Source organism: Lithobates pipiens, unplaced genomic scaffold, assembly GCF_037356315.1.
Source record: "Lithobates pipiens isolate NorthernLeopardFrog02 unplaced genomic scaffold, aLitPip1_a1.2 Scaffold_23, whole genome shotgun sequence".
NCBI classification, from domain to species: domain Eukaryota; kingdom Metazoa; phylum Chordata; class Amphibia; order Anura; family Ranidae; genus Lithobates; species Lithobates pipiens.
Window position 1 is genome coordinate 308,991,184 of NW_027507785.1, and position 72,089 is coordinate 309,063,272.

A 72,089-nucleotide genomic window follows, 5' to 3' on the forward strand; every position below is an offset into this window, starting at 1 on the left:
AAGCCCTGATCTGGTCCATGCCAAATGATGGATCGCTTTCTAGGTGCAGGAATACCAAACTTGCACCTAGAAAGAGATCCACATTTTTTTCCCACCAAACACACAGATAGTACCCCATTAACCCCTTCCCAACCACTGCACGATGATATATATTGGCAGAATGGCATGGGTGGGCAAAAGGGCGTACAGGTATGTCCCCTTTGGCTTGGCACACAGGGCTGCTCTGCAAGCATCACCTCCGTTGGCTGGGTCCCTGGCTTGATACCCTCTGAAGTGTCCTGATTCTTCAGTGTCCCTAGTTTGTGAGAATACTGCTCCGGTACTTGCTTCAGCTACTCACTGTGGTCCCTGGTAATAAGCTGGATGGTCCCTTAGTGGCGACAGCTTCCCCTCTACCTCCGAAAAAGACAGGTTCTCCAGCCGGCAGAACCGTCACTTCTGGTTGGACTGCAAGCCGCAGTCCCAACCCTTCGCTGCTTTCTTGCTTCTGGATAGGCCCTCAGACAGCCTAGCAGCCAGATGTGCCCCGGGATAGGCCCAAACTCCGGCCTAGCAGCCAATACAACACGTCCACCCAGACAGCCGTCTAGGTGGCACAGAACCCCAATCACCTGACTCCACCCAAATATATAGGTTCTCCCAGCAGGCCAAGGGATTTAAGAAAACCCCTGCCCATTGGCTGAGATACCCCATATACCTATAATCTGACCTTGCAGTGCCCTTCTCATATCTAATGCCACAAAGTACCCGGCCACCTATTTGCAGAAGAGAAAAGTGCAGCAAGTGCAGACTTAGCCCTTGTACACACGGTCGGAGATTCCGACGGAATGTGTCCGATCGGAGCGTTTTGTCGGATAATCCGACTGTGTGTGGTCTGCATCGGACTGTTTCCGTCGGAATATCCGTCGGACCAAATTTTCCAACTTGCCGGAAATATTTTCCGACAAAATGCTCCGATCGGACATTCTCCGATCATGTGTAGAGAATTCCGATCGGACAAAGTGCCACGCATGCTCAGATCAAATTCCTACATCAAAGCTATTGGCTACTAGCGTGAACGTAGTCCCATCGTAACAAAATTACGTCATCACGTTCTGAAAGATCAGATTTTCCGTCAACTTTGTCTGACCGTGTGCATGCAACAGTTTCAGACAAGATCCGTCGGACAAAATCCAATGGATTTGGTTGTCGGAATCTCCGACCGTGTGTACAAGGGCTTAGAGTGAAATCAATAGATCCCTAACAATAGACCAATAGTCCCAATACTTTTGACAATATAGTGTAGATGTTGCATTGTTTGAAATAAAAACCTGATAGATGCTGAAATTCATAACAGGCAGGTAAATTTAGGAGTAACCCTGCCTAAACACCAGGGTGCTATACATGAAAAAATATATTTGATTCTAGGTGCACTTTATCATTATACATACTACAATATACACTATATTGTCAAAAGTATTGGAGTGTGTCTATGGAAATGTTTGATCATTCTTCCAAAAGCGCATTTGTGAAGTCAGGCACTGATGTTGGATGAGAAGGCCTGGCTCACAGTCTCCACTCTAATACATCCCAAAGCTGTTCTATCAGGATGAGGTCCTCCACTCCAAACTCGCTCATCCATGTCTTTATGAACCTTGCTTTGTGCACTGGTCCAAATCATTTAGTGGAGGGGGGATTATAGTGTGGGGGTTGTTTGTCAGGGGTTGGCCCCTTAGTTCCAGTGAAGGGAACTCTTAAGCTGGGTACACATGGGGCAGAACAAAAAAAAAACATCTGACATTCAGCTTGTGTTTATGTCGGAACGTGCATGCTGGAAAACCAGCAGCCGACCGACTCCCAATCAGCGCTCTCGGCTAATGGCAGAGAACATTGATCGGAGTGTTCTGGCGGGAGGGGCCTCACCCCTGTCAGAACACAACTGCTCAGCGGGGGAGATCGATGAACTAACCTCACATGGTTAATACAGCGGCTCCGACCACTATTTTTTTCCTGCTCCAACATGACTGCACACCAGTGCCCAGAGCAAGGTCCGTAAAGACAAGGATGAGCACGTTTGGGGTGGAGGAACTTCACTGGCCTGCACAGAGTCCTGACCTCAACCCAATAAAACACCTTTGGGGTGAATTAGAGAGGAGACTGCGAGCCAACATCAGTACCTGACCTCACAAATGCGCTTCTGGAAGAATGGTCAAACATTCCCATAGACACACCTAAACCCTCTGAACAGCCTTCCCAGAAGAGATGAAGCTGTTATAGCTGCAAATGGTGGGTCAACTCAATATTAAACCCTTCGAGTAAGACTGGGATGCCATTAGCCCTTGTACACACGGTCGGAGATTCCGACAACCAAATCCGTCGGAGTAATTCCGACGGATTAATTCCGGAAGAGGTCCGGAAGTGATGTTGCATACACACGGTTGGACTAAGTTGTCGGAAAATCCGATTGTACATAACGTGATGACGTTATTTCGTTACGACGGGACTACGTTCAGGCTAGTAGCCAATAGCTTTGGTCTAGGAATTTGATCTGATCATGCGTGGCACTTTGTCCGTCGGAGTAGGCTACACATGATCGGAGTATGTCCGATCGGAGCATTTGGTCGGAAAATTTTACCGGCAAGTTGGAAAAGTTGGTCCGTCAGATATTCCGATGGAAACAGTCCGATGCAGACCACACACAGTCGGAATATCCGACAAAACGGTCCGATAGGAAACATTCCGATGGAATCTCCGACCGTGTGTACAAGGGCTTAAAGTTCGTGTGTGTGTAAAGGCAGGTGCCCCAATACTTTTGACAATATAGTGTAGGTGTTGCGTTGTTTGAAATGAAAACCTGATATATACTGAAATTCATAGATTGGTTTATAAAACATATATAACAAGGTAAACATGCTGTATACAATTACAGGACACCAATGCTGTTCCAATCACCAGGTAGGATACCCACAAACATCTTTGAAAATGATTTTCAAGTGCATGGGGCCAAAGCTTGCCCCCTAATACCCAAGCCACCTTCCTAGGCCCTCTTGTAATGTACTCCCTTATGATATCCTGAGGGCTCTCTATAAAATGATCTTCCAACATGAGAAAGTGAATATTTCCAGAGTCAACCAGAAGAGAAATGTTTTGTTGTCCAAATGCCATCATATCCAGGAGCCCCCCAGGGGAATTTGCATTTGTTGAACGATGCCCTTGATCATCGGTCCCATCAGATGTCTAGGGATTTAATGTGAACAATACAAATGAGCACAGCAGGCCCCAGGCGGACTCCTGGCCTTCCCGACAAGCTTCTGTTGTCCATTTTTTTTTCAATCAACAAATATTCAAAGGTCAGAAAATCCAAGACCTCGCACTGCGTCACAAGAACTCCTCCAAGCTCAATTTACATCTCAGCGGCCATGTAACATCATATCACCATGAAGCAATTACAGAAACATGACAATGTTTTCTGGGAAAATAACTCTGACAGTATACCGGGTATGAGAACAAGCTTCAAATGGTAGGACTTTTAAGGACATTTCCACTCGAATTTTCTTCTTTTTTCAACCACTTCAATTCCGAGCACTTTTACCCCCCGCCCAGGGTCAATTTTCAGCACTCTCACACTTTGGCTGACAATGCAACACTCTACCCGTATGACATTTTTATGATATTTTCCACACAAATAGAGCTAGTTTTCCTGACAGACTCCATGGCAGCATACGTATGAGTTATGCCCAGCATCCTCTCCACTCCTATTGGACCCCACTCCCATAAATGTTTGCTCTGAGCCAGAGGTTGGGTTCCTTTTTTGTCCTCCTCTTAAGGACCAGAATGGTTGAACTCTTTCCTTGGATAGTGTGTCCACGATCGAGGCCTGGTTGTTCAGCAAGCTGTGCCCCGGAAGACATGAGGAGTCCCCAGCAGTCCCCAGCTATTAGTGAGTTGGAGAAGGGCCATGGATGTGGTTCCATGTGGAGTCCCCAGCGGTCCCCAGCTATTAGAGAGGTGGAGAAAGGTGATAGATGCGGTGCCATGTGGAGTCTCCAGCAGTCCCTGGCTATTAGTGGGGTGGAAAAGGGCCATGGATGTGGTGCCATGTGGAGTCTCCAGTAGTCCCCAGCTATCAGTGAGTTGGAGAAGGGCCTTGGATGTGGTGCCATGTGGAGTCCCCAGCGCTCCCCAGCTATTAGTGAGGTGGAGAAGGGTGATGGATGAGGTGCCATGTTGAGTCTCCAGCAGTCCCCAGCTATTAGTTAGGTGGAGAAGGGCCATGGATGAGGTGCCATGTTGAGTCTCCAGCAGGCCCCAGCTATTAGTGAGGTGGAGAAGGGCCATTGATGCAGTGCCATGTGGAGTCTCCAGCAGTCCCCAGCTATTAGTGGGGTGGAGAAGGGTGATGGATGTGGTGCCATGTGGAGTCTCCAGCAGTCCCCAGCTATTAGTGAGGTGGAGAAGGGCCATGGATGAGGTGCCATGTTGAGTCTCCAGCAGTCCCCAGCTATTAGTGAGGTGGAGAAGGGCCATGGATGAGGTGCCATGTTGAGTCTCCAGCGGTCCCCAGCTATTAGTGGGGTGGAGAAGGGTGATGGATGTGGTGCCATTTGAGTCTCCAGCAGTCCCCAGCTATTAGTGAGGTGGAGAAGGGCCATGGATGTGGTGCCATGTGGAGTCTCCAGCAGTCCCCAGCTATTAGCGGGGTGGAGAAGGGCGAACGATGCGGAGCCATGTGTAGTCTCCAGCAGTCCCCAGCTATTAGCGGGGTGGATAAGGGTGATCGATGCGGTGCCATATGGAGTCTCCAGCTATTAGCAGGGTGGAGAAGGGCGATGGATGACCTCAACCCAATAGAACACTTTTGGGATAAATTAGAGCGAAGACTGCGAGCCAGGCCTTCTCATCCAACATCAGTGCCTGACCCCACAAATGTGCTTCTGGAAGAATGGTCAAACATCCCCATAGACACACTCCTAAACCTTGTGGACAGCCTTCCCAGAAGAGTTGAAGCTGTTATAGCTGCAAAATGTTTCTTCTATCATGTCATATTAGCGGCTCAGCGAGAACACGCAGCAGGGCACAGAACAGGTACAAATATTGCTTTTCACAGCTGTCAGCGCTCCGAATCATATTTCCGTAAAATGAAAATGTTGACTATGTAATATAAAAGTTTTGTGTTGGGGTTTAAAGTGGAACTCTAGGCAAAAGGCACAATTTACTGAAATAAACATCATGCTTTCACTTGATGGCAAAAAAACTTGCCATTATTAACAGTCCCAGCATTTGAATCATTCATCCGTTGATCCTGCCAGTGCTGCCGTTATCCCCTTATTTTCTGTCAAGGGCAGATGGGGTCAGTGGAGAGCTGAGGACGGGTTCACTTAAAGGAAATCTGTGAATGTAGCCCCAGAACCTGCACCTTTTAAGGATAATACTTCTTGTGTAAATCCAGCCATGATTGGTTCTTAAAGAATCGAATGATTAGCCCAATTTGGCTAAATCATTTATTTATTTATTTATTTTATTTATTTTGGGTCAGGTGACTACCAATACCTTGCTAAGTCTTCTGCCTTTCAGGAAGGTGTAGAGCTGCACGATTCTGGCTAAAATGATTCTTTTGCTTAGAAGATGGATCACGATTCTCTTGTGATTCTCACGGCGTAACATCATCTTTCACATTAAAACAAAAAAAAAATTGGGCTAACTTTACTGTTTCTTTTTTTTTTTTTTATTAATTGAAGTGTATTTTTTCCCCAAAAACTTCATTTGAAAGACCGCTGGGCAAATACAGTGTGACATAAAATATTGCAGCAATTGACATTTTATTCCCTAGGGTCTCTGCCAATATATATATAATGTTTGGGGGTTCCAAGTAATTTTCTAGCAAAAAATATTGATTTTAACTTAAAGTGGTGTTCCATTAAAAATTCCTAAACAAAATAAAAAATAAAACATTTGGAGAAAAAAATGTTTTTAACTCACCTCTAAATGCATGTTGCTAGGGGGTCCCTCGTAGTCTGCCTCCTTCAGTGCCTGGGCTGGTGACATCACTTCCCCTCGGCACAGGAAGGGCTCAGCTCTGCCCCCTCCCTCCTGTCAGTCATCTGGGACACGTGACAGGTCCCAGATGACTGCGCGGCCAATCTCACGGCATGCTCACGCGTGTGCAGTGGGTGCACGACTGTGAAGCCACAGCCGGGTGCCCACAGTTGCAATGCCGTAACAAAAAAAAGGAGTGTTCCTCTTATTGGGACTTTAAATGTGGGCTTCGATCCCCCCGCATCGCTGGACCCTGGAACAGGTAAGGGTCCGATTATTAAAAGTCAGCAGCTGCAGTATTTGTAGCTGCTGACTTTTCATTTTTTATTATAGAAACTCCTCTTTAAGAAACAAGTGTCAGGCCGCGTACACACGGGCGGACTGTTCGCCCAACTTTGTCCGCTGAACAGTGTTTGGGCGGACAGTCCGCTCGTGTGTGGGCTTTCAGCGGACAGTTTCAGCGGACAGTTTGACGAACAAGGTTTTACGGAATTTCCGAAAAACTGTCCGCTGAAACCTTGTTTCAGCGAACAGTCCGCTCGTGTGTAGGCTTGTTCGTCAAACTAAGTTCCGCGCATGCTCAGAAAGGATTTACACGCCGAAAGTTATAATGCAGTGTATAGGACGTCGTATTTTTCGTCCCGTCGTACGTGCCGTTCACGTCATCGCGCACGGTTTCAGCAAACTGTTCGTCCGTCGTGTGTGGCCATGTCCGTCCATGCTAATTTTGAGCGGACTGTTTGCCGAAACTGTTTGACGGACAAAGTTGGGCGAACAGTCCGCGCGTGTGTACGCGGCCTCAGAAGAAGATTTAGGCTTTAAGTGGTTAAACTTCCTGCATTTACATGTTGTTTAAAAACTTGGCAGACTGCCTGAATTTTTTTCTTTACACAAAGACATTTCCCTTTGATCTAAAAAGGAAGAGTTAGTTACAATGTTTCATTTTGGCAGACTCCCTGGATGTTTTCTTTTGACAGCTGAGTAAGCAGATAAGTCTCTCCACTTGTCATATGAAAGAATCTGCAAACTCTGCAATAGAGATCATCAGGGGGGTTGAATCGAGATCACGATTTTTTGTGCAGCTCTAGGAAGTTGGGTGGTCTCTACTCCTACATCATCACTCACTGTTCTCACTTGCTCTCTGCCTATGGCGGACAATCACTTTAGGGTAGATGTGTTTTTATTGAACTGCATCAGGTTACTGTATTATTGGTCTGTAGTATGCTGACATCTAGTGGGGATTTAGAGCCAATAAAATTTACTGTGTGATTTTGGTTTCTTCATCTGGTCCCCCCCTCCCTGTTAAAGCAGAGTTCCACCCAAAAATTGAACTTTTTCTTTAAGGGAAGGTGACCCCCTGACATGCCATGCCATGCCAGGTGACCCCCTGACATGGGGGGGGGGGAGCGGATACTCTCTTTTTAGAGGGATCCAGCTCCCACTTCCTCTCGGCGCACCGCGGCATCGGAAGCAAGTTCACCTCTCCCCCCTCCCTCTCGGCAATCACCTGGCATACGTCACAGGTCCCAAATGATTGCGCGACCAGTCACGGCTCGCGCGTGGTCAGTGCGTGCCCAGCTGTGAAGCCACAGCCGGGCGCTCCTCAGTGACAATGTCGGTGCCGCAGAGAGGCGGGGGGAGACAAGTGAGGCTTCATTCCCCCGCATCGCTGGACCCTGAAACAGGTAAGTGTCCGATTATTAAAAGCCAGCAGCTACAGTATATGTAGTTGCTGAGTAAGAAGGGTAGTGGTGCGCTGTACACAAGGAGGATATATCTATTGATAAAAGCAGTATATAAAATTCGCAATGGGGGGATATCCAGTAAACAATACAGGTCTGGGTATGTCTATGTGACTAGTTTAAACAGCAACACTCATTTCTACTAATAGTCCACAACATAAATACATAAAATAGTGAAAATTCATATAAAATCCAAACGTGTTGTGATCCTGTAGTCGCATAAAAGTGCAAATATTCCAATGTGCCGCTGTGGCTGATAAAACAATAATGTTCGTTGCTATTAGTGTAAAATCTACAACATAAAACCGTGAAATAATAAAAACAAGAAAAAAGAAGAAAAAACACAATATAACATTTAAAAGTGCAGCGTGTTGCGATCCTAAAATCGCATAAAGTGCAGGTGTTCTGCTGTGGTGCACATAGGCAAACCTTCAAACATAAATAATAATTAAATGACAAAAAATATAAGTGTATCAGACAAAAAGTCCGTTTTCAGTGCAAAGTGCTGCGATTATTCTCAAAATCGCATAGGATGTGACTTCTTCAACAAGATATACGATGTGGAGCTGTTGCAATGGGAAGGGCAGTGGTGCTGGTGGAAGGGGATGTGACCTTGGTGGTCCCGTATATACCAGTAATGGATGTCCCCTTACCTTACCACTGTAAGGTAACAGCATATATATAGAGAGCTTTTTGGGATCCTTTAGCGGAATTTTCCCTTTAATGTGGGGTGCCCAGGTCCTGACCAATGATATGGTCCCTTTAAGGGGGTTTCCTCTGTGGTATTGCAGTCAGGGTTCCTCAGTGGTATGGCATATACATGGGTTTAAGCAGAGATGGAGGAAGAATACTCCATAGTGTAAGATGCTTCAACAGGTTTATTGTTATTAAAACAGTTTAAAAATACTCACAAACAAACAGTCTGTACAAGCAGTGTATAAACGAGCTGCGGGCTCGGTCTACGTCACTTCCTGGTTGCTGTGTCCCGACGTGTGTTCGTCACGGGTCACATGACTTCATCAGGGATCCCCCCCATTGCGAATTTTATATACTGCTTTTATCAATAGATATATCCTCCTTGTGTACAGCGCACCACTACCCTTCTTACTCATTATTCCCCGGGGTTCAGATATTTCCCTTCCAGTGTGTGCAGCAGTACCCTATCTCCCTCTATTTCCCTGACGTGGCGCAGGAATACTTCTTTTCCACTGATATGTAGTTGCTGACTTTTAATTTAATTTTTTTTTTAAAACTCTGCTTTAACCACTTCCGGACCAGCGCACACACATATACGTCAGCAGAATGGCACGGACAGGCAAATGGCATACAGGTACGTCCCTTTAAATTTTGCGTGCACGCCGGTCGGGACCTCCGTGAGTCCGATCGCCTCACGGGGAGGAAGAACAGGGAGATGCTAAAGTAAACAAGCATCTCCCTGTTCTGCCTAGCAACAGTGACACTGATCTCTACTCCCTGTGATTGGAGCAGAGATCAGTGATGTGTACAACACAGGCACGCCCCCCACAGTTAGCAACACGCCCCTAGGATGCACTTAATCCCTACAATGCCACCTAGTGGTTAACCCCTTCACTGTCAGTGTCATTTACACAGGAATCAGTGCATTTTTATAGCACTGATTGCTGTATAAATGACAATGGTCCCAAAAATGTGTCAAAAATGACAATGTGTCCGCCATAATGTCGCAGTCACAATAAAAATCATTGATCACCGCCATTACTAGTAAAAAAAAAAATATTAATAAAAATGCCATAAAACTATCACCTATTTTGTAAACTCTATAACTTTTGTGCAAACCAATCAATAATCACTTGTTGCAATTTTTTTTTTTGCCAAAAATATGTAGAAGTATCTGTATCGGCTGAAACTGAGGAAAAAAAACATGTTTTACATTTTTGGGGGATATTTATTATAGTTAAAAGTAAAAAATAATGGGTTTTTTTCAAAATTGTCGCTCTTTTTTTGTTTATAGCGCAAAAAATAAAAACCACAGAGGTGATCAAATACCACCAAAAGAAATCTCTATTTGTAGGAAAAAAAGGACACCAATTTTGTTTGGGAGCCACGTCCGCGCAATTGTCAGTTAAAGCGACGCAGTGCCAATTCGCAAAAAGTGCTCTGGTTTTAAGCCAACAAAATGGTCCAGTCTGAAAGTGGTTAAGTGCTAGTTAGTTCATCTTTAGCTAGACCCTCCTTGTTTCTTCCATGTTCCCTCAGTCATTGTTAGCGATTGGCAGAATCGGGGCTTAGGAAAGTCATTGTTTTTCTACACTTCAAAAAACTGAAACAAACATCCTCTATACCGCACTTAGCTGAAGTAAAATTGCATTGGATTCAACTTTTTGTCTTATTGAAGTTAAGTTAATTTAGTAAAGCTGCCTGTGGATGGTGCCAAGTCAACAGGTGACCATACTGCCCAGACAGACTGGGACTTAGGTGCTATTTCAATGCATAAAGTGGCATTTCAATCAGAACACCAATGCATTGATGTATGAAGATGCTTGTGAAGACAATAAATTGGCAATACAGGCGGTCCCCGGACTACAAACAAGATAGGGTCTGTAGGTTTGTTCTTAAGTCAAATTTGTTTGTAAGTCAGAACAGGTATATTTTTTAAGTGTAGCTCCTGACAATTTTTTTTTACGTTTTTTGGATAACATAGGGAAGGGTTAACACCCCTGTATAATTTTTTTTGCTGTCTGTGCCCCTGTTCAGAAGATTTCACCTCACTTTCTGTCCCAATGACAATTGGATTTTGGGGTGTTGTGGAAACAAGGATTGGTGATAAAGCTTCAGTGGAGACACCTTTTTCCAATAATAACTATTACAGGAGTGAATTTCCCTTCCTAGGGGTAGATTTCCTCTCACTTCCTGTTGTCTCCCTCCATTTGTAAGTAGGAGTCGTTTGTAAGTCGGATGTTTGTGTAGCACGGCCCCCCTTGAGGGCTGTTTGGATTTATGTGTTCATCTGCATCGCCATGACCCTGTGAATATTCTAACCCACCTGACACTCCGGGTTCAGACATCTTTTACAGCACCTTTAAATGACATGTCACACAAGTAAAATATGTTTATATTATCTCAGCTTTTACTGGAGTAAGCAATGTGGTATTTATATACAAAAGGAGGGTAATTGCTCAACCGAGTTCTGGATAACAACCCAGACTCGGGAGAATAATTTCCTGACAAGACAGCTTAGGAACAGTTCAACAGCACAAGAGAAAAATATATACATGTATGTACAATGAAGTACCACTTTGAGCATGACCTGTAAGGACAGTAAAGGGTTAGCTATCTAAGGCAGTTAGTCACACACTAAAGGGGAACCCCAGGCTAGCCCATTCAACCTTTATAGCCTAATGAGAGATCAGACAGAATAGGGATAGAATAGGGCCCTTTAAATGGCAACAACAGTAGTGTCCAAGATGCAGGCCTGAAAGTTTTCACCGGCAGTTGGAGCTCATTCGATTATATCCAATAAGGAACAGTGATGTGATAGCAAGCCGAATGGCTTAAACAGGCTAGTGGTACTCCTTGAAGTGGTTGTAGGTAAAGGTGTCTATGTATAGTTTTAAAACAGAAGCGCAGTAAGGTGTTTAAACGGCTAAACGCCTTGCAGACAGCGACCCGAGAAGTGACATCTTTCAGTGAAGTGACCAGCGATGGCCCACAGCTGCCGAGTGTGGATGACCATAGTGTCGATCTGCTTGGTTGGTGCCGCTTAGATGTCTGACAGTTAGGCCCCCCGTGGCCGGGTTGGAAACATTCGATCACCGTGTGGTAGGCCACAGCCTCTCTCCCCGCCACAGAGAGATGTGCACTCGGCAAGGCCCAGCAAGATGAGACCTCGGGCCGATCTCCTGACTCTTTTATAAATCCTCCCAGGAGTCTTCTCAGGTTGTAGCAAGGATCACTGGGATGTGTAGTCCAGATGTAGTATCATGCAACAGAATTGCCAGTCTGAAAGACTACTAGTCCCACAGTCCTTTGGTCGGGCTCACAGATATGATGACAGTCACTGGTGCCCAGCACTAGAGGGATATAACTGTAGGTGAAGAATGATGAGCAAACTGCAAAATATTATGACTATAGTCGACATTGCTACATTTGTAACTTGGGAACCGCCTATATAAGCAAAAAACATTTGGAGTGCAAAGACTCTTTGTAAAATAAACTTTATATACTGAGATATATATATATATATATATATGTCCCAGGTTTCCTTTAGTCTAATGAGAACCTCCAGAACCAAGAGATGCTGACATCCTTCCACAGAGTGGGCTGTAGGGCATAGTGGGTGTAGTGTAAGGTAGATTCATGGGCGCCAAATACTTCTTGAATGCAAAGAAGATTTTATTTCTCCTGAACAGAACTGTGGGAGAGAGGGTTAGGGCCAGGACACCCTTAGGCAGTTGCAATGTTAATTAGCAGACTCAGAGACTTCTATTGGTAGACAGTCATGCAGGGAAAGACATCCAGCAAGACACTGCATTCGCGTGTGTAGGATTGCTGTCTCCTATGTCAACAGTCTTAAAACAGTTCTTAACACAAGTTGTAACAAACTCCTTTTACTTTTATAAAGTCAATTATTGTAGGTTCTCAATGCACTGAGCTCCCAGTCTCTCTCTCACTAGACTTGCTGATTCACTGCCACCGAATCCATTGAGCTCTTCCAATCTTGACTTAAGTATCTTCCTCAAGCGTCACCCCTGCTTCCCTGCTGGGTCCCTAGCTTGACACTCCAGATACTTCTCAAGCTTTACCCCACTGGCCTGCTTGGTCCCTGGCTTGGCACACAAGGCTGCTCTGCCAGCATCACCTCCACTGGTTGGGTCCCTGGCTTGACACCTGCTGAAGTTTCCAGATTCTTCACCGTCCCCAGTTGGTTGCTCTGGGACTTGGCTTCAGCTACTCACAGTGGTCCCTGGTAATAAGGTGGTTGGTCCCCTAGTGGCGACAGCTTCCCCTCTACCTCTGACCACGACAGGTTCTCTTGCAGGCAGATCCACCACTTCTGGTTGGACTGCAAGCCGCAATCCCAACCCTTCACTGCTCTCTTGCTTCTGTATAGGCCCTTAGACAGCCTAGCAGCCAGATGTGCCTGGGATAGGCCCAAACTCCGGGCAATACGACACACGTCCACCCAGACTGCCATCCAGGTGGCACAGAACACAAAACCCCTGCCCATTGGCTGAGATACCCCATATACTCGTAATCTGTCCTTGCTTTGCCCTTGTCTTATCAAATGTCATCAGGTATCCGGCCACCTAGGGACGGAAGAGAGAAGTGCAGCAATTCCAGACTTGGGGTGAACTCAATTGATTCCTAACAATGAGCCAAGGTAACTATACCTGGCAGGTAAATTTAGGAGCAACCCTGCCTAAACATCAGGGTGCTACACAAAATTTTATATATATATATATATATATATACACACACACACACATACACATACACATACACACTATATTGTCAAAAATGCTTGGGCGCCTGCCTTTACACACACACACACACACACACACACACACACACACGAACTTTCATGGCATCCCAGTCTTAAGCCTCATACACACAATCAGATTTTTGGACAAACGCTGGTCCGTTTTATGTTGCATGCTAGTCTCATGTCAAAAGTGAAGATAGTACTCACCACACGAAAATTCTCTTTGACATAATTCAACTTCAGAAGTGAATGAATAGTTTTGTATGTGTCCTTTTGTTTCTGAGCATGCGTAGTCTTTCTTTTACGTTTTTTTTGAACAAAAACCGTACTAATTAAACAGAAATCGGATGTTGGGCTCACATCTGGCAAAAATGTTATAGTCTGCACATCCACCTTTTGTGGTAGGAAAAATCTGAATCAGCTGTTGAAAGCACTGTACTAACGATCTGAAAATTGTATACGGTCTCTAAGTCCGTAGGGTTCAATATTGAGTTGGCCCACCCTTTACAGCTATAACAGCTTCACCTCTTCTGGGAAGGCCGTCCACAAGGTTTAGGAATGTGGACGGTGCAGTGCGGTTTGTGTCAATCCAAAATGAATGGGCGCAAATCACACTGCAAAGAATCACATGCTATGTGAACAGGAATGCAGTGCGATTCCTATCTGAATCCCATGCGATTTCCCCCACCACTCCTGTGTGTGCATAGAAAGGGAAAAGCGTCATCTAGTGGACAGTTTAAAAAATGTTAGAACAGTATATATCTGGACACATGCAAACTAATCTACATAGATGTCCCAGATAGCAAATCAGGGTGGCTGGAGGTGCTCGTAGGGCTGGAGGCAGTCCGCCCCCAAGCTGACATCACTTCCGCTCTATACCCACAGGGTACCAGAACTTCTCCTCCAGCCCTGTAGTAGCATCTCCAGGAGCCGTGATTTGCTATCATTGATGGACACCTATGTTAATTATTTTGCATGTGGCCAGATACAGGTATGTACTGTGAGTTCTAACTTTTTTTTTTTAAACTGCCCACTAGATGTCACTTATCCCCTTACACACACACACACACACACACACACACAGTGGGGAAATTGCATGCAATTTGGACAGAAATCCCATTGCGTTATTGCTCACATTTTTTTTGCATTTTTTTTTTTACATTAATCGCACCGTGAAGTATCTGTACTCAGTATTGGCGAGTACTTGACCAAAATTATCAGTCTAAAGCCCCATACACACTATCAGATTTTCTGCTGATTTTTGTCTTCAGTTTTACCAAAACCATGTAGTGCAAGGGCCTGCCTGATTACATACACATTGAAACTCCTAAGGTTTGACCTTATATTATATGGTTTTGGTAAATCTGAAGTAAAAAAAAAATCAGCAGAAAATCTGATAGTGTGTATGGGGCTTTAGTTCATAGGGTTCAATATTGAGTTGGCCCACCCTTTGCAGCTATAACAACTCTTCTGGGAAGGCTGTCCACAAGGTTGAGGAGTGTGTCTATGGGAATGTTTGACCATTCTTCCAGAGGCGCATTTGTGAGGTCAGGCACTGATGTTGGACGAGAAGGCCTGGCTCGCAGTCTCCTCTCTAGTTCATCCCAAAGGTGTTCTATTGGGTTGAAGACTGTGCAGACCAGTCAACTTCCTCCACCCCAAACTCTCATCCATGTCTTTGTGGACCTTGCATTGTGTGCTGGTGGGCAGTCATGTAAGAACAGGAAGGGGCCATCCCCAAACTGTTCATGCTCCCAATTTTGTGGGAGCATGAAGTTGTCCAAAATATCTTGCTATGCTGATGCCTTAAGAGTTCCCTTCACAGGAACCAAGGGGGCCAAGCCCAAACCCTGAAAAACAACCCCACACCATAATCCTCCCTCCACCAAATGATTTGGACCAGAGCACAAAGCAAGGTCCATAAAGACATGGATGTGCGAATTTGGGGTGGAGGAAATTCTTGACTGGGCTGCTCAGAGTCCTGACCTCAACCCGATAGAACACTTTTGAGATGAATTAGAGTGGAGACTGCGAGCCAGGACTTCTCACCCAACATCAGTGCCTTGATGTGTGTGCACGCATCCCAATGCTTTTGACAATATAGAGTGTGTGTGTGGTCCAAAGGGTAGCCACAGTGCTCTGTTTGAAACAAATGTTCAGGTGCTCACCCACAAAGTAATTCAAACTGGTATAAAAGGCACTCACAGGTCTTGCAGAGAAGATAAATCAAAACAGACGCATTTTTATTGTCAACAACAAAAAATGCTGCGGTTTTGATCTAGTGCGTCTGCAAGACCCGTGAGTGCCTCTATACCAGTTTTGTATATATAACATTTTGTACGTTGCATTTTGGCAGAAATTTCAGCCATACATCCTAATAAATGGCCATTTGTAAGAGCCCTTAAATGACCATCTGAAAACTTCCATGCAATGTTAACACAGTGTATACATTACATTATGTACTTTTGGCAGTAATTGCAGATACTCCTAGCCTGCTGCAATTCCATCTCTCATATTGCTTTCCTTTAGGCAATAGAATAGACCTTTATGATCATATTTCTCCTAATCTCCATCTTATCATAGAAAACTGAGCTTTAATAAAGTACAGCGAGCCCTTCTCTCTAATGTGAGACCATAAAGAATTAGCACGGCTCAACGCAGAGATATTTGAAAAGTCCGTAAACAGAGCTAGCCATGGTCTGAAGTAATTAAATTCTGTTGTAGAAGTATGATAGAGGAGCGGGGAATACAAGCTGGTCGGCATTGCTGTAGGATGTGCACAGTTCCCAGCAACGTGACGCATTACCAGGAACCGAGAACGCAGCACCCGCCACCTGCTGTATGCATAGAAACATCAGAACTGAATCTCACCTTTAAGCAGGTAATTTCCCAGAAATCTGTTTAAAGAACATGAGTGAGTGTTATTTACATCTAAGGTGGCCTGATAATAAAACCCTAATGTTTTAGAAAAACAATGGTTCTGTGTGCAGAAACAGAGCTGGACAAACAGCCAAATACACCATTAAAAAAAGTGTATATAAACGCAAAAATATATGTAATATCTTGCAGCTTATCTGTCCATACATGTGGTTGCTACATCCCCATAATGTCATTAAATATGTATGAAATGCTTCCCTCTGTACTGCCTGTCACCACCATTAACTGCCCCTCAGTACCGCCTGAACCTACAATCGACCTCCCCTTTTGTACTACCCATCTCCACCATCAACTGCCCCTCAGTACTGCCTGAACCTACCATCAACTACCCCTCAGTACTGCCTGAACCTACCATCAACTACCCCTCAGTACTGCCTGAACCTACCATCAACTACCCCTCAGTACTGCCTGAACCTACCATCAACTACCCCTCAGTACTGCCTATCCTCACCAGCAACTGCGCCTCAGTACTGCCTTTCCCTACACTCGACCTCCCCATTTGTATTACCTATCCTCACCATCTACTGCTCCTCAGTACTGCCTGAACCTACAATCAACCTCCCCTAACACGCACCTTTTTCCCCTTAAAATCTGGGGAAAAATCGTGGGTGCGTGTTATATGCCGATCCTCCGCGATTCCTCAGCGATTTTTGGGTGCTGTGCAGCTTTCAGCTGCCTTTGGCCCTTCTCGGCGGCCGAAAACTGCCAAAAGCTGACATTATCACTGAGGGGACAACGATGCACACGGCTGCAAATGACACTGACAAGTCTGCATTGATGGGCGTTTAAATGCAAGTTTTTTTCACCTTAAAATTCCCTCCTAAACTTGGGGTGCGTGTTATACACCGATAAATACAGTAGTTATTTCATTATAGATAATTTCTTTTTTTGGCTTAATCGGTGATGAGGATAGTCCCTTGTCAGGGGTGGCCCTGCCAAAGGGCTATTTGATGTGTAAACACTTGAATAGAGGCTCACTACATGGTTGGGTTAGCTCTGAGGAAGGGGGGCCTGTCCCCCTAAAATATGCAAGCTTCTCTGTGTTGCACTGTATGATATCCATCCTACCTGCAGGAGCAGCGTATATAAAAAGCCAGATTTTTTCAATAAATGACACACACACACACACACACACACACACACTTTGGACCAGCTTTAAAATCCTGGAATAAACACCTATCCAAGTCTTGGATTTGCACAATAAAATGTTCTCTATATTGAGAAAGAAACACCAGTGGTAAATTGGTTTTAATACTTTATTTATAAATTAATTTTCCCAAAAACCATTTTAGCCTTTTGGAAACAATACCATGTACTTCATAAGAGACCAATCACAAGTGCCGAACCATGGCTGCCCATGGAAAATCTGCTTCCATCAGACTTAGAGCAGTTTAGAATTCTGAATGGTTGGCAAGAAAAACTTGGCATATGCCTTCGCTTTAAAAAGTGCATGGGTGGTAAATAAAAAAAAAAAAAAAAAAAAAAAAACCTGCTCAATCTTTTCCCCCAGTAAAAGTCAGATGGAGCATACATACAGTCTGAATTTCCGACTAAAAGCTCACATTGGACCTTTGCTGGCGGAATTTGAGCGTGTGTACAGAGCATAAGAGGGCCCTGCACATAAGAGCTTACAAGCTAATATGGTGGGGCAAGTTTTGCAAAAAAGGTTAAGAAAAAAAAAAATAAAAAAAAAAAACGTTGAGGGCTGAGCTGATGGAAGAATTACAAGTTCAGTTGTTGGGTGGGAGGCAGCATAGGCTTCCCTGAAGAGATGAGTTTTCAGGGTGAAAAGAATAGGAAACAGCCAGACAGATTGAAGTAGAGTTGCAGAAGATGAGAAGCCCTGGAGACGAGCATGGGAGCAGGAGGTCTTGAGAGGATTGGCAGACACTGGACAGTTGGCAAGTTAGAGGAGTCTGGCAGCATACATTATATAGACTGAAGAGGAGATATCCTGCATAGAAGATAGGCCTAAGGAGGCTTGGTGGTTTCCTTTACTGACATAACTGCTGTCAGCTCTGCTACAGGGACTTTCCCTTATGGAACAAAACCCAGCACTGCTCAGCCATTCACAGGAAGCTTTGCTTTTTATAAAATACAAAACCACCTCCGATTGGCTGAAGTGGAGGTGGGCAGATGAAATCACAATCTTCAGCTCACTCATTCACAGAAAGCCTTCTATTCATTCATAAAAATGCAACAATTCCTGTGAATGGCTACACAGCACTCAGTCCAATTTGGTTTTGTTCCAGGGATGGGAAGTCCCTGTACTGCTGCTGGAATGCAGCACTGCATGTAGCCTTGGCTATACAGTAGGTGGTAGGACAGCAACTGTCAATCCTCAGAGGTTCTCACCTCTAACCCTTGGCTCTAAATGTCAGTCTCCGATAAATTAAATAAGGCTTTATAAAGGATTAAGTGTAAACCTTTCAATGGTAGGCCTTAAGGATTAGAATCATTTTGGACCCTTGTTAAGGGGCCAGTTATGCCTGGCTCTCTGTAAACCGTTCAAGAATGTGAATTTTTTATTTTTTTTTATATATTTAACAATTGAACTTCAAATGTTCCAGCAAGTCTTCCACTTTGGTCGGGTTTTCAAGGCCTGGGTGCTGTAAAGGGGAAAAAAATAAAATTATATTAGAATTTAGATTTAATGTTCCAAAACACCACAAAAAAGGAATCTAACAGGATGAGCAACAATCCACAGTATTCTACAATGCTCATCGCCATGCTGCTTGGTACACAGTCTTGTATATGGTGCATTCTCCTGCTTGGTCCTATTTAGGGCTAGCAAATGTGATCCCCAAAAAAAATAAAAAAAAATTATATATATATATATATATATATATATATATATATATAAACCCAGAGTCGGCACTAGAGAGCAGAGCTGATACTTCCTGTGTAGCGTCGGCTCCCGTCACAGGCCAAATGTACTCAGCCTGTGAGAGGAACCATACAGGAAGCATCAGCTCTGCCCTCTACTGCAGCCGCATGCTTCCTCCAGTTCTATCTACATTCCTCACACTGATGATCAGCAATAGTGCATTAAGGACCAGCTAGCAGTACCCAACAGCAGCCACCAGCCATACCCACCTGGGGAACAGCAGCAGCCAGCACTACCTGCAGGAATCCTGAGGAAGTGAAGGCTGAGGGGCAGGTCCCGTGAAGCAGCCTTAGGCCCCTTTCACGCGATAGGTCCCACCTGCATTTCAGGTGTAACCGATCTGATCCTCCATTCGCCCCTCTATAGAGCAGCAGATGTAAACAGACGTGTGTTTTTTGCACTCCCCCCCCACCCCTTCTGCAGTCTGAAAACAGAAGACGATCCGTCCTTTGGTCTGGGCGGATCAAATTAGAAAGAGTAAAGCGGGATGTGTCTGCCAGTAGTGAACACGGACCCGTCATCCACCCGCTCCGCTCATTGCGGCCCATGTCAGGTTACCAAGTCTCTAAAGTGGCCCTCGTGCTTTAAAAAAAAAAAAAAAAAAGACACACACACAATTTGTTAGTGTGGCCAACATCCAAATAGCAACTACTTAAGCTCTGAACGCCATCCCACCTGAAGACTTCCCCGGATGCTATGGGGGGGGACTGGGAGTGTTGTGCACACTGAACAAGACAATGTTCAATTGTAAAATTTCTAATTTTACACATTTTTTTTTATTTGCGAGCCAAAAGACCTAAACTATATTCCATCAGCATAGCAACCACATCATGAACCTTTTTACTGACAACTCTTAGCCCTTGTACACGGTTGGAGAATCCGTCGGATTGTGTCCTATCGGACCGTGTTATCGGATAATCCGACTATGTGTGGTATGCATCGGACTAATTCTGTCGGAATATCCGTCGGACCCAATTTTCCAACATGTTGGAAATATTTCCCAACCAACTGGGCCGATCGGACATACTCCGATCATGTGTAGAGAATTTTGATCGGTCCAAGTGCCATGCATTCTCAGATCAAATTCATACATCAAAGCTATTGGCTACTAGCCTGAATATAGTGCCATCGTAACGAAATTACGTCATCACGTTCTGAAAGATCGGATTTTTCGCCAACTTTGTCCGACTGTGTGTATGCAACAGTTTCGGACAAGATCTGACGGATTTGGTTGTGGAAATCTGACCGTGTGTACAGGGGCTTACAGCACGGTCTCCCATATAGACACAAGGCTTCATCCACTGGCAATACTTACAGCAGCCCTCAATGCCTGATCCAAGTCTCCAATGAGGTCTTCTGTGTCTTCTAGGCCAACAGAGAGACGGATAAGGGAGTCACTTTCCCTGATGAAGTCATTTGACGATACGCGTAGGAACACAATTGGCCAGTAAGGACACCGGAAGTGACGTCCGGAAGCGCGAACGTGACACGCGTTCGTTTAAGTTGTGCTTTTATTATTGTTTTAAATGTGAGTACCTTACCTTCGTTTTATACCCAATAAATTGTGAATACGTACTTCACTATTGGAGTGTTCCCCTTGCTTTCTCTGCATGTTACAACGTGCCCATGGTGAATGAGAGTCCAGGATTACATCACCTACTGAACCTACATTGGACAACAAGCGTCACTTTGGAAATGCTGTTTACCTTACAGCAGTAAGGTAAGGTAATTACTGCACCTAGTGTGAGGATATTATACGCATAGGAGCACTGGTGGAATCCACCCCCTGCTTTTGGAGCACGCAGGATACTGCCTTGTTGATCATCAAATGGACGCATTTTATCATTAAATGGATATGCTCTCCATATAACTATAGTTCACCTTATTTTTGTTTTTGGAATTTTTGCTCAAACACACATTTCACTGCTTATGGACTATTAGTATTTTGTTCAGACACGTGATACACTACACATGGATTATTAGTATTTTGTGTATTCTTTGATCTGTTTTGCACTTTTATAACGACACTCAGTTGTGTTTTTTTTTTTTTTTTTTTTTTCATATCATTTATATATTTGGATATATACTTAATATCATCTCACTGTCATCTATAGAGGATTTTTCATATCAAGTTTTTTGTCAAGCGCACAATGTGACCTGGTTTATTGCACTTTAATATTTATGCACATTGTCTGAGCTTATTTAAACATACAGTTTCACATTTTAGTTTATTTCTGTTTTGGTTGTCACTTGAGTACATGTTAATTTAATTAGATCTAAGTAGTCGGAGCGCAACACCATTTCTTAATCACTATCACTTAATCTGGGGAGGGTGTATACCCCTGCCGGTGTTTTGCTGCAACCCCACTAGTTTTAGGACACATTGGTAGGCGCGAGAATACTTTTACTCTCATTTCTAGCCTGAATATAGTGCCATCGTAACGAAATTACGTCATCACGTTCTGAAAGATCGGATTTTTCGCCAACTTTGTCCGACTGTGTGTATGCAACAGTTTCGGACAAGATCTGACGGATTTGGTTGTGGAAATCTGACCGTGTGTACAGGGGCTTACAGCACGGTCTCCCATATAGACACAAGGCTTCATCCACTGGCAATACTTACAGCAGCCCTCAATGCCTGATCCAAGTCTCCAATGAGGTCTTCTGTGTCTTCTAGGCCAACAGAGAGACGGATAAGGGAGTCACTGATATTGAGGAGGACCCGGTCTTCTTCTGGGACAGAGGCATGTGTCATTATTGCTCTGCAGAAAATAAAAAACACCAAGACATTTGAAACCCCAGAAAGAACACTTGGCCCAGGATACACATAATCACATATACATGATGGCTCAGCTCCCTGTAGCCTAGGGTCTCGAATATTGTTCTATGCTAGATGGAGCAGTCTCTGGTACCAAAAAAAGCCATGTACAAATCAAGCCGCGTTTGAAAAGAGAATTTTTATGATTGAATTAGCAAGTTGTACTTTTATAAATGTTCTCCCCAAACAGTTATGTTCCAGCACCCCCCCAGTCTTAAAATCTAATACTTACGGATGCTCAGCCAAACTTTCATATCCACCAAGACTTTCCGCCAGAGCAAAAACCTATTAAAGACATTTTGTTAGCTGTATGACCAGCAAACTAACATCTATGATAGATACATACACTGTATGATCAAATAAAGTGCTGTGACTACGGTGCTAAATGCAGGGCTTGCTCAGATTGGTTTGGATTGGGATCCATGCATGCCTGAGCTCATCACTACTGGTCAAAACACAATGTGGAAGAGAAAAAAAAAAAAAAAAAAAACACCCCACACACACCCGCATGTGTAATAGTATTTTATATACACAGTTCCCCCCCCCCAAAAAGTAAAAGCATATTATATGCAGCATAAACCTGCAACTGCTTGTGTTAATGAGCCTAAAATATAAAACTGCCATCTCCACACCAAAATTACAGCTTTCTGGCTTTCCAACTATCGTATTAAAGACAATGGCCCCAGCACAGTGGCTAAGAGGTTAGCACTTCTGCCTAGAAACACTAAAATAATCTGTTTGAATCTCAACCACCACAGTACCTGTCTAGCGTTGGCATGTTCCCCCTGGTTTCCTCCCACACTCCAAAGACATGCTGGTAGGATAACTGGCCCTAGTATATGTATGAATGCGAGTTAGGGACCTTAGTGTGTAAGCTCCATGAAAGCAGGGACTGATGTGAATGTATAATCTATATGTAAAGCACTGCATAAATTGACAGCATTATACAAGTACTTGTACAAAGGGGTCCCCGACTTACAAACCATGCCTACTTATGAACAGGGCGCTGTGGGGACCTTATGCCATTCCACACAGACCATCTGCCGTTCTGCTCATGTGTGGCCAGATGGAACTTCAGAATAATGCCGGAGCTGTCCGTAACTAGCTGCGTATGCGCCGAACGGCATTGGACAGAACATCGGAAATGTCCGTAATTGTCGTTCTGCACATGCGCAGCCGACTTACAAAAAACATTTCCAGATTACAAACAGGAGGAAAGTCCCTAACTGGTTCGTAACCTGGGGATCCCCTGTAATAAATAAATGATAGGTCTATTCTGTACATAGGGCACCATGTGCCATAAATGCATTTGGCCTGCCCAAGGGTCCCTTTAATGTCTATTACTTTATACAATAGACATTAAAAAGGAATTTTGCTTTTGTGTCACTATACAGTAGGTTCTGACAGCTAGCATGCTTTATACACATACACCCTTCTACTTAGTAAGGATAGGTCTGTGGGCCCCTGCCACACTGTATACCAGGGCCTGACAAGCAACTGCCCTTCTCAAGCTAATGGAATATGTAGGGCATAGAGTCAGAATGCAAGTCAATATATTATCACACATTATTCAGCCTGTATGCTGAGCAGCAATCAATAATTCACCTTCACACTCTTAAGGAATATCTTGGCGTGTTCCAAGTTGCCTTTGATGTAGAATGTGATCATACCAGGTACACCAGTGCACTGACGCTTGGTGAGCTCATATTGTGGGTGGGATGGCAGCCCTTAAAAGTAATAAGACAGAATTTTACATTTTATTTTTATTTCTGAACAACTAAACACACAAAAATGAATAAAACAAAATTAGATGCACTTTGTAGCTGCAAGAATCATTGCAGAAACCAAATACATTTTTGAATTTTATTAGACAAAATAAAAGATCTGATCTATTCATTATTGGGGATATAGGAGAGAAGGGGGGATGGTACAGTAGACATGTTTAGAATTAAATCAAATCGCCCACTACCATACTAAGATCCCTCTTCACCAGATGGAGGTTCGTCCAAAAATTTGGGACTTTGTTAGGAATAATTGTGCTGTTCCCTTCAAGGGCATTTCTTTTTCCTATAGGTTTCTCACACACACACATAAAGAAAATGGGAGAGACACCAAAAATTCTCTTTAATGCAATTGAAGTATGCCACTAAGGTTAGTAGAAGTCCCTCTGCTTCTGTAGATCATGGGGACAATTCCCAGAAGGTACATGACCATCCCTTGGCTGGAGAAAATGCCAACACACAGGAAATCTGCTACATACTTTATGTACTTGCAATTCCCTTAAAAATGTTCGGAAAGAAATTTCACACCTCATTTCGGATGAATCTGGCATAGATATCTTACACTTGCATTGGCATTGCACAGCCTAGGTTTGGAGGATTTTACCTTAGTGGTTAGAACCATCATCCTACACATACTGTTTGCCGCTTGAATCTCCATAGCCAAATAGTGTGTCAGTCTGCAAATATACCTACACCAGAGTAAATATGAAGTGCCATCTTGAAAAGTTGATAGCCCACAAAACATAAAGGCATGTTAGAAGGCTAGCCTTCGGCCAGCCTTTTATTTGTGGGAGGAGTACATATCCCCGCCTCTGCTTGATCCTGCGTGAGCTCATATTCAGGGTTGGTTTCATCGTCACTTCAGGGGGTGCCCGCGTGCAAGAAAGGTCGACTATAAATGCCAAGCCAATAAACCTATGTGAAATGTTGGCAGGAGGTTGTGTGCCAAGTGTGCTCACCATCAGCACACTGACCAAGCTGTCCCCCGGAGTTCTCGCTCAAGTCTTCTGGCCAGAGCAAGAGGAACAGGCTACCGATCATGTGACTATGAGAACCATCAGTGATCACATGATACATAAACTGTGCCAACTCCCTGGTGTTAAATTCCACTTAACCACTGGGCATTTTTCACCCCCTTCCTGCCAAGGCCAGTTCTCAGGTTTCAAAGAAGTCGCACTTTGAATGACAATTGTGCAGTCACGCAACACTACCCAAATTAAACAACTTTAATTTTGGTGGAATTTAACCTCTTGGGTTTTTTTTTTTCAAAGCAACCCCCCCCCCCCCCCAAAAAAAGTGTTCATAACCCATTATAAAATTTTGCAAATGGACAATTTCTCATTCACAGATGTGTGCTGATAATCCAGACACTGGTAATCAGGGCACCGATTTGCTCTCTTCTCCCCTCATGCAGTCAGCATGAGGAAAGGAATGCTGATAACAGGCTTTGGTTATGATCAGCTGTGATTGGAGGACACTGCGATTACAGAGCATACCACGGTGAAATCATATGAAGGCTTCTCAGAACCGGTCAGCCACATTAGCCATCATTGGGCTATAGAGCAGTTGGCAAGTATAGCTAAAGCCCAACAAAAATGCCTCCTTGGAGTGGATCTGCCCCACACTACAAGGGTTAAATTATGTTCAGAAAATAGGACAAAACTTTAATTCACACAGAAGGAATGTATATGCAATTTCTCTGGACACGGTTTTGGAAAGGTTTTATAAGCAGACCCCCATAAACTCTAAAATAAAATTCACCTCACCTGCAGACCCTTTAACTAGATTGATTTCTTACCTGGGAAGATAACTTTGTCAACACGAGGGTCTTTCTCGAGAAACATGGCTACAGCCAGCCCACTATGGAAGTGCTGCTTCATTCGCAGAGATAAAGTCTTCAGGCCACGGTTACAGAGGTAGCAATCAAACGGGGACGGAATGGCGCCGAGTGCTGCAAACAAACAGATGTCTATCAGTCCAATCATCATAGAAATATATGTCTGATGTACAGAGGGAGGTCATGTGTAGCCTGGACACAAAGAGGAAAATGACCTCATAATAGGAGATCTCCTGCTCTCCAACCCATTAAAAAACTGAAGGAAGACTTTAGATTAATATCATTATCCAATTTAGCCATTTGTACAGTAGAATCCTAGACGCTCTGTAGACCTTTGCTTCCCACTTGCTTCCTGTACAGCAAAAGAGTTTAGAAATTTAATTGCGGCAATTATGGCTACATAAAATGGGGGACATTTGTTAAGAAAATTAGCAACACAGCTAAACTGAAAATCAGGTTGCCTCTAGTTCAGCACAGTCCTTGCAACAGGTTTACAGTATATTTGTGCCCCTTGCATTTGCAAGCTGTTGCAGTTGGCTTTTCCAGGAATACAATAGGGTCCGAGATAGATACGCTACTCTTTGGGCATCTGTCAGACAAGCAATTCTGCCACTAGAGACAAATCGCCAGCGGTGGGATCATTAAGAGGCTGCCTGGCTCTCCTTATGAAATGGCGCCCTCTTTTGGCAGATTGCTGCTCTTGTCTGTTGCAGAGCCAAATACTGTTGAATTTTGATCACTAGCGATAGGAGCGACATTGCACTGCCTCAGAGGCAACGTTTCTATAGGGAACAGGTCATCTTAGCAATCTTGCAATTGGCAATTTAAACAAATTGCCATCAGTAAGATTGCAAGAGGCAGAGTCTGACATCAGCCCCTTTCACATGGGCAATGCTGCCAACTTGTGATCTACAGTGAACAGCTTTGTCGGGGGGGGGGAGAATCAGCAGGCAATATGCTACCTCCCGCATGCCGGGAAAATAAATAAAAAAAAAATTCACAATGAAATCTTTTCCCACCGGACTGCAGCTCTGTCTAATGGGCAGCCTGCTAATCCGGGTGCATCCACTTCTTTGGGACATGTTGGCAGGTGCCACCACCTAGTGAAGCCATATAGTAACTTACCATTCTGGAGGAATTTGAGTCTCTCGTAGAGTTTGTCACAGTTTACGGAAACCAGCCCCATGACAACATCACTGTGACCTGGGGGGGGGGGGGGGGTAGAAAAATAAAACAATTTTTCAACGTTTAAACATTAACCAGATTCCACAAATATATAGCCAAAACACACACACACACAATGGGGTAAGGAAAGGGGACTTAACTATAGTCACCCATAAGATAGAAGGAAGAGAACCACATTTACATGACCCAGAATTTACAGAGCACTTTAGGTTAGCTAAAGAGACTGCACAGCAGTGGCTGCCTGTCTTAAGGCTCCGTTTGTCTAACAAAAACTTTAGACCGAGCCATGCAGAGAGCGACTTCTGTGGGCTTGAGCCACTGAACAGCCAATATGAGGCCTGTAAAAACCTGGTCCTTAAGAATCCTCCAGTCCCCACTGCATATGATCCCAACCCCCCCCCCCCCCCCCACCTCCAGCTGGTATAACAGTTCAGCACGGAAAGCTGCATATTGATCCCAAAGGTGTGCACTCATTGGTCAGCATTGGCCATGGGACCAATGAGAATCTCCTCTTACGAGACACCATCCCAGAAGGGGGCTCAAAAGGATTTTTGGTCATGTGGCCAGTATTGACCAATGAACATTCACATTACACGCCTCCGGCACTGCTTAGGCTTTTTTTTGTTGGTGCTGGTCTGTTACAGGCTGGAGAAGGTGTTGGTAGATCGGAATATTACAAGGGAACAGGTGTATGAAACCATGAACATTTAAAGTATAAAGGACCAAAAAGTCCCCAGAAGAGTAATATTCAGGAATTCCACCAATTTCCTGTTTTAGTTATGGGACAGGGAAGGCAGCACACACACACACACACACACACACACACACACACACACACACACACACACACACACTTTTGCCTATAGTTCTACTTTCATACTTTGATTTGGGTCAAATAAAGCTCAATATAGCCCGAGTGTTAGGTAGCATGCATACATAGAGCATATAAACAAAATCTTAAATTTTATGTCTTTTGCCTGGAGTTCTAATTATATATATATATATATATATATATATATATATATATATATATATAAAATAATAATTCTGCATTATCCTATAGAAAGGACCAAGGTAGGACTATCTCACACACACTATACTGACACTAGGCTTCAAGGTTTTCAAGCAAAGCACAAGAGCAGCCTCTAGTGGACATGGAGCCAACTGCACACAACCTATCAAATATCCCAAAGTGATAATACACTTACCGTTCATGTATTTAGTTGCTGAATACATACAAATGTCTGCTCCCAGTGCCAGTGGGCGCTGAAAGAAAGGACAAATATTTTCTTGGAGTCACATGAAATGCCAGTATCGAGTAACGAAAAATGGGATTTTAATATATTACAGATTATCAATCCCTAAAACTGAAGTCTAGTGATTTCTTCTTTGTAAACAGCATCAGGGACAGTACTTACCATGAATAAGTGTCCTGTGTGCAGGGGGGCTGCTGTGTTTAATCCTGAAGTCCTCTGCCCCCAGATAATCCCATAGCAGTGATTTCCCAGCACTGTGGTGGTCAATATGAGCAACTGCACCTTTGACAGCAATTCAAGTGCCAACCATGCCCACCTTCTTTCCTCTCCCTCCATTTTGCACACTTCATGGCAATTGATTAAAACAAACTCACTAGCGATCCAAGCAGACCCTTGACTATTATGCATCATTGATGCAATTTCCTAGTGTTCTTCTGTTCATATCCCCTGCATGATATTTGTATTGTATACATCTTCCCCCCCCCCCCCAATTTAAAAAAAATAAAGGATTGTACCAAAAAAAGTGATCCAAGCGATGTAGAGATGCCCAATCACAATATCGGTTGTGGTCCCAGGAGAAGCAGGGGAGCCCAGGAAGCCAAGAAGGGGCTTGGCGAGTGCAGACACCTTGGGTTCCTGGGCTCTCCCGCTCCTCCTGGGACCACAAATACTTTGAGGATGGCAAGTGGGAGAGGAACAAACATCTGTTTACCAATCTGCTCTGCAATGACTGCACCTGGAACCACTCAGGCACCATTCACATTTGAGCGTAGCGTTTTGTCGCAAGTATTTTTTGTGTTTGCATACAGCATTTGAGCTTTGGCTTTTTTTTTTATATTAGCCAATAGGGAAAAAAAAAAAAAAAAAAAAAAAAAAAAAAAAAAGTTACTATGTTTCGATTTCTCATCTGCTTCCCGTTTCAAAAACATCCAAATCTGCCTGATTCAAGTAGCAAAAAAGTCCAGAACTTGTTTGAGCTTCAGGCGACTGGTTCACATCTCCACTCTAGGGAAAAAAAAAAAAAAAAAAAAAAAAAAAAATTGATCCTCCCCCCCCCCCCCCCCCAGCATTTATTTTTTTTAGCTTCAGACTTCAAGCTACAAAATGCTCAGGTGTGAATGGGGCCTCAGAGTTGAGCACTTCCAGGTTCAGAGCAGTCCCAATCCAGAGGCTGGGAAAACAAGGAGCTCTGAGCAATGCACCGGAGTGCAGAGAAGTCACGAAGGGTCTAGTAAAGAGAACCTGACACTTAATCCATTCTGTGTGTCAAACGTAATCTTCAGTAAAAGTATTACATGTGAACTTGAACTGTATTATACCCCCCCACCCCCCATTGTAAAGCACTGCACAAACTGTTGGCACTATATCAATCCAGAATAATAGACTGCAGGGCAAAGTGCATTAAAAGCTCAGCTAGCAAAAAGGGATAAGGAAATTAATCAGGCTTTAATCATAATAAAAACAAGATAATTTGCATGAAATTCTTGTGCATATTAAAAAACTTTGCAGACACTTTTTACCCACCAGCAGTGTTACTTACTTGGAAATATGCCGACATGAAAGTGTTGTCTACTGCCAGGAGGACATCTTTATGTTTGTGGACAATGTCGGCGCACCCTTGAATGTCGATGACACTCAGTGTTGGGTTTGTTGGGGTTTCAAGCCACAAAAGCTGAAAAATTAAGATTGCCAACTATAGAATTACCTGCATAGTTTGAGCAGAATCACTGCCTTACATCTACACATTAAAGGCTCCATTCCCCATACTGTCAATGTTTGATATAATGGACTTTGTTTAGCCATGTGACTCAACTCCCACTGGCTGGCATCACTGAAAACGAAAGTGGCCCCAACCTTAAAGCAGAACTGTAGGCAAAAATGTTCTACTTTGGATAGAGTAAGGGTTATAACCCCTGTAAGGTTTGTTTCCCTGCTTTGTCCCGAGGAGATTTCCATTCACTTCCTGTCCCATAGCCAAAACAGAGGAGATCCCTGCAAATGAAGGCAATCTCTTGGAGACTCCCAGGTCATCAGAACTAGTGTCCCCATTGGAATATTTCTCCCGCTATTACTTTTTCTGGGGACAACAAACTTTGATTCCCCTTCCTACTTTCAATAATGGTAAGCAGGTCAAAAGTATCCCTATCGGGGGCATGGACAGCCATAAAAACCCGACAGGGGTTCTATTCAAAATGTTTTTTGCCTTTAGTTATACTTTAATACATTAAAAACAACCCCCCTCCCCCATAACCTATACTACACTACTGACATCACCCTACCTCCGTTTGTAACTTAGAGAAATTAAGAGGTTAAGAGTCGTGGCATGGTGAACATTTCTAAAAATACCAATGATGCTCATTTCTGCAACTCCCACATTAGACAGCTCAGAACACAGACAAAATATAAAGAGCCAATCAGGGAGTCTCTGTACACGGTTATCACTGTGATGACCAATCACAGATGTGTTTACATCTGAGATTAGGGTTGCCACCCATCCAGGAGTCACCCAGACAGGTCGAGTTTGGAATCATGTGTACAGGTTTCAGTCTGCCCGAAACCTGGACACATTTAGACTGGTCTGTGGCTTCCCAAGTAACGGAGATAGTCATACAGAAATCTGTTGGTAGTTGCAGGCTGCTGTCTGGGGGCAGGTTTGGCATCACTTAGGAACCCCCCCCCCCCCCCTCATGACATCAGCAAGAGCAGTTTGGCCACACCCACTGTTTGGTAATGCAGCACGCTGCATTACCACTCCTTGGGGCACCCAAAAGATGTCCCAGCTCTTTTCTAAAGCCTATAGTGTATACTACAGAGGAAAGGGGGAAAAAAATAAATAAAATAAAAAAACATTTTGGGCAGTAGTTGCATGGTGACGCAATTGTCAGGACCAGTTCACACCACATGCAGTCCAGTGCATCGATAGTAGGCATTTATGGTTTTCAATTCACACTACTGCAGCCAGTTTGTGCGTTCCAGAAAAAAACAAAAAAAAACCTACAAATACAGCACTGCAGACTGGAGCTCTCCTTTGAGGTTAGCGTTTTTTTACATTATACAGAACCAGCATGTTTCATAGCAATACAGATTTATAAAAATCCCTCATAAAAATCATAAAACACCCAAGGATTAACATGATGCAATAGATGTGGTAGCATCAGCTCCCACACAATTGTATGTTTAGAGTCTCAGCACCTAATGTGTCATACTTACTTTTGTTTCGGGTGTAATTGCGGCCTCCAGACATTTCAGGTTGGAGCAGTCAACAAATGACACTGTCACCCCCATTTCTGTTGCAATTCTTCTAAAATATCTGTTTGTGCCTGTCAAGTGCAGATGAAGGATCCTTAGTACAGAATCACATCAAACTTGTCTGCTCCTTAAATAACATTCTAATTAAAAAAAAAAAACCTAATAAAGAGGGGACTTCTCTACACCTGGCAAACTACATTCAACCAAAGAGCAAAATGCTGGCCTACTTAAAGAGCAACTCCACTTTTAAAAAGGTGAAAAAACCCACTGTTAGAAGTTTGAGTTAATTAATATTTTAAGTGATAAAAGTTTCTGAAAATATATGCAAGTTATATGTACGGTAATAAGTAATGGTCTCTGAAGGTCACAGAACACAGTGGTTTTGCCGAGTAGGTACTTCTATTTTTGAGTTACTAGGTCAGGACAATGGGTGGAGTTATGCCACTTATCTTTAGACTGAACCATATTAGGTGTATATGCAAATATGGGCGTTAGAATATGCTAACATAACATCATGAAAGAGTATAAGAATGGAGTTGGATTATAGAGAGTTAGGAAAGAGAAGGAACTCTACACTTTGGAGAATGTAGATCAGATGTCCCTTTCCTCCTTCTGAGACTATAACGATGTCATATGTTACCAGATGTCAGTCTTGTCTGTTTATCTTCCTGAACAATAAAACATCTATTGTTGAAGTATTGAACAAATGATTCTTCAATCTACTCCTGAAAATAGGTTGCAAATGCGGCCTTGGATGAAGACATACATATCTCCACTACACACCCTTTAGGAGAAGGGATACTGATTCACATATTACACAAAGACTTTGCTATTCATTAAGAAACGCCCCTGTGAGTATAGTAGAATACTAGAGTAATATGTATTTTACTAGGAAGTGTAGTGTATGTAGAGTTTACTACTCTACACCATTTTTGACACCCACACACCCCATTCCCCTCTGGGTGATGTATGTACATTGCAAGGATAACAAACTCTGTTGGAGATTCCTACCTCTTGGTATTGCCTTCTTTGTGTGAAAGCCCTGGGTCTTCCTGCTAGTCTGTTTTCCTATTAAAAATTGACCACACAGCATGGTCAGTTTTCCAGCTGTGCTGGGAATTCAGCCTGCTCTACTCCAATGATCAGACTTGACCTGGGAGCTTTTATGGTTAGAATTTGAGAAACAGAACAGACCAAACACTAAAATATCAGTTTCAAGTGGAGAGAGTTTTTTTTATATATAAAGGCAGGACTAATGCCCCATACACACGATTGGACTTTCTGGCAGCAAAATTGTGGATTTTTGTTCGAAGGTTGTCTTGCATACACAAAATGTTGGCCAACAATTATGAATGTAGTGACATACGCGATCTCCATGATGAATGCTAGTTTTACAAGACCAAGCGCTTCCGGCTCATACTTGATTCCGAGCATGTGTGAACTTTTGTACATATGATCAGAATGTGACAAATGTTTGGACTTTCAGCTAACATTTGTTGTCGGAAAATCCGATCGTGTGTACAGGGCGGCATAAAAAATGTCTGTCTCTCCATAGAGACACACATACACTTTGTTGCAGTGATGTTTGCTCACCCATTTCAGCTTGCCAGCGATGTCCCGGTAAGTCTTTGTACAAAAACACCCAATCTCACCTAACTGGCTCTATAGGTTTCATGTGCATGAGGCCATACAACAGGGATATGCAATTAGCAGCCCTCCAGCTGTTGCAGAACTACAAGTCCCATGAGGCATAGCAAGACTGACAGCTACAAGCCAGAGGCAGAGGCATGATGGGACTTTTAGTTTTGCAACAGCTGGAGGTCTGCTAATTGCATATCACTGCCATACATCATATTGCCTTGAAAAATTATTCATACCCCTTTAAATTTAACATTTTATCATGTTACAACCAAAAACCTAACTTTTTTTGGGGGGGAATTTAATGTAATAGACCAACACAAAGTGGCACATGATTGTGAGGTGGAAGGAAAAATTTAACAAATAATTGATAAGTGTGGTGTGCGTTTGTATTCAGCCCCCTTTACTCTGACACCCCTAACTAAGATCTAGCAAAATCCAATTGCCTTCAGAAGTCACCTAATTAGTAAATAGAGTTCACCTGTGTTCATTTAATCTCAACACACACCTGTTCTGTGAAGCTCTGAGGTTCATTAGAGCAGTGGTAGTCAACCCAGTCCTCAAAGCCCACCAACAGGCCAGGTTTGCAAGATAACTGAAATACATCACAGGTGATCATTTTCTGCTCAGCGATTTCAGTATTCTCGTCTGCATCTCCCCAAGGCAATACACAAAACCTGACCTGTTTGTGGGCCCCCAAGGACAGGGTTGATGATCACTGCATTAGAGAACTTTGGTGAACAAACAGCATCAGGAAGACCAAAAGGAACCCAGACGGGTCAGGGATAAAAAGGAGAAGTTTAAATCAGCGTTCGGTTATAAAAGATAATAAAAAAAAAAATTCAACTCATCTCACGGAGCTCTGTTCAATCCATCATCCAAAAATGGAAAGAGTATGGCACAACTGCAAAGCTACAAAGACATGGCCGTCCACCTAAACTGACAGGCCGGGCAAAGAGCATTCGTTAGAGAAGCAGCCAAGAGGCCCATGGTAACTCTGGAGGAGCTGCAGAGATCCACAGCTTAGGTGGGAGAATCTGTCCACGGGACAACCATTAGTTTACTTCACAGATCTGGCCTTTATGGAAGAGTGGCAAGAAGCAAGCCATAAGAAGTCCTGTTTGCAAGAAGCCATGGGGGGGGGTTGGAGACAGCATGTCACACAAGTGAAAGAAGGTGCTTTGGTCAGATGAGACCAAAATTGAACTTTGGCCTAAAAGCAAAACGCTATGAGTGGCAGAAAACTAACACTGCACATCACCTGCAAGCAGACCATCCCCACTGCGAAACATGGTGGTGGCAGCATCATGTTGTGGGGGATGCTTTTCTTCAGCAGGGACAGGGAAGATGGTCAGTTGATGGGAAGATGGATGGAGCCAAAGACAGGGCAATCTTAGAAGAAAACCTGTTAAGCTGCGTACACACGAGCGGACTATCCGGCGGACCAGAGTCCAGACAATTCGACCGCGTGGACTCCGGCAGACCTCTCCCTTCCCGAAAGTGCAGCAAACTTTGAAATAAGTTGTGGCGGGGGTCCCTTTTGGTCGCAGGGTGACCAAGAAAAGAATGAACCTTGAGAATGATTGAATCACTTCAAATGGGAAAGTAATATTTCAACAATATCTCTCGAAAATATGAAGATTTTATCCCCTGGACACTGAGGTCTATGGCCAGGAAGTATAACTCCCAATATAGGCATTCCAGAAAGTTCATTGTAAGATAGACAGTCTATTGCTTAACGATGTTGCTTTTGTCTGGATAAGTAAATTGTGTTACTCTTGTCTGAGGCAGTTTTCCCTTAACCTATTAAGTGTGCCAATTGGGGGCTCGTTATTCAACCATTGTGCGATGTTGTGGGCGGATCCAGGTGATTGTTCATTTGGGGCCTGTAGTATTCTCAAATGTATAAAAAGCCTGCATTCATTTCAATAAAGATCCATTTTCCTGTTTGAACCTCAATACAGAGCCTCGTCTCGTATTTGGTGGAGAATTATTCGTATGGGTTTGTTTGGCTGATGGAAGTGTTTGGTAGCTGCCTTGGTGTTCGAGAGGGGAATGTCCTAAACGGCTTTAACCCCTTTCCTACTCAGGGTGTCGTTACAGAAGTCTTGACTCAAAACAGTCTGCCAGACTCAGCTTTCCGGCAGACAAAATGCTGGACTTTCCAAATGAATGGACTAAAATCCGTTCATTTTGAACGTGACTTCAAGTACGATGGGGCTCGCAAGGTGTCAATCTTGCTAGTCCCATCACCTGGTATGGGTTTTAAGGGCAACCCCTACGCCGTTAAAGAGCATGGGGGTCCCCCCCAAAGTCCATACCAGACCCTTATCTGAGCATGCAGCCTGGCTGGTCAGGAAAGGGGGTGGGGACAAGGACAAGGGGACAAGGCCAAAACACCTTGTCCCACCATGTTGAGGACAAGGGCCTCTTCATGACAACCCTGACCATTGGTTGTCAGGGTCTGTGGGCAGCTTATCAGGTTCTGAGAGCCCCCTTTAATAAGGGGGCCCCCACCCATGTGAATGAGTATGATGTACCCCTACCCATTCACCTGTGGAGAATCATCATCTTCTATCCGGCTGTAATGCCAGGGATGCATTGTACAGCGACTTATATAGGCACAAGGGGCAGGGTCACTGGGTGATGTCATGTGGTGACCCTGCCCCCTATGTTACAGTATCCCCAGGACTGACATCATAATGGGCGGAGTCATTGTGTGACATTGCCCGTGACTCCACCCCTTATGCCTATACAAGGGGTCACGCAGTGCATCCCTGGCATTACAGCCGGAAAGTGCGTTGTGTCAACATCGGAAGAAGGCGACGGCAAAATGAGAAGGCCTGGGCCAATGCTAGTAGAAGAGCAGCAAGATAGCAGAGGAGCCCAGCAGCAGAACCAAAGAGGAACCCTGAAGTCAGAACAAGACCCCCCCAGAGCTGCCTAATAAACTACTTTAAAACCTGTGTTGTGTTTTTTTTTTTTTATTTACACTTCCCCCCCCCCCCCCAGGTGAATGAGTATGGGGTATGACGTACCCCTACCCATTCATAGGGTGGGGGGGCCGGAATCTGGGGGACCCATTAAAGGCAGCTCAAGTTTTCCCAATAAGCCCCCTACAATGAACGGCCAGGGTTGTCCTGAAGAGGCCCTTGTCCTCATCAACATGGGACAAGGTGCATTGAGGTGGGGGCCCACCAAAGCAGCCCCCCCTGTTGAGGGCACGCAGCCTGGCATGGCTCAGGAGGGGGGGCACTCACTCATCCCCACCCCCTTTCCTGACTGGCCTGCATGCTCCGATAAGGGTCTGGTATGGACTTTGGGGGAACCCCCACTCTTTTTGGCATAGGAGTTGCCCTTAAAACGCAGACCAGACGGGGCTCGCAAGGTGTCAGTCACGCTAGTTTTGTCGTACATGAAATCCTGTTCAAAATGAACGGACTTTAGTCCGTGTGTGGGCAAGTCCGCTTGTTCGGAAAGTCTAGCAGACCTCCGTTTGATAGTCTGATCGTGTGTATGCGGCATTAGAGTCTGCAAAAGACAAGACTGTGGTGGAGGTTCGCCTTCCAGCAGGACAACTGTTTACAGATGCCATTCATCCAATCTTCCATTTTGCAAAGAACGGGCAAAAATGTCTCTAGATGTGCAAAGCTGGTAGAGACATCCCCAAAGATTTGCAGCTATAATTGCAGTGAAAGGTGGTTCTACAAAGTACTGATGCAGGGCTCCCCCCCCCCCCTCCCTTTTCACATTTGTAAAGATACTTGAAAACCCTTTATAATTCTCCTTCCACTTTACAATTTTGTGTTGGTCTATCACATAAGATGTGTGTTTTTAGTTGCAACATGACAAAACGTGGAAAATAAAGGGGGTATGAATACTTTTTCCAAGGCACTGCAAATACACCCAGGAGTCACAGCTGTAGTGTGCAGCCACCCACAGTAATTAATGGCAATACACTAGCTGTATGCTGTTTTTGCATGAACTTGTGTAGGGACCTACATTCCTGGACGCATACAAGCCTCATTCAGGGATTTATGCCCCTGTGTTAGTTCTCTGCCCCCCCCCCCCCCAATAGCACAGACAAAATGAAACCTGACCACCGTTCGCTATGCCTAAGGCATGTGTAGGAGGCTAGAATGCATACATTTTTTAGGAATAGATTCCTTGTTATATTTGGATTAAATAAAGATATATTTTTAATGCCAAGACACCCTGGTGCTGGATTTTTACTGTCTTCATTGAACTTTAGACGATCTGTGCCTGGACTCGTGTAGCACTGACGTCTTGATCTCACCCTGTCTATCCTTGAGATTTTGGGGTTGTAGCACTTCCTTTGTCATTCTAGACTTATCTTTTTTGTGAAAAGCTGTCATCTTCAATGAGAAATCTGTTACAATGGACTGCCCAGGATTACAGATAAAAAAGTGAAGAGTCTTGATTTAGGTCAAACTGGATCACCGATTTGCTAAATCAAGTTTGCATTTACCTCCATATACATCACTTGTACAGATGATTTGGTCTCCAGTTTTTAGTAAGTGAACAATGTTAAGAGTTGCAGCCAAACCAGAAGCATACGCCATACCTGGCAAGAGAAAATCCAATAAGCGGAGTTAGCCTTTCAAGAAAGAAAATTTAAAAAAATAAAAAATTAAAAAGACACACACCACAATTGAGAGATGGAACATTTTTATTTCTCTAGGAAATGGCATATAACAGAATATAAAGTGCCTTACAGTATTTTGCGCCATCCAAGGTAGCGACAGCTTTCTCCAGGCAGTTTCTTGTGGGATTTCCACTGCGACTGTATTCAAAGCCCTGAGGGTAAACATTGAAGAAAATCAGAACACTCCAAACGAATTTGCAAATAGAAATCACTTAGCTCTTGGTGGAGAAGGTAAGAGGCTTTCCCCATCATGAGCAACAAGAACAATGGGGGAAAGCTGCTCCACATCTGCAGAGAATAAGGCAGAGTTTCAGGTGCCTTTGCTTAGCGTGCACCAAGTGCTTCAGGATGTAGTTTGGTGGCACTAGCCAATTGTGTAGGTTATAAGCTTCTCATGCAGCCTCCAGACTCTGTATTCCCCTTTCATCTCAGGTAGCCTCCAGCCTCAACATTTCCCCCCCCCCCCCCCCCCCCCCCCATCTCATGCAGCCTACCAGTTCAACAGCCCATCTTTTCCATTTCATCTTATGATGGCTATAGTTTAACATCCCTCTCCTTTCATCTAATGCTGTCACCAAGCTCAACATCCTCCCTTCCATCTTATACAGCCCCCAGACTCAACATCCACTCTTCGGTTTCATCTCATGCAGCGTCCTACTATCCAGGAATGTAGCTAGTACATTCTAGCTCTACATTACAACAACCCCTAACCCCCCCCCCCCTTCTTTATAGGCTTAGGCCAATGTAAAAACTGCTTTATTTGCACTCAGGCCATTTAGGAGATAATCACCCTGCATGCAGCCAGTGACATCACTGACACATGCGCTCTGAAGGTCCAGCGTACCTTGCCAGAACATCAGCTCCCACGTGACATCATTAAAGCGGAGGTCCACCCTAAAGTGGACCTTCCGCTCATCTGAACCCTCCCCCCCTCCGGCGCCACAATTGGCACCTTTCAGGGGGGGAGGGGGGGTGCAGATACCTGTACAGTACAGGTATCTGCACCCACTTCCGGGATAGCTCTCTGCGGAAAGGGGCGTAGATTACGCCCCTTTCCGCAAGTGCCCCGCTGCCTGCTGGGAAACACAGATCCCAGAGGCCGCGGGGACCGTCCTTTTTGCGCAGCGCGACTCACGCATGCGCAGTAGGGAACCGGGAAATGAAGCCGAAAGGCTCCATTTCCTGATTCCCATACCCAAGAGACGATCTAGAGATCGGTTTCGGGTGCCGACATCGCGGGCGCGCTGGACAGGTAAGTGTCACTATTTTAAAAGTCAGCAGCTGCAGTATTTGTAGCTGCTGGCTTTTTAAAAAAAAAAAAAAAAAAAAAAAAAAAAAAAAAAAGCGGAGTCCCGGCGGACTCCCGCTTTAAGACTCCAGCCACTCATAGCCAGAGCTAGCAAACTCAGAAGACAGGGGAAACACATCAGCCTTCTCAGTGGTGACTTAACAGTGCTGGAGGGCTACGCTCCAAGGTAAGCATGTCATAATGTGCTAGTATGCGATGCATTATGCCATTGCCTTGCAGGCTTTATAAATGCTTTTGAAAAAGCACTCGTCTAAATAAAAAGTAGGCTTTGAAGTCCCAAACAAAACCCTTTATACTGAGCTTAGCAGATTTCTCTTGGGAATAATTACTGATTAAACAGCAAGGTTAGTGTCCTCGCATTTCAGGTCAATCCACTTCTACAGACAATAATTACCTTTTATTGCAGTTGAGCGAGAACATGGAGTGAACCTTTGTCTCTGGTTCATCGGTTCAGAGAATCACATGTTGCAATCAATGTTAAAGTGACCTTAAAGCGCATTCATGTTATTACACTCCCCACAGCTGCCATCACATTCCAAAATTACAGGAATTGGAACCACAAGACCCGTCCACCACTGTGGTAGCACGCAATGAACTGTGAAGGCACCAATGAGCCCTCTTGATAGTTCATGGGCACAGACTTCAGCTCAAACCGAGAGCCTGTATGGAGGTCTAGGCAAGAAAGCTGGTGCAGGTGTCTCACATTGCACCAGTGATTCACTGATCGTGGGTGCAATGCTCTGCAGGTTCCTCTGGAGGAAAACGTATGCACCTTTCCTGCCAAAATTTATAGAACAAAAAAAAAAAAAAATTTGCATATTTTTCCTCCAAAAATTTCATGATCCATTAAAGTGAAGGTTGAATGAACACCAGACACCCTGTATAACACATCCCAGCTGCACTTACCTACATGGATGGTTAGCATTCACTGCCCAGGCATCTGAAAGCTTCAGTTTTCTTACTTTTCTTTTGATTAGAAACTGAAAAATATCAGAGTGATTCTGAATGGTCATGTTCTGACGTGACCACTTGCACCAATGATACGTCCCAGAAGACCGCAGCTTTAGATCCCTGTATGGCCTGCATGGACAGTGAAGCCATTCATTCACATGCTAGGTGTAGCTTGTGCTGTGCAATTTGGCCTTCTCCATCACCCAAAATACCTGGCTGATTCTGCTTGGTTATGCCCTCCCCTCTAAATGGACCAGTTAATTATGGCTGCTTAGCCCTGACCACCATGGGCAGTTTATGTGCCTCTGTCCTCTCCCCCTGCCCTCCTTGCCTGTCAGCTCTGTGTGTGAGCCAACCCTCCCCTTCTAGCACCGTGCCGAGCAGTGTAAAAAAAAAATGACTGGCAGTATAACTAGGTTTTGTTTTTACATACTACAGGCAGAGATTCTGTGCATTGCCTTAACAGCCCCTTTAAGGCTAGCCTGTGTACGCATTAGAGGTCTCATTTTGCATTCCATCATGGGAAGTTTCACCGAAATTGAACTCCGACTTGTTATAACCTTGGGCAAAAAGCGCCAAGCCGAGCATAACAGGTAAACATTAAACGATTCGTAATTGTCATGTGCTCTCAGCATCTGCGTTTGTTGGGCACCTTACCAAACTAAAATCCAAAGTCCAAACTAATTATTTTTGTGCTTCGCACATGGAATAGTTGCATCTTCTAGTCAGGTTTTTTTTAGCGTTCTCATCTAAAAACAGCAACATTTTATATGTTTACATAGGCATCTGACATTTAGCTGCATAAAATCATAGTTCAAAAAAAAAAATCTGTGTCTATAGTAATTTAAAGTTATTGTAAAGTCTGATATTAAAAAAAAAAAAAAAAAAAAGTTAGTTATACTTGCCTCCTCTGTGCAGTGGATTTGCACAGAGCAGCCCCAATCTTCCTCTTCTTGGTTCCTCTTCGGTGCTCCTGTTCCCTCCCTCCTGTCAAATGCCCCCACAGCAAGCAGCTTGCTATGGGGTCACTTTAGCTGAGCTGTAGTTTGGCCCCACCCCCTCTCCCGATTGGCCGACTGACAGCAGCGGAAAACCAGCCAGGAGGAGAGTCCTGGATAGCTGAGGCACTCATGGACATCACTGGATAGAGATGGGGAAAAGGGGCAGGCTGCTGCACACAAAGAACTTTTTAGCTTAATGCATTAAGATAAAAATTCTTCTCCCTTTACAACCCCTTTAAGTGAATTCATGTAAATGCATGTACAAGCATAGATTTACCATTCTGGGACTGAAGACTGAGCTAGGAGGTATACAAACTGAGCTAGAGAAATGCAACAGATGTGAACAATTACACGTCTGAACTAGCGATGCACTGACATGGATACTGGTATTGGTGCCAATAAGCATTGACACGAGGGCTTGTACAAATGCTCAAATACTAAAACCAATCCCTTCAGACTGTTCCCATTCACAAGATAGCCAAAAGTATTAGGATGTCTGTCTTTACACACAAACTTTAATGGCATCCCAGTCTTAGCCCTTGTACACACGGTCGGACATTCTGCCAACCAAATCCGACACTGTTGCATACACACTGTCGGACCAAGTTGTTGGAAAATCCAATCGTTCAGAACATGATGTTATTTCGTTACGACGGGACTACGTTCGGGCTAGTAGCCAATAGCTTTGGTGTAGGAATTTGATCTGAGCATGCGTGGCACTTTGTCCGATCGGAATTCTCTGCACATGATTGGAGTATGTCCAATCGGACCAGTTTGTCGGAAAATATTTCCAACAAGTTGGAAAATTGGGTCCGACGGAATCAGTCCGATGCATACCACACACAGTCGGATTATCCGACAACACAGTCTGACAGATTCTCCGACCGTGTGTACAAGGGCTTAGTCCGTAGGGTTCAATATTGAGTTGGCCCACCCTTTGCGGCTATAACAGCTTCAACTCTTCTGGGAAGGCTGTCCACAATGTTTAGGAGTGTGTCTATGGGGATGTTTGATCATTCTCCCAGAAATGCATTTGTGAGGTCAGACACTGATGTTGAATGAGAAGGCCTGGCTCACAGTCTACACTCTAAAGATGTTCTATTGGGTTGAGGTCAGGACCCTGTGCAGGCCAGTCATGTGCCTCCAACCCAAACTCACTCATCCATGTCTTTATGGACCTTGCTTTGTGCACTGGTGTGCAGTCATGTTGGAACAGGAAGGGACCATCTCCAAACTATTCCCATGAAGATGGGAACATAAAACTGTCCAAAAATGTCTTGGTATTCTGGTGCCTTAAGAGTTCCCTTTGCTGGTACTAAGGGGCCAAGCCCAAAAAAAAATAAAATAAAAAAAAAGTAAACTTTACACATATACACCATTTTTAGTGAAGGGGAAAATATCCATTAACAAGTACTTGAGAAAAAGCATCAATACTACCAGTCTTAAACTGGTATTTGTGCATCCCTAGTCTAAACATACAGCACTTAAAAGCAGAGTTCCGTAAAAATAAAATAAAAACCCACGACAGCTACTGCCGAGAGGGGGGAGAGACGATCTCCCTTCCGGTGCCACAGTGCACCGGGAGGAAGTGGGAGCTGGAACCCTCAAACACAAGGTATCTGCTACCCCCCCCCCCCCCCAAAAAAAAAAATATAAAAATAAAATCCAAATATGGCATAAGGGGGGGGGGTTCCATTTTTGGGTGGAACTCCACTTTAACATATTACACGTTTTGTTTTTTAAATGCATCAGTCTTCTGCCAGCAAGATCCTGCTTAAAGAGGGATTCCACCTAAAAAAAAAAAAAATTATTAAAAGCCAGCAGCTATAAATACTACAGCTGCTGACTTTTAATAAATGGACACTCACCTGTCCCAGGGTCCAGCGATGCCGATCGATCGGCTCTCGGCTGCTGCCATCACCATTCTAGGTGAGGAAATCAGGAAGTGAATCGGCTTCACTTCCCGGTTCCCTGCTGCGCATGCGCGAGCCGCGCAATAGGAAATCTCCGCGATGTCACTGGGACCCGTGTGTGTCCCAGCAGACAGCGCGGCAGGGCAGGAAATGGCGTAGACTCCCACTGCCCAGAAGTGGGTGAAAATACCTGTCTTTGACAGGCATCTCCACCCCCCTCCCCCCTGAAAGGTGTCAATTGTGACACCGGAGGGGGGGGGGGGGGGGGGAGGGATCCAATCAGTGGAGGTTACACTTTAGGGTGGAATCCCGCTTTAAATATCCTTAGACAGGATCCAAATAACCAGCATTTAACCATGTGCTGCAAGTTACACGGGCACTTTAACATTATTGCAAGAAAACTCATAACTGAGAAGTGCAGCTGAAAAGCTAGAAAAGGTTACACAAGGTCTTCCAATTAAATAATCGCACCGCTGATCAAAAATCTCCATTATCTAGATGTCAGCTGCAATCTCCAGTCCAGCCTTTTGGGGGAGCCGGTCACCCACCAGTCACCTGCAGCTACTAGAAAGTGTTGATTTACAGTGACTAAGCAGATCACACCGCCTGATGCAACCTTACATCATACAGATCTATACAACAGTCATCACTGGCCATACAGAGCCCGCCCAATCCTGCTGGTTCTCTATAGGGCTGCACACAATCAGCACTTGTCAGGCGAGTAGGAATTGTGACAGCGGATGTTGCTGAAGTTCTTGATCTACAGGTCTGGCCACAATACAGCAAACCTTACTAGTGCTAGAGAGCAGCGATTAGAATCCGAGAGTCTTTTCCTGGAAGTCCTATGGACTTTGTCTCCTATGCCATAGGAGACAAACACCTGGAGTGGCAATCTCATTAAATATACTTGAGGGTGACTATTCTTTCATCACACATGGGTTGGAAAACTCAGCAACTTTTGTTTCCAACTCAAACAAACAATGAAACAATTAGAGCTGGAAAGTTATAATCATCAAGAGACGGCAATTCCCACCTATGTGTTTTTTTTTGTTTGTTTTTTGTTTTGTTTTGTAATACATTAGCCTGCTAGGGACCTGATCTCTACCATACTGGAAAATCCACATCCAGCTAAACACCTGGGGTAGTTAACAGTGGCAATTGTCCCACAGAATATACCAGATGGTGACTATTCTTCCATCATGAATGATCAGAAAACTCAGCAACTTTCATTTCCAACTCTAAACAGGACAGTTTGTGCTGGAAATTCTCAGCAAGGGACATTTCCCACCCATGCATTTATTTAAAAAGCACGTAAACCATGGTTTTAAGTGACACAAGCCAACATCTGTGCCACACGTATTGGCAGAAAAATGGTCATAGCCGTTTTACGCACCAAAACGCATTAAAGACTCTACTGATAGCAATGGCATCTGCAGGAAATCCAGCAAGAACGGATTCATAGGTGGCAATTTTGCCCAAATGATGACGAAGAACTCAAACGCATGTCAGGATTTGTGGTCACTCAAGAGTTAAACGAGCGGGGGTGGAAAGCTGTCAGCTGGACAGCTTCCAAATCCAATCAGATACATGCACTGCTTGTGGGGCCGGGCCGACTGTCAGAACACAAAACTTGCAGTGGAAGATTCATCCATCTGTGCTGCGTAGCGTGGATGGAGGAGTCTATAGGTATGGCCAGCTTAAAGTGACACTTAAGGTTCTTTTTTTTTTCCTTAATTAACAAACATCACTTACCTCCACTGTGCAGCTTGTTTTGCACAGAGTGGCCCCAAACCTGCTATTCTGGGGTGCCTCCCCACATCAGATAACCCCCTAGGAGAAGCTCTCCCAGGGGATTACCTTGCAGGCGTGCTCCCGAGTCCAGCATTCGGTGTCTATAGATGCCAAATGCAGGACTCGGGCCCTGCCCCCCCCCCCAGCGGCTACGTCATTGGATTTGATTGGCAACAATGGGAGCCAATGGCTGCGCTGCTATCAATCTAGTCAATCAAGAGCCAAGAACCGCCTAGCAGAGAGATGGCACATCCCCGTGGGACAAGTTTGAGGGTTCAGGCAAGTAAAATGGGGAGGGGGGGGGGGTAATCGACAGCGCTCTCTCTCAAAAACACACAAACCTTTACTGTCCCTTTAAGGCTGGCCACACAGAATGAATTCCAATGAGTTGCAGGAAAGAAATTTGCTTGATTTCTCCATCAGTGTTGACAGGGGAATCCCTCCTTTGGAGTCGTTGTGTTGCCCGAGAAATCCATCCCCACCAGGAGAAGACCATGAATATTGCTAGTGTCCACAACAACCACTAGCAATACTCCAATGTAAAATCCAGCTGGTTGGACCCAAGTTGAGAATCCAACTTTGGATTATTGAGCCTGCCCATACCTGATTGGAATCACAGCCAGTCCCTGCTGAATTGGCCAGCTTTAGTGCCAGTTTACCAGGATCGCACATCAGAGCCTTTGTGTTTGTGCAGAGATGCTGCGGTGCCATTAATTTTAAGTGGTACCGCATTGCACAAATAAGCATAGGAACTTACCATTAGATAAGTCACAAAAAAAAATTATAATTCATTCACAGAAGCATCAACCCCTCTGTTTAGCGCTCCGGTAGCTTTTTTATTTTTTCTCCCAGAGAGCGGTAGCCAGACCTGGACGTGGATTTTGAATGGGAATACCATGCCCCAACTACAAACCTGGCATACGAGGCAAAGCTCAATATACTTGAATGGTTCACATTTGGCAGCGATACTGCCCAATGAATGCCACATGTACCCTGATATACAAATGGCACTCAGTGCACTGGCAGTGGTCTTTAAACTGTGGCCCAGATGTGGTAATTTGCTTGCTTTAACCTGGCCCTTGGGGCATATTGATCCCACCGACACCAACGATAAGGCACTACCTTCCACTGATGCCAGGGCATTTTCTTCTCCCATTGGCCACAGCGCAACTGGCCCTTTGTTTATAAAGTTTGGTGACCCCTGCACGAAAGGGGACGCATTTTTATTGTAGTGTTCCACTACCTTGCATTCCAAAACATGAACATGCACTTTTCTATCAGGGCAGTGCCACACAACGCACATTAACCCACAACATAAGGCGCTGTGAAGAAGTCGATGGAAGTTGCCATTTAATTGCCAACTAGCTGGAAGTGTGACATCACTGAAAGTGTGATGTCACCAATCACACAGCATGACAATGACTGACGGCTGGAGACACACGCGGTGCTGCAGCAGCTGCCTGTCATACATCAGGGGGTAGGCAACCTTTTGAGCAGTGTGCCAAAAAAGGTTTCCAAAGAAATTGAATGTGCCGATTTTATATAAATAAAAAAAAAGTCGCACTCAGGCTGGGTTCACACTGCTGCGGGGGGAGATCCGGATGTGATTCGCACCGCAAATCACATCCGATCTCCGTAGCGATGCGAGTTCAGCCATACAGATAGTATGGCTGAATTCGCAGCGCTCCCGCAGAAAACTCGCACGGGACCCTTTTTTTGGTCCGCAACAGAATCGGATCGCATGGGTGTTCACACCATGCGATCCGATTCCTGTGCGAGTCGGCAGATCGCACTGCGATATGCGGACGGATCTGGGGGCGTGATTAACATAACATTGACACTCCCAGCCGTCCGCATAGGGCAGTGTGAACTGCCGGCGGGAGGTGTGCGATGCGGGAAAACGCCACGGATTCACGGCGTTCCCGCATCGCAGCGGTGTGAACCCGGCCTCAATCACGAAGAGGATTAAATGTGTGTACTTGAGTAGCACTCACACCTCAGACCAGCCCCAATTCCTGCAACTCCACACCTCAGATCACTGTCACCCCTGTAACCAGCCCCCCCCCCCGCTCATCTGCAACACCCCCCCCCCCCCCCCACACACACACACACACACACACACACACACACACACACACACAACTGTCCCCTCTGCACATCTGTAACACCACCCCCCCTCCCATCTGCCCCACCACTGTCCCCTCTGCCCCCCACTGTCCCTTCTGCACATCTGTTTCACCACTGTAACCCCCCCCCCCCCCCCGCTCATCCTGTCTCCTCTGCCCCAACACTGGACCCTTCTGCAAATCTGTCCCGCCACTCTACCTCCTAGCTCATGTGTTCTATTGATGTACCTCCTTTCTCATCTGCCCCACCACTGTACCCCCTTGCTCTTCTGTCCCGCCACTGTAACCCCCCCCCCATATCACTGTCCTAACACTGAACCCATCTGCCCCACCACTAACTTCCTGCTCATCTGTCCCACCAATGCACTTTTCACATCTGCCCCCATCACTGAACCCCCCAGTCATCTGTCCCACTGCTGAACCCCCTTCTCATCTCTTCCACCATTGTACATCTGTCCCACCTCTGTACCCCTCTTCTCAACTATGATATAAAGAGATGAGACACATCTACCTGTCCTGGCACACTCATCCTGCTGACTCGCCTCTCACATCCAACCCACGTGCTTGTATGGGGTGTATGGGCACTTCCCTGCTCTGTTGACCCATGCTGCCTACCCCCATCATACACCATACAATTATCCACAGATTATAAAGTTATACAATCCTCCCCTCCCCCAGCTGTCCGCTCACCGAGTGCTCCCCCGGGCTGTGCTGTTTGAAGGTGGTGGACAGGGAGATGGGGGGCACCAGCGCCAGAGAGTTCCATTGTTCGGGCTCCTGCCCGCTGTGGATGGCCTCGGTGGCGAAGTGTCGGAAGGGCTCCAGGTAGCCCCGGGTCACACAGCCGCTACGTTCCAGCTTCTCCATGGTGCTGATGTGCGGAGAGGATGCGGCCGGTCCGCCTATATGAGCAAATCTCCGGCCGGGACGGACTATGATTGGCTGGTGCTGAAGGCGTTGTCCCTGCTGATGAAGGATAGGAGGAAACAAACGTCACCGCCCCGCCCCCCTGTGTGTGATGGAGTAATAGCGAACGGAGGAGGGCGGGGCCGGAATGATACAATGTTACCGTATGATGCAATAATACAATACACCGCTACAGGTGGAGAGGATACAATCATATATTACACGGCATAGTATTGTAGAGACAGTCAGATGATACCAAATAATATCATATTATACATTCCGATTCTATAATACCTTACCATGTAATCCGATCATATAATACAATAATATAATACCATATGATACAATATTATAATACCATATGATACAATATTAAAATATAATACAATGTGATACAATAATATAATACAATAAAACCCTACCCTACACTATCCTACACTACTCTACACTACCTTTTTCTATACACACTGCCCCCCTTTAACCCTACACCCCCTTCCTGTATACACTTTCCCCTTTAACCCCTACACCCCACCCTTTCTGTATACACTGCCCCCTATAACCCTACACCCCCTTCCTGCACAAACTGCCCCCTTTAACCCTACACCCCTTCCTGTATAAACGGATCCCTTTAACCCTACACCCCCTTCCTGTATACACTTTCCCCTTTATTCCCTACACCCCACCCTTTCTGTATACACTGCCCCCTATAACCCTACACCCCCTTCCTGCAAAAACTGCCCCCTTTAACCCTACACCCCCTTCCTGTATAAACGGATCCCTTTAACCCTACACCCCCTTCCTGTATAAACGGATCCCTTTACCCCTACGCCCCCTTCCTGTATAAACGGATCCCTTTACCCCTACGCCCCCTTCCTGTATAAACTGCCCCCTTTAACCCAGACACCACCCTTTCTGTATACACTTTCCCCTTTAACCCTACACCCCCCTTCCTGTATACACTGTCCCCTTTAACCCTACACCCCCTTCCTGTATACACTTCCCCCTTTAACCCTACACCCCCCTTCCTTTATAAACTGCTTCTTTAACCCTACACCACTCTTTCTGTATAAACTGCCCCCTTTAACCCCAACACCACCCTTTCTGTATACACTGCCCCCCTTCAACCCTACACCCCCTTCCTGTACAAACTGCCCCCCTTCGTGCACACACTGCCTTGTATAGACTATACCCTCCTGTGATGTGTTTTTCCCCCTCATTGAACTGACCTGAGCTGCCTTGCCGGACAAAATGAGCAGCACACGTCTACATTTCCTTCAGTTGGATTGCCCACTCAGTCCCGCAAGCGGGCTCAGTACTTCCACGGTTCCACCTGTCAGCAGAGTCCGTCCACCCACTCCCACAGGTCAATGACAGGGAAGGATGAGCTCTGGTGTGGTCACATACTCCACGTGCAGAGCCCGCCAGGAAGTCACCGCAGCGCTGCGCTATTTTACAGGCAGTGAGACATTGTCCGATCTCTGCAGCCGCGCATCGGGGCAATGTCTCACTGCTTGAGATTAGCGCAGCGCTGCGCCAACTTCCTTGCGGGCTCTGCACGTGGAGCATGCGAACACGCCTGAGCTCATCCTTAGTGACAGGAGAGGGGCCCAGCCAGGCACAGCACGTCCTCCAGCTGCCTCTCCAGCCTGTGCCTGAACTCCTTCATCTCGGCTTGCAGCCCATGCACGGTCCCCTATAGTGGACATTCCCTCTCCTCCTCTGCTACACTCCTACGGACCGGCCACGCCCACATCTCCATCCTAGGCTCCATACTGTTGGGTGACTACTGGAAACTCAGCTCACTTCTGCTCTGTGTGGGGACAACGGCTCTAAAGGTGACATCCACCGGGGAAGAGGAGATGACAGGAGAGGAATGTGGCACTGGCTATGGATGCGTCCTAGGTGGCAGTGTGCCCTAGTCGGCTGCCTAGTTCTCCTTAGTGGTAGCCCCGGCCCTGACAGCACAATACATATATTAGCTATTTTAACTTCTACAATGCTTGGGGTGTCTAAACACTGGGGGGGGGGGGGGGGGGCATCAACACTGCAAGAGTTAACTGTTGGTTTATGCCTAGGGGGACTGGGAAAAGCTGTTTTACTTAAAAGAGAAGTTGGGCCAAAGCTTTTTTGGTCATACTTATCTTGTGGATCACCTAATTGTGCACTCCTGTGACCCAGAATCAGCTGGCAGTGAACTAAAGTTTGCTGCCCACTGCCGGTAAAAGCTGCTCCAGGCTCTGGAAGGATCCCCCACCATATTGTCTGGATCCCCTGTTGTTCAGGTAGATCTCCACCTCGGTAGATCTCCACCTCTTTAAGGTTGCCTATCCCTGCTCTAACCCCCTGGGGACTGACATGGCAGCTGTCTTGAAGACTCACCACTGTAAACAATGACCTAAAAATTACCAAGCTTCCCCTGTAATTACAGGAGTTTCTCATTCTATGGACATTCCTTTACAAGTGACATGAAATCAATGAGAATGTAGTCTATTTAGTCAATAAAAAGTCTTAAAAAAAAAAGACTATTACAAATGTAGCGGAACCCATGTAGGGGCAGCTGGTACTTGTGGTCCATTTCTCACCTTGCACAGCCAGGCACACCATCTTCAGACATTCAGGAGAAGGAGTCACGAAAGCAGTCCAAACACTTTGTATTTTTATATTTTATTGGGGGAATTAGACTTGGATAGGGATAGGGTAATTATGGGATGCCAAGTTGATTGGAAAAACAGTCAATGTAGGAACTGAGAACTATATACACCTCCGCTATATACAACTTCCTCTCTTCCTCCAGCACAAAACTTGCTTGCAGACTTTGACTCCCAGGACCAGCTACCACTTATATGCAAGCCTGACAATGGCTCAGCCAGGCACAAAGCAAATGCCCCTTGCAAGCAGGGGCCCCTCTGGTGTAGTAAAAATGTGGTAGTTTTTAGTGCTAGCTGTCCCACATGGCTGCTGAGCCCAGTAGCAAATCTTTAGGCCCTGCCAGCCCTCCTGGCTGCAGCTGCCCGTTTCTCCACTGCCCATGTCACCACAGTCCACCCTACTGGCTCTGCACCCATCTCTGACTGCTTACACCCAGTCCTCCCAGGTGTGCCTCCCAGTCCTATTGACTGTGTGTCACTCACCAGCCCTCCTGGCTGCAACTTGTAGTTCCTCCTGGAGACTTGTCTGGCAGTGCTCTCCTTCTGTCCTCTCCTTGCCCCCATGCCGCCTGTCCAGGACTCCTCCGTGTGTTTCAAAAGGGTCCTGTCTGCACCCGAGCCCAGGCTCGAGGTCACTCCCCCAGACTGGGGAGCTCCCTCAATGACCCCCTAGCATTCCATCTCCAGCTTCCACCCGAACAACTCCTCCCCCAGTTGGGCTGACCCTGGGTATTTGAGCAGGCTGCCCCCGCGAATCCAGGTTGGGGATTTGTCAGGGATCCTCAGAATACTCAAGTAGCTCCATCTTACCTCACCCTCCTCTCTTTTCATAAAGTTTCAGTACGTTCTGGAAATAAGTGGGAGATCTAAGAGATGCTACTTGGGAGTCGTCCAGCTCTCCCTGGCTTTCTGCCAACCCAGGAATCAAAACACACAGGCCTGGCAGCCAGCCAAGCCTGTTTAAATTTGCCTTCCTAGAGGCGATTCAGTTCGCATTGTGCACTATACAAGTATTTCATTCATTCATTCATTCATTCAAAAAAAACTCACTCTCATACCTAGCACTACTAGAGGTTGCTACTCTCCACCCTAAAATCCAGCCAGTCCCTTGGCTGGGAAATTTACAAAAAAAATAAAGAAATTGTCGCAAGGGCATCCCATAAAAATACAGTTTTGGAAGGGGAGACGGGAAAGAATCGGGGACGGGGCTATGCACAAATAAATACATACATATATAAAATTGCATTTTGTTAGTATTTTATTCTAATGTACACTTAACTACAGGTCCATGTAGCTAATAACAACAAAAAATAACATCACATATTGGTCAGAGCACCCCCACAAAAGGGAAGTCCTCTGCCAGCAGGATTCTTGACTCCACCCAGAGACGGATGAACAGCCGTCCCATCTGAACAAACCCTGTGGAAAAGGACAAAAACAACATCCTACTCTTAGACCCAACCCCTACCCTGCCCCACCCTCATAAATGATCTCATGAAATTACACTGTTAAATGTTTTATGCAGAATTAAGTTACGAAAATAAATATTAACAACAACAACTTTATGGGTGCCCATCAGTGCAGCCTCATCAGTGTCCATCAATGTAGTGCCCATCAGTTCAACATATAAGTGTCCATCAGTACAGCTGACTTAGGACTGCCTTGCCGAGGACTGCCAGGAAACATGCACCACCCCACTCATTATGCCGCGTACACATGACCTGACTTTCCAGCAGAAAAGATCCGATGGACTTTTGACGGAGTTACGATGGACTTCCGAACGAACGGATTTGCCCACACATGAACGGACCAAAGTCCGTTCATTTTGAACATGGAGACGTACGACGGGACTAGAAAAGGAAGTTCAATAGCCAGTAGCCAATAGCTGCCCCTCCGTCATATTTGGTCTGTCAGACCAGCATACAGACAAATAGTTCTCCCGATAGGAATTGATTCCGTCGTACAGATTTGAAACATGCTCTATTTCTAGGTTCGTCAAAATTTTTGAAGAAAAAAGTCAGATGAAGCCCACACACGATCGTAATATCCGACGGAATGATCCGTCTGACCTTTTATGCCAGAAAGTTTGGTCGTGTGTACGTGGCAGGAGGGGGGTGGAGAGTTGTGGCCCTACAGTATACATTGAAATGCTTGCGCTGTGAGCCTGCGCCAGTCGGGCAGTGGCTATTAGAGCTGCCCGATTCTGGCTAAAATGAGAATCACAATTTTTTTGCTTTGAAGATAGATCGAGAATCTCTCACGATTCTCGTTGGCGCAACATCATCTTTCACATTAAAACAAAAAAAAAATTGGCTAAATTTACTGTTTTTTTATTTTTTATTATTCATTGAAGCATATTTTTTCCCAAAAAAATTGCGTTTGAAAGACCGTTGGGCAAATACAGCGTGACATAAAATATTGCAGCAATTTACATTTTCTTCCCTAGGGTCTCTGCTAATATATATATTAGAGGTCGACCAATATGGGTTTTTCTCTGGCCGATGCCGATATTTAGAAATCACAGCGGCCAATGGCCGATATATGATGCCGATTTTTTGGGGCCGATATGTTAGGCCGATTTTTATTTATTTATTTTTTTTACCCTTTTTTTTTCCCTTCATCTCATAAAATCTAAGTTAGACACCTTTCACACTGGGGCGTTTTTCAGGCACTTTTGGGCTAAAAAAAGCGCCTGTAAATTGCCTTCAAAATGGCTCCCCTGCAGTCTGTGTGAAAGCCCGAGTGCTTTCTCAATGAGGAGATGCGCTGGCAGGACGTTAAAAAATCCTGCAAGCAGCATCTTTGGAGCGTGTAACCCGCTCCTCCACCACTCCTGCCCATTGAAATGAATGGGCACTACTGCTGAAGCGCATGCAATGCGATTTGGCAGCAGCGCTTCACAAGCGCATTTAACCCCTTCCTCGGCCACTAGCTAGGTTATAAGTGCCCCGCTAGCAGCCGAATAGCACCGCTAAAATGACGGTAAGGCGCAGCTAAAACTAGCAGCGTTTTACCGTCAACGCCTACCCACTCCAGTGTGAAAGCAGCCTTCAGTAATAAGTGATCCAGAAAATTTCTTACATTTATTAAACAAAACAAACCTCCAATCAGTTCACTTGTATGTATAATTTAGATAAAAAAAAAAAAACTATATATTAAATACACAAAAACAGGTACTCAAAACTTTTGGACAAAAAAAAGGGCTAACTTTACTGTGTTTTTTTATTTTATTTTTTTAAATCGGTGTATTTTTTCCAAAAAAAATTGCGTTTGAAAGACCTCTGCGCAAATACCGCGTCACATAAAATATTGCAACAACCGCTATTTTATTCCCTAGGGTCTCTGCTAAAAAAAATATATATAATTTTTGGGGGTTCTAAGTGATTTCTTGCAGAAAATACAGGATTTTTACTTGTAAGCAACAAGTGTCAGAAAAGATTTAGTCTTTAAATGGTTAAACTGAGAACTCCTACACAGGGAGTTCAATCCATTGAATAAGAAACATTGTATCTCTTTGATCTTTTCTTGGCAGACTGCCCAGAGAGGAGGAAAGTGGCTTCACTGTTAACTTTAGGCAATTTAAATTGACTTCTATTACAGAAGTCTTTTGTAAGTCGCGCTGAACATATAAATCAGCCTTTTTATTAGCACAATCGGCCCATGCCAATTAATTAAAAAATACCAAATATCTGCCGGCTGATATATCGGTCGACCTCTTATATATATATATATAATGTTTGGGGGTTTCATGTAATTTTCTAGCAAAAAATATTGATTTTAACTTAAGAAACAAGTGTCAGAAAAAGATTTAGACTTTAAGTGGTTAAACTTCCTGTATTTACACAATTGTTTAAAAACTGCCTGGATTTTATTTTTCACACAGAAGTTTCTCTCTTTGATCTAAGAAGGAAGAGTTAGTTACAATGTTTCATGTTGGAAACTTGGCAGACTGCCCAGATGTTTTCTTTTGACAGCTGAGTGAGAAGATAAGTCTCTCCACTTGTTATATGAAAGAATCGGTATTGTCAAGGGGGTTGAATCGAGATCATGATTTTTGAACGATTAATTGTGCAGCTCTACTGGCTATACAAAGTAAGCAGCCTGTACTGGTGTGTAGCGGCACTCATTCCCAGGACAGCACAGTTGAGGTGGGATGCCTCACAAAAAGGTGGGACAGTTAGCAGCCGGTATGGAATCCCCGGCAAGCTGCTGGGGATTCAGACTTTACTGCCGGCCCTGTCCACACTCGCTCTCAGCATATTTCCACTCGCCAAATGTGAGCAGACGAGTGTAAATTTTGAGGGCTGCCTTTATGACTAATGCCGCGTACACATGATCAGAATTTTGGTCGGAAAAAGCTCTGATGGTTTTCCCGATGGAATTCCAACGGGATATCGCTCAAGCTGTCTTGCATACACACGGTCACACCAAATTCTGACCGTCAAGAACACGGTGACGTACAACACGTACGACGGGACTAGAAAAAGGAAGTTCAATAGCCAGTAGCCAATATTTCCATCTCATAGTTGAACCTGAGCATGCGTGAGTTTTTGCGTGTCGGAATTGCATACACACTAACGCATTTTTTAGGATAGGAACTTTTTCCAACAGAAAAATTGAGAACATGCTCCCAATCTTTTGCTGGCCAAAATTCGGCCAGCAAAATTCGGCCAGCGTACACACGATCGGCCAACCAAAAGCTCTCATCGAACTTCCGATTTATGTGTACGCGGCATAAGCCCCGGTGGGGCTGGGCGAAACGCATCAAAGGGCGTAGCTATCAGGAAGAGCTGGGGCTGAGGCCGCTATTCTCTACCTATACCTTGGAATGGATCAGTGTGTGGCATTGAACCACGAAAGATTCCTATTTCAGGCAGTTGAGAAATGTGGGGACCCAAAGGAAGAGTTTTAAAAAAAAGATCCACTCTTCAGCAGCTAGACTGGTCGTCTCATTAAGTTGTTGTGATGGTTTTATAACAAGTTATTACAACTAATCTGTTTTTACCGTGGATATTATGTTGGTGCCACTGAAATATATAACAAAAGCGTCTCGCTCTGACACGTGAAACGCCAGGATGGGTAATTACGTTGAGGCATTCCTGTTCTGTCACTGCATCTTCTCATGTTCTGTGTCTTGGAAATAATCCGTAGGGCACTTCTGCACAGATTCTGCCACAAACACAACCTGGGGTATTTGTCCTCGGGCTTGGAGTGTCCAGACTAGTTAGCCCTGTTACACTGATGTGCTCAGAGTGTAAACAGGCTCATTAGGGAAAAACAAGTGAAGAATTTGTCTTTGGCAAGAGTTCTGGACGACACAAGGAAAAACATGCAATGAGGCACCGCTGTGAAATTCTAAAACAACTGAATAGGGGATGAATGGCTGTGCAGTGAAGGGTTTAATGCGCACTTCTTATTCTACAACAACTAACATTGTTAAGTAAGCGGTGGCGGCCCACAGAGGGTGGGACCAGTGTTCTGTGCGTAAACTAGTATCGGGTCCTGCCATCTAGTGGTGCCAGGTGGACATTGCATTCTTTTCTTGATTTCATAAAACAATTGGATGTTGTCCCAGATAATGGTCTCATTAAAAAAGTTGTATAAGCTCGGACTTTACCCTTGGGTGATCTAGCGCATACGCAGTTGGCTGAAGAATAGATACAGTATCAGAATGTGGCTGTAAATGGCATTCATTCACCCCATCAATCTCCTCACCCATCACTGATCTACTAACAGACATATCCGCCTGGATGTCAAACCACTTCCTCCAACTTAATCTAAAACTGAGCTCTTAATATTTCCTCCCTCACGTGTCCCTTCCCCTGCCAAGATCAATGGCACATCTGTCAGTCCGTCCCCACATGCCAGGGTGCTAGAAGTAACCTTAGACTCTGAACTGTCCTTTCAGGCCCACATACAATCCCTGTCCAAATCATGCCGCCTTAGCCTCCGCAACATTTCCAGAATACGCCCCGTTTTAACGAATGACACCACCAAGCTTCTAATTCACTCCCTGGTCACCTCTCGCCTCAACTACTGCAACTCCCTCCTCGTTGGATTACCTTTACACAGACTACCCCCCCTCCAGTCCACAATGAATGTCACTGCCAGACTCTTCCACCTTACCAACCGTTCAGTGTCCTCCACCCCTCTCTGCCAATCCCTCCACTGGCTTCCACTCACCCAACAAATAAAATTTAAAGTACTAACAATAATTTACAAAGCCATCCATAACTCTGCCTCCAGCTACATCACTAACCTAGTCCCAAAATACCAACCAAACCGCCCTCTTTGGTCATCTCAAGACCTCCTACTCTCTAGCTCCCTTGTCACCTCCTCCCATGCTCGCCTCCAGGATTTCTCCAGAGCTTCTCCCATCCTTTGGAACTCCCTACCCCAATCTGTCCGACTGTCCCCTAATCTATCCATCTTTAGGCGATCCCTGAAAACCCTTCTCTTCAAAGAAGCCTATCTTGCTTCTAACACTGTTTTACTTCCTCCATCAGCTCATCCCCCCACAACTATTACCTTTTGTATCAATTGACCCTTCCTTTTTAGATTGTCAGCTATAACGAGCAGGGCCCTCTGATTCCTCTTGTACCAAATTGTAATGTAACTGTAATGTCTGCCCTCATGTTGTAAAGCACTGAGCAAACTGTTGGCGCTATATAAAACCTGCATAATAATAATAACAGAGATTAATCACTAGTGTACTAGTGTTGTACCCGAGGGCTTTCACACTGGAACGGTGCGCTGGCAGGACGTCAGGAATAGTCTTGCCAGCAGCTTCTTTGGAGCGGTGAAGGAGCGGTGTGTTTACCGCTGCTCCACATTGAAATCAATGGGGCAGCGCTGCAATAGTGCTGCAATATCGGCATTTTGGCGGCGGTTTTAACCCTTTCTTGCCCGCTAGCGGGAGGTAAAAGCTCCCCGCTAGTGGCCGAAATGCGCTGCAAATTCGACGGTAAAATGCGCTAAAAATAGTGGCGTTTTACCGCCGATGCTATGGGCGAGGCAGTGTGAAAGGGGTCTTAAGGATGAATGCATGAAGGTAAAAAAAAACCTTCAGTATGCAGCTCACCCCACAGCCCACACAATAATACTTACCCGAGCCCGATCATGATCCAGTGATGCTCTCCCAGGTCTCTCCCTTCTCATTGGCTGGGAGACAGCAGCGGGAGCCATTGGCCGAGCCCCGTTCTGTGTGTCTTATGCCGCATACACATGGTCGGATTTTCCGATGAGAAATGTTGGATGTGAGCTTGTTGTTAGAAAGTCCGACCGTGTGTACGCTCCAGCAAACATTTGCTGTTGGACTTTCCGCCAACACATGTTTGCTAGCAGGTTCTCAACTTTTCCGCCAACAAAACTTTGTTGTCATAATTTCCGATCGTGTGCACACAAGTCCATCGCGGAATCAAGCAGAAGGAGACGCACTGGTTATTGAACTTCCTTTTTCTCGGCTCGTCTTGTATGTCACAGCGTTCTCACGTTCGGTATTGTTGGCCAACATTTGTGGGACCGTGCAGGCCCGGATTTACTCCCTTTGCCGCCCCCAAGGCCAGGTCCTTCAATGTCCCCCCCCCCCCACACACACACACACACACACACACACACACACACACACACACACCACCATTCTTGTCCTTTATCGATGATGGCTACAATAGATCAATTAAAAACATATCTCCACACAGGAGAACACTGAAAATAACTGGCTTTAATTGTACAGACTGAAAATACTCTGTAATGCAGAAAATGCCTTTTAAAGATTATAGCAGTAAGAAACTCCCCACAATTTTTTAGTTTTAACTTTTCTTTTGGCAAACTCATCAATAATATCTTCGTAGGACAAAGTATTTAAAAGTTCTGACTCAATGGCAAGTAAAGCTAAGCTGTTCAGTCGTTCTTTTTTTTTTTAACTTAATATATTTTTATTGATAATTTTTCAAATATAGATAACAATGTTATAGATTATATACAGCAGTTTACATAGCAGGCTGGATATTACAATAAAAAAGCTATAACCCGCCTACACATTAATAGCAGCCCTCGATATGCGTTTTCCGCCCCCCCCACCTCCCCCACCCCACCCACCCCCCCCCACCCCACCCACCCCACTTCGAGCGCGCAGCGCCGGCACTGGTCTCTTTGAACGTGGTCAGGTATCCATATTCGGGCGGGCAAAAAAAAGAAAAGAAAAAGAAAAAAAAAAAAAAGGAAAGGAAAAAAGGGAAAAAGCCACTCCACCCCACCCCGCGGTCCACCCATAAGGGAGTCCGCCTGGAGGGGGGGGGAAGCAGCTCCTCCCTTCCCCACGCCAAACGGGTTCTGGTCCACCCTCATGATAAACTCACTCCGGAGGGAACCCCATGTCTATCAACCAAGGGTTCCATAATATCCCGAATTTCCTCAGATTCTTTGACTTTATGAACATTGCTCTCTCACACCATACCATGGAGTTAATTGCATTGACCCACTGTTCAATTACCGGGGGATTTTTGGTTTGCCAATTTAGTGCTATCAGCCGCCTGGCCTGATATAGGCACCTCAGGACCGATGGCTTAATTAGCGGAGGAATTCTAATCTCTTCAAATATCCCCAGCAAACAAGCCCTGGCCTCGGGTTTCAGGGTGGTCTTAAAGACCCTATTTATTTTAAGAACTATTTCTAGCCAATAGCTATATAATTTTGGGCATTTCCATACCATATGGAAGAGGTCTCCCGGTGCACCACATCTAGGGAATTCGTCACTAGGTTTCCTACCCATTTTCCACAGTTTTTGGGGGGTATAATATACTCTATATATAAGGAACAGATGGGACACACGTTGGGATGGAGATATAGAGGCCAGGTGCCCCTCTTCGAGCGTCTTAGCCCATTGTTCTTGGGATATCGGACCTACATCCCCTATCCAGCCCTGCCTACTTTTAGCTGGGCCTTCACCTTTCAAGAATTTTCCTCTGAGCTTTGTATATAACCGCGAAATCTGGCCTTTTGCTTGGCTTCGGTCCATAAGACCATGGAGCTGGGGGATTTCGGTACGCTCGATATCGAGTGTCCCGTATTGGGCTTGAATTCCGTGTCTCAGCTGTAAATATTTATAGAACGTCCTGTTAGAGACATTGAATTCCTGTCTAATAGCTTCAAAGGACTTCATTATATTCCCATCATAAAGATGCACCAATCTATTAATCCCCTGGCTATCCCATTCCAGAGATCTATCTATCTTGTTTAATTCGCACAAGTGGCGATTCTGCCATAGGGGGGTATATGTAGTTACTCCCACATAACCCAACTTTTGCTTTGCTTGCTGCCATACTTTCCTCATCAAGGTATTAGTAGGGCATCTATGGGTAAATGAATTGGCCTCTAGAGCTTCGGGTACTAATTTATGGGGTGTTCCCAGCAACAACAACTTATGGTTTGTAGACCCCCCCCCTCTTGGAGCCCCGCCCCTACTAAATGCTGGAGTTGGGCAGCCAGGAAGTATGCCCCCAGGTGGGGTATGGCTAACCCTCCCTCTGTGATGGGGAGCTGCAACGTGTGTAGCCCTATCCGGGCGTGCCTCTTTTTCCAAATTAAGTCCCGGATAAGCGAATCTATGCTTTGGAACCATTTCTGGTTAATCCAGGTTGGGGAATTGTGTAAAATATAAAGTATTTGAGGCTGCCAAAGCATTTTTATTAGGCTGCAGCGTCCCGCCACTGAGAGAGGGAGGCCGCACCATCTATTAAGTTTCGTCTTCATTTTCAACAATAATGGTGCTAGATTTTCATTGGAATATTGGTTTACATCACCAGATATCCAGATACCCAGGTACTTCAACTTGGTCACCGTCTCCAGACCTACAATCCTTGGCAGCACCCCCTGATCTCCAGGTCTAGGCAGTGGCAGAAGGGCTGATTTGCCCCAGTTGATCTCTAGACCAGATTGTTGGCCGAACTCACCCATCAACTGCACCACTCTATTCAGGGTAGAGTCCACATTTCCAATAAAAAACAGGACATCGTCCGCGAATAGAGCAATTTTTTCTTCTTCCCTACCCCGACGGAATCCCTGAATGTCCGGACAAGATCTTGCTAGGACCGCCAGGGGCTCCATGGCCAATACAAATAGGAGGGGGGACAGCGGACACCCCTGTCTTGTACCTCTCTCCAGCTGGAATGTTTCAGAGAATTCGGTGCCCATCTTGATTTTGGCCCTAGGTTTATTATACAGTAGTTTTATCCACTGGATAAATAAGGGGCCAAAGCCAAACCTCTCTAACACCTTCCACAAATAGCCCCATTCTAGGCTGTCGAAGGCCTTAGTGGCATCTAGTGCTAAAATAGCTCCCAATCCCTCATTGTCTCTGGGTATTTGAATATTGAGGAAGACTCTTCTGATGTTAGCGCTAGTTGACCTACCCGGGATAAATCCCGACTGGTCTGGGTGTATTAATTTGTGGATATATGTGTTTAACCGAGTTGCTAGTGCCTTGGCTAGTATTTTAATATCCGAACATAGCAGGGATATCGGTCGGTATGATGGGACTTCCTGGGAATCCTTCCCCTCCTTCAGAGTCAAGATAATATTGGCCTCTAGCATCGAGGCAGGAAGTTCACCCGCTTCCAATGCATAGTTCAATGTCGCCAAAAGTTCCGGCAATAGCACCTCCCCATAGCGTTTGTAGATTTCTACTGGTAAGCCATCTGGCCCTGGAGATTTATCGTTAGGCATTGCAGCTACTGCATTTTTTAACTCCTCCAGCGTGAGTGGTGACTCGAGGGATAATTTGTCCTCTATTGATAATGTTGGAATTGCTGTCTGGAGTAAGAAGTCAGTGGCTAGATTACCACGTCCCTGGATGGCGGATTTGTATAAGTTTTTACAGTAATCCTGGAGTACCCTCATGATCGCAGGGGGGCTAGAAACTAGGTCACCTTTTGGGGTCTTAATTACCTGAGCTACTGTTGGCGCTCCATTAGTTTGGACCAAAAGAGAGAGGGCTCTACCCACCCTCTCTCCTTCGCCAAAGTAGTGCTGGCGCTGGAATATCCGCCTATTCTCTGCTTTTTTTAGAAGAGCCATTTTATAGACTTGTTGACTAGCCAACCATTCCTGCTGGCTTGCAGTCGATGGGGCTACTATATATGCTTGCTCCGCCTGAGTAACTTTGTTTCTTATTGCTAGGTCCTGTTCTCGGGCTTTCTTCTTAATTATTGCGACTTGTTGTATTAATGTACCCCTGATATAGGCTTTTAGGGAATCCCAGACTATACCAGGAGGGGCTGAGCCCCTATTTATTTGAAGAAATTCCCCTATCTTATCCTGAGAGGGACTTGAGCCGCCCATTAGTACCAACCAGCCAGGATTTATCTTCCACTCCCTTAGACCTGTTCTAGCACCCAAAAGCACTGTCATGGACAGGGGGGAATGGTCTGAGACCCCTCTTGCCCCATATTCTATATCCTGTACTACCTCCGCAGCTTCTTTTTTCCCCAGTACCATGTCAATTCTTGATAATGTGCAATAGGTACTAGAGAAGCAGGAGTACTGCCTTGCTTGAGGATGACGTATTCGCCATAGGTCATTTAATCCTATTTCGGAGACAAACCCCTGCAAACGCCCCATTCTAGCCCCCGCTGGTGCAGGAAATCTGTCCATATGCCAGTCCATCGTTTCATTGAAATCACCTGCTACTATCCATGGGACACCCGGCTTATCTAGGCAAAACGCCAATAATTTAAACATTACCTCCAGCTTGAAGGGAGGGGGTATATAAATATTGGCTAAGATACATTGCTGCCCGCCCAACAGGCCATATAGGAAAACAAATCTCCCCTCTTTGTCAATAGAGGACTCCTTACACAGAAAATGCGTGCCCCTCTTAACAAAAACACTCACCCCTCTGGAGTATGATGTATGAAAGGAGTGGTAGTATGCCGAAAACGTCCGATTATTCAACAGTGGGGCTGTGCTAGGGGTTAGATGCGTCTCTTGGAGAAAAAGCAAACCAGGTCCCCCCCTCGCTGTTTCCAACATGACTGCTGCCCTCTTTTTTGGATCACCCAACCCCCTCACATTCCATGAAATAATATGTACACTACCCATGAGTGTTGATAATTTCTAGCCCAGGCGGGGGGAGGGGGGGAGGGGGAGGAGGGGGCCCGTCCTCCCACGACGGGCCCCGCCCCCCGCCCCACCCCCCCCCCACCCGATACCGTTGTACCAGCAATGCGCGCCCGAAGTGCCCCCCTCAGCCCCCCTACCCACCCGCTCCCCCCCACCCTTCCTCCCCCCCTACCCCCATCCCCTACCCGCCCATCAGGGCCACCCCTAGGGGTCGCTATTGTGGCCCGATTTTCCATGCTCTCAAAAACCCTGGACGCCCAACCCCGCTCCCCCTTCTCACCCGATTTACCTGGAAACACCTGAGCTCCCCAGGTTTCCACCCCTCAACCTCGCTCGTCCCCACCACTTAAGATAATAGCTAAATAGCATAGGCCCAAGCTAGGCTACCATTGCGTCCAACTTTACAGAGAAAAGAAAACAAAAAAACAACAAAAAAAAAAAAAAAAAAACACCCCTTCACTCTACATAGTGCCTTATCAATGAATTTACATATTATAGTCTGTGCTTTACCAGTGCGCCTATTTCATATTTTCACTGCCACCCTCTCCCGATAAATGTTCAAATCATGTGCTACGCTCATACAGAGGATGGCTATAAGCTGCCGCTCCCTTTAGCAATACTAGCTACTTTAATCCTTTGCACTTCTATTTTAGTTACCCCTTTGCTTCGCCCCATTTTCCCCCCTAGCCCTCCTTCCTTGGGGAGAAACGCAAAAGAGAAAAAAAAAAAAAATAGGGGCAGGGGGGGATACTCAGTGCTAGCCCCCATAATGCTTACCTACTGAACCTTTATAGTGATATTTATGCTATGTTGTGCTATTCGTACCAACACCCTGCTACCCCCTCCTTGCTGATAAGTAAACTCATAGTGACATACCTCTCCCTAAAACTAGCTACCATATTAACCATTCCATATTTGTGCTTGATAAAGTTATTTCTCGTGAGAATATTGTACAGTCCTCATCCGAAGCAAGAGACCGAGCAAAAAAAAAAAAAAAGAAGAAGAAAAAAAAAAAAAAGAAGGGAGGAGGTCCTGGTAGTGCTAAAGGAGCTAGAGATCCTTTTCATGCTCCTCCAGCCATTTTACCCCCTCATCTGGGGTGCCAAAAAAAAAAGTTGAGCCCAGAGCGGTTATGCGTAACCGGGCAGGGTACAGCAGTGCATAGCTTATCTTGTATTTTTGAAGGGTACGCTTGATGGAAATAAACTCTGCTCTCTGCTTCTGTAGGTCTGGTGAGAAGTCTGGGTAGAACGAGACCCTAGTCCCTTTGTAAAAGATGTCTCTCAGTTCCCTGGTCCTACGCATCAGAATAATGCGGTCGTTATAATTCACAAGTCTCAGTATCAATGGCCTAGTGCGGCCCTCTGGTGGTCGGGGCTTTATAGGGACTCTGTGAGCCCGTTCTATGGCAAAAAGTGGAGTGAAAGGGGTTTCGCCCAGGAGTTCCCTAAACCAGTTTTCCAGAAAGTTTATAGGGTTAGGGCCCTCGCTCCCCTTTGGGAGACCAATCAGGCGAACGTTATTCCTGCGATTCCTATTTTCCATTGCGTCTAGTTGCAGTGCCTGTATATCTATTTGTTTCTGTAGCCCATTTATTTTTTGCTGTAATGGGAAGAGCTCGTCCTCAGCCGTGCTTAATCTTCCTTCTAGGACCGTAGTTCTTTCCATTGTATTGCTCAATAATTGGCCCATAGAATGTAATTCAGTTTTAATGCTACTTAGCTGGTTATCGAGGCCACCTATAGAAACTTTGCATTCATTAACTGCTTGCTGTATGTCGCGTAGTGTAGGTTCACCGTACTCTATCAAAGGGAGTTCCGCTAAGGCTGTTGTGTTATGTGCTGTCTTGCTTGCTGCTACAGCTAAGTCATTCACCTTGCTTGCACTAGGTGATCGGCCTGGGTTTGGTGTTAGTTGGCTAATACTTCTCCTTTCCGGAGCAGCCCCCTGTATCCTTGTTTGTCCTGCTGGCTGGTGAGGTCCCCTTCTGGTAGGGGAGGTTGCATGGGCAAAGCGTTCAAGTTTTGCTGCTGTTGCGGCAGATGCCTGGTTTGCTTTTTCTTTGGCGGCCCGAGTTTTTTGGTTCCCCTCACTAAGCAGGCCGTCCTCGTTAACCCGTTTACTAAGCATGATGTTACAGCTGGGGATAATAGTATTGCTAGATTACAATAAAGCACCCCACCAAACAAAAAACGAAAAACAAGGAGGGGGGGAGATATAACAAATGGGGGGGGAGGGGGGCTAGTTTGCTTCCAGTAAAGGAATAGGGACCCAATGGGAGCACAATTTCCAAGCAGTTAACTTTTATTTATATAGTCCGTCTATACGATATAAGACCATGCAGTACAGTACAGCTTAAATAATATAATGGCCTCAGACCCAGTGTACTCTCAGCTAGCCATCCCAAAAAAAAAAAAAAAAAAAAATTTTTCACCAACACTGACACTGCCAAAAAAAGGGGGAGAAGAGAGTGCTATATTAGCAGTTGAAAGCAGGCTTAACCGTGGGCAGTATCCAATTCACACTCACTGCTCGCATTTAAGTTCTTCTCAGTTGAATGTAGGATTTACACAATTAGGTTGGCTCAGTTCGTCATGCTATGGACACAACAATGCAGTCATATAGAAAGGAGAGGGGGGGAGAGGATTTCCACCAACTCTATCATGGGAAGCAGAGCTGCCAAGCCATACGATGAACCCCGACTACACCAAGAGCCTGACAGCCTCTACCTCCCAGTAAATTAGTATAATAGTTTGATAGTTTAATAAACCATATAGCTGGAACTGGAACCGTTCATTAGTCATTCAGTTGCACATTCCCGGCTCCTGCTCCCTCCTCTTTGCTTCCCTCTCCCCCACGGCTCTCTCCCGCTTTACCGTTAGCCTAAGCAGTTGCCTTAGGCTTCACCGAGGCTCCTCAGGCACAACTCCACTTGCTGCATTCTTCTGTTTGCAGGCTGCCCGCTCTGCCGGGTTGCTACAGCAGGGCTCGCGATGTCCCGGGACCGCTATGTGGGGTCCTACGGGTTCCCACGGATTCCTTTGGTTCCTTCCTCGTATCCCGCCGCTGACCAGCCGAATCTAGGGCTCGCGATAGTACGACTACCCGCGAGATCTCCCTCTGCTATCACCAACGTCACAGGCGCTGTACCAAGCGGGTTGGTGGTTTCCACGAGCTCAGGGATGGGGAGGCCACTATGTTAGACATGGCACGCCGCTTCCATTACCAGGCCGATTTCATCCCATCAAGGGAGAGTGAGGGGAGACGAGACCAGCGCGCCCAGCACTCACTCACTCACTCCCACATCCGACCACGTGGCTGTTCAGTCGTTCTTGACCCAAACAGTTCTTTACTCGTTTCAGACATGAAAAAGATCGTTCTGCTGAACAGTTAGTAACCAGAGTGCAAAAGATAAATACGCATTGCTATATCAATATTATGCCCGGTACACATGGTCGGACATTCCGACCACAAAATACGGATTTTGGCCAAAACTTGTGTTGCATACACACAGTCGGACAAAGTTGATGGAAAATCTAACATTCTGAATGCGGTGCCGGTTACGTTCGTTGCGTACGACGGGACTACATAGAGGCCAGTAGCCATAGCCAATAGCTTTTGTCGTTTATTCTGAGCATGCGTGGCACTTTGTGCTTCGGAATTCTCTACAAACGATCCAGCTCTAAACTTTTTCCATCTGAATTTCCGACAGAAAAATTCCGATAGAGCTCACACACGATCGGATTTTCTGACAACATAATCCAATCGGACCGTTTATGTCGGAAATTTCCGACCGTGTGTACAGGGCATTAGGGTAAATAACCTGCAATTTTTCTGCTTTGAATGTTTTGTAGAGCTCTGAAATTTAAGCTTCACCTTTATCAATATTTTTTTCAAATCACTTTATTACACTTTATTTGTGATATCTATGGCTGCTAGTGCTATGCATATTTATATAATCCAGCACTATAATATTTCACTGTCTGCTTGCTTCTGCTTGGGCCTGGCACAGTGGCACACACACACATGCACTGCACAACATGATCATCAATCATCTTCAAGAGGTACATGCTAGGCTGCACTCAGTGCTAATGATCCCTGCTGGCTGCTGCTGCCTGGGGGTTACCCTTCTTTTTCTGGTGGTGACGTGATGTCACAGTCTCAGACCCCCGCTCCTGGCCTGGGGGAGATGATGCCGGCCGCACAGAGAGGTTAGGGTCCCCTTTCTTTTTCTCATGACTCGTGACTTGTCTCTTCTCCTCATGTCACAAGTCACGTCATTGGTTGGAGTCGGCGCAGAAGAGGGTAATGCTCCACCTCCGCCAATTACATTTTTCTCCACCGGAAAGTCATTGCGCATGGCCTAAACTGAGGAAGAAATTATTTTTATTTATATATTTTTTTGGGGGGGATATTTATTATAGCAAAAAGTAAAAAATATTGTTTTTTTTCAAAATTGTCGCTCTTTTTTCGTTTATAGCGCTAAAAAAAAAAAGAATTTGATTTGGGTACAGCGAGCGTCCCATGACTACACAGTTATCAGTTAAAACGATGCAGTGCCGTATCGCAAAACATGGCCTGGTCATTAAGGGGATAAATCTTTCCAGTCCTTAAAGCCGGGGTCCACCCAAAAAATAAAAAATAAAAAGCCAGCAGCTACACATACTGCAGCTGCTGGCTATTACTAATAGGACACTTACCTGTCCTGGTGTCCAGAGATGTCGGGTGCTGCCACCATTGCGGGTAAGGGAACCCGGCAGTGTAGCCTTATGGCTTTCACACCGGGAATCCTACTGCGCATGCGCGAGGCCCCACTCCTCTCTCCTACTAGCCAGGCGACAGGGAGAGGAGGAGGTAGCCTCTCTGTGACATCATGGGCCATGGCGCGGACTCCCGGAAGTGGGAACAATTGAGGCACCAGAGGGGGGAGGAGACGAATGAGTGGAAGTTCCACTTTTGGGTGGAACTCCGCTTTAAGCGGTTAAAAAACCAAAAAATTACCTTTAATATCACTTTAATCTGTTTATAAGAGTTTGACATGACATGTTTGTTACTTTGCCCTCCCCCCCAACAAAAAACCCTGAGACTTTACTATCACTTGAAGGTTTTGGAGGGCACTGTACAGTATGTATTTTTGCTGATGGCACATAGGTGTGCAATACAGCAGTTGTTAATAGAGGTGTTTGTAACATGCATCATGATATGGCATTGCTGGAAGATTGGTCAAAGCAGGGGAAACTGCAATCCATCTTTTTTAAATGTAAAACAAATCACTTAGGGAAAAATAATCTGCTGAAAGAGAACAATATTGGGGGGGTATAGTGTTGGCAAGAACTGCACTGAAAAGAGATTTGGGGGTTCTTATATTAGATGATTGCAAACTGAGAAAAACGTGTGGCCTTACAGTTTGAGAATTCTGGGGTAGATCACTAGAAGATCACTAGAGGGCAGTGTTGCCAACCCCCTGAAATGAAATTTACTGGCAGGGTGGCAAAATTTACAAACAACATACATTTTTTACTGGTAAAAATCTTGAAATCTTGGGGGGCGTGGCCTGAACCTGCATGGAGTAGGACGCGTGTCTCCGGAGCTCCGCCGAGGAATCCTGTTTCCCACGCTGATCCTGTGACACCACAGCACCGATACTCACCTTAATACATCTGGCAGGCGTCCCTTCATTCCGGAGCATATGTCTCCCTCAAAATCTCAGCGCTCAGCGGCGGCACGGCTGTCCCAATACCGCCGACATGTGAGTGAGGAGGGGGAGGAACATGGCGGCGCGGAGGAACCGGGAGGGCCGCGTGTGGCGGGAGACACAGACAGGCTTCTTGAAGCAATTACATTATGCCGCACGTCCCTTACATCCCAGATTGAGGAGGTGCAAATGGACATTTCTTTATTAAGACAAGATTTCCAGAAGCTGCGGGACCGGGTGAGGGACACTGAGACCCGTATCAGCCATGTGGAAGATGCTCTCTCACCTCTGCAAAATGACACTGACCACATGCAGAAGCAAATAGACCTCCTGATTACTAAACAGGACGAAATGGAAAACCGCATACGCAGATGCAATATCCGACTGATTGGTCTTCCGGAGGGGGCTGAAGGTAAGGACCCCACAACTTTTCTGGAGCAATTGCTGATAAGTACCTATGGCAGAGAGTCTTTCTCCCCCATGCTGGCGGTTGAACACGTGCATCGCATGCCTGCCAGGCCTCCACCTCAGGGTGCACCTCCACGCACCTTTATTGCAAAACTCCTGAACTATAAGGACAGAGATGCTGCCCTCCGCATGGCCCGGGAAAAGGGTAATATCCCGGTGGGCAATACTAAAGTTGCAATATTCCCTGATTTTTCCGCGGACGTCCAGAAACGCCGGCAGGGTTTCATGGAGGCCAAACGATTATTGCGTGCACAGCAAGTGAAATACTCTATGCTTTTCCCTGCACGCCTCAGGGTGGAGGCAGGGGACCGGGCGCTCTTCTTTGAACAACCCAGAGAGGTCATAGCATGGCTGGAACGCAGGGCGCCTCGAGATGGAGCCGCCTGAGACTCCTTGGGACATGTAAGCTACCACTTTTCTTATCTCACCCCTGGGATCCTGGAACTGTGACAGATTGCCTGATCTTTTTGAACTGTTCTATTTTTGCTCAGGGTGCCTGCATCCGGGGCGTATGTTCTCTCTCTTTAAACTCTTACTGCTGTGTGACCTGCTGAACTTCTTGAATCTGGAACATATGCACATGCTGCTGGTGTCAACGTATATGCATCAACTTTTTCCCCTTTTTTGTCTAGTGTCCCTGTTGAGGGACCCTTTCTGCAGTACATTCTTGTTTGCTTTGTTTCAAAACTTTTTTGGGTTTACACTTTTTCTTTTCTTATTCTTTTTTCTCCCGGAGCAAGGGGAGACATGTTGGACCTACGGTCTAATTGCACGGTGCAGCGGAAAACTGCTCCATTGTCTGCTGGGCCTTTTTTTTGCTATGAGGGAGATGGTCACCGGGGCTGGACAGCAACAGACACTTTTTCTTGTTCAACACTGTGTACCACTATACAGGGGGTTCTACTTTACCTTGCCCTCTGGTACCGGTGGCCACAGCCCTCTCTCGGACTTAATGTTCTTAACTGTTTTATTGATTTCATGAAACTGGTTTTCCCAGCCAGACGTGTTTGGTTTTTCAGGGAATATACCCGCACGAGTTGGGGTTGGTGCAGGGTAGGGTGGGGGGAGGGGGGTGAGTTGGTTGGGGTTTCCATGCAGAAGGTTACTATAAATGTGTTGGAGTATGTATCTAAACTAAGTGTTGCTTTCCCTGAATGTTTTTTACTGCTGCTGTCTATGCAGCCCCTGATCGGGCTTGACCTAGCACAACTGTTTTGGGGTGTGTTTATGGGAGGGCTGTTTGGAGGTGGGTTGCCTGCACTTGTTACTTTCTATGTATCCATATGGCGTCTATACGGTTTCTTACCTGGAACGTGAGGGGCCTGCGTGACAAATTTAAGCGCGCGGCAGCCTTCACGTTCCTCAAAAAACAAAGGGCGGAAGTGATGGTTCTGGTTGAGACGCATGTAGAGGGTGGACTGCAGATGGCCCTCAAACGCCCTTGGATTGGGTGGGCATTTCACTCCACCTACACGTCTCATTTGCGGGGGGTTTCGGTACTTGTAGCTAAGTCTGTCCAATTTGAACTTTGCGAAATTCTTACTGACCCACAGGGCAGGTTTGTTTTTTTACATGCTAAACTGTATGGGGAACCCTACCTTATTATGGCTTTTTATATCCCCCCCCCATTTACCATGACGTTGGTGGTTGAAGGACTGTCTTTTATGTCCAGACACCAGGTGGTTCCTGTTATCTGGCTGGGGGATTTCAACACTATGCTTAACCCTTCTCTTGATAGGCTCAAGCCCCCTGAACTGATGATGGGGCAAGCTGGGTCCACTAGGCTGTCCAGGCTTATAACCACCGTTCACCTTGTGGACACTTGGAGATACAAATTTCCTCAAAAGAAGGAGTATTCATGCTTCTCACCCACACACGGCTCTCTTTCCCGGATTGACTTTATACTAATATCTAAACAACTCACTCCCAGACTTAAGGAAGTATTGTTCTGCCCCAGACTACTTTCGGACCATAGCCCCTACTCTGTAGTGCTTGACGTACCCCTAGGTAGACCCCCGCGGGCGTGGCGACTGAATCCGTTCTGGCTGACATTACTGCCCGATGATGACACTATTGAGACGGAATGGAAAACGTTTTTTGAGGATAATGACCACACGGCATCAGTTCCAGCAGTGTGGGACACGTTTAAATTACACGCCCGATCGGTACTGACTGCCCACATTAATAAACTCAAGGCTGACTCGGCCACTGTTATTGTTGAGGCTGAAGCGGAATTGAGCTCCAGGGAACGCACCTACGTCGATGACCCGTCTACGGCAAATGCAGATGCCCTTAGATTACAGTCGAGAGTGGTTTCTCAGCTGCACCAAGACAAGGCCCGACAGAAACTTTTTTTTTCCAAACAAAAATATTTTGAATCCGGAGAAAGGGCTGGTAAGTTGCTGGCATATTTGGTCCACAGGGAAGACAGACCCCCGGTTGTTATTTCTTTGCGGGGTCAGGGTGATGAGATCATCACGGACCCTTCTGCGGTAACAGAGAGGTTTCGGGACTTTTTTGCGGACTTATACACCACTACAGTCTCAAATGACACCACCCCGATGGACCGTTTTTTGGCTCAGGTTTCCCTCCCTCAGGTTACGGAGGAGCAGGTGCAGGCTCTGGAGGCCCCCCTGACCACCGATGAAATAGTAGAAGCTATTGCGGGATTTGCAAAATCCAAGTCACCAGAGTCAGATGGTCTTCCCATTGAATTTTATTCCCGTTACCAAGACGTGCTGGTGCCTAGGCTTCTCGACCTTTATAGGAATCTTTTTGACACGCTAACATTGCCTCCGTCTATGAGGGAGGCAACGATAGTTTTGATTCCCAAACCTGGAAAAGATCCGTGTTTCCCGGAATCCTACCGCCCAATATCCCTATTACAGGTAGATGTTAAGATTCTGGCCAAAATACTTGCTACCAGATTGAACGTAGTGATCCTCAGTCTGATTCAGGCTGACCAGGCGGGCTTTATGCCGGGGCGGAATACGTCGTTCAATCTGCGTAGGCTATATATAAACCTTCAGGCAACACATGAGGAGATGGGTGAGCGCGTGGTAGTGTCACTTGACACGGCTAAAGCATTTGACTCAGTAGAATGGGAGTATTTATGGAAGTGTCTAGCGGGGTACGGCTTCGGCCCGAACTTTATTCGGTGGGTGAGACTGTTGTACCATCACCCAACGGCTAAGGTGGTGGCGAATGGATGGTCTTCCCGGGCATTTGGCCTCGGTAGGGGTACCAGACAGGGGTGCCCACTGTCCCCGCTACTATATGCCTTGGCGGCTGAACCTTTAGCGGTGGCGATTCGGGCCGACCCTGAGATCAGGGGACTGGCGATGGGTCGACTTACTGAGAAAATCAGTCTATACGCTGATGATACGCTGCTATACCTAGCGGACTCTGGCCCTTCCCTTGCAAAGGCCCTCCACATGATAGAATGGTTCGGTAGCTTTTCCGGTCTCCGCATAAACTGGGAAAAATCCCAAATTTTACCTATTGACAGTTTTCCACAGTCAGAGTCTCAGGCCAGTCTGCCTCTTCAGCGAGTTGGCACTATTAAGTATTTGGGTGTCTATGTCTCTAGGAACCCAGCTGATTACATTGTGTTGAATGTAGAACCATTGTTTGCCCTGGTACGTACCAAGATTCAGGCCTGGTCCCGCCTCCCCCTAGGGGTTTGGAGACGA

At 45.5% G+C, this 72,089-nt stretch overlaps 1 protein-coding gene across 1 annotated transcript; it reads right to left on the reverse strand.

The window, feature by feature from the left end:
* Positions 1-17,397: 17,397 nt before the first annotated feature.
* CTH (cystathionine gamma-lyase) lies at positions 17,398-47,461 on the reverse strand. Its single transcript, XM_077450483.1, has 12 exons — positions 47,254-47,461; positions 37,543-37,624; positions 37,296-37,391; positions 31,130-31,239; positions 29,460-29,591; positions 27,872-27,929; positions 26,604-26,681; positions 25,440-25,592; positions 23,466-23,587; positions 22,093-22,145; positions 21,666-21,804; positions 17,398-18,764 (listed from the first exon to the last, which is right to left on the reverse strand). Exons 1-12 carry the CDS (start codon positions 47,428-47,430, stop codon positions 18,699-18,701), a joined length of 1,266 nt encoding a protein of 421 aa, XP_077306609.1. The 5' UTR covers positions 47,431-47,461; the 3' UTR covers positions 17,398-18,698.
* Positions 47,462-72,089: the final 24,628 nt, after the last annotated feature.

Excerpts from the sequence above, each read along its gene's own strand:
- CTH (XM_077450483.1), bottom strand. The coding sequence starts at position 47,430 with ATGGAGAAGCTGGAACGTAGCGGCTGTGTGACCCGGGGCTACCTGGAG. Across the intron at positions 25,593-26,603 it reads ACTCAAATTCCTCCAGAATG|CACTCGGCGCCATTCCGTCC; the intron begins GTAAGTTACTAT and ends GTTTGTTTGCAG. Across the intron at positions 21,805-22,092 it reads GAAAGTTTGGCTGAGCATCC|AGCAATAATGACACATGCCT; the intron begins GTAAGTATTAGA and ends TATTTTCTGCAG.